This window comes from Onychostoma macrolepis, chromosome 12 (assembly GCF_012432095.1).
Source record: "Onychostoma macrolepis isolate SWU-2019 chromosome 12, ASM1243209v1, whole genome shotgun sequence".
Classification (NCBI taxonomy): Eukaryota; Metazoa; Chordata; class Actinopteri; order Cypriniformes; family Cyprinidae; genus Onychostoma; species Onychostoma macrolepis.
The window spans coordinates 9,713,579-9,782,344 of NC_081166.1; the positions used below are offsets into that span (position 1 = coordinate 9,713,579).

Below are 68,766 nucleotides of genomic sequence, written 5' to 3' on the forward strand. Positions count from 1 at the left end.
ACTGAACACTTCACATAATCACAGCATGTTTCTACTTGTGAAAATCAGTGGCTATCAATAACCATTAAACTGGATTTAAGAAAATGAATTTAGGTACAACATTCTAAGATTCTAAGTTGAACTACTGTGTCACCCACTGACCCATTAGCTGGCATAATGAGACACCAGCTGATATTAGCAAGGAGCTGCATGTCTGATGGTCGGATATATGCGACTCTTGGTTGATGGGAAAAGCTTTTCTCTTCTGAACTAATGCCTTGCCTGGATCAGAGGTGATTATGAGTTCAGTGGTGCGAACAGCAGTATCAAGATGGGCAATGGAAAGATCGATCTCCGTTTTTATGGAGTTAATTCAATATGGACTATTTAAAGCGACGGGGTGGAGGGAGAAATGAGATTGTATTTGCTGGGTATGGATTTTTGCCATGTGAAAGCTTCGGGTGCAAAAGGGGGGATGGTTTACAAGTCTTGACACTGTTTAAAAGATCTTCACACGTAGAAGGGTAATCACTGTAAATTACTTTTCATTGATTAGTCAATATTTTCAAAGATCATGTTGCTCTCATCCTATTTGAAAGTCTTAACCTATTACTGGCGGAGAAAAGAAACTTGCGCCATGTTCATTTCATAGTCACTTATTCAAGTCCGAGGAGAGCGCACAAGTGCATACGACATTGGAAACACGCGTTTTTGTTTAAGAACATAGATTTTATAATGGACCTCAAGTCACAATCCAAAATAGCACCAAAAGTACAAATATAAAATATTTGAAAAATATCAAACAAAATCATACAAATTAAAGTTCTACTGAAATCTAAAATTTAAATGTTTCAATTTTAAACTGAAAAGGTACACCCAAAAATACATTCACCCATCATTTACTTGCTTTTTTTTGCCCACACAAGTCAATATATTTTGTGTTCTGCAGAAGAAAGAGTCATACCATTTTGGAACAACATAAGGGTGGCAAAAGAGCATGGGAATTTTGGTTTCTTTAAATTTAAAACTGAAACAACATAAAATAAAAACTGTCAATGAGGTCCAATGCTATTTTGCAAAGTCAAGTTTCACTGCAAAAACATAAGCACATTTTCCAAAGTATCTTTTGTATTCCTCAGAGGAAAGTAAGTCATACATGTTTGTAATAACATGAGGGTAAATAAATGATGACAGAATGTTCATTTTTGGGGTGAACTATACCCTTTAAAAGTCAAAACCAGAGCTGCAACCATTTGACAAGCCCTGATCTAACATACATTATGATATATCTAGAGCTCTCATGTTAGCTACATTACTTGAACGACTTCGAACCGTGTCCCTGGAATGTCATACAGCAAGTGACAGATTCAGTGCACAGCAACCTCTCCCCATGCCACGGAGGGTCACAAGCTCTCTCTGCCCCATCATAAACAGGCAAGATGATTGATAAACACAGCTGAATGCTGCCAGCGGTCTACTGTGCACCGTGTTCCACTGTAAGAGTCATTTGTATTCATATTATGTAGATTACTACTCTGAAGTCCTTTAAATACAAGAAGAAACCCCTGGAAAATTTCTTAACCTTCCATGTTGGTCTCTGACCCGTATCGATTCAAATCGACTACATAAAAGTAAATATGAATCACTTGGCCAAGCGGTGAACCCTTTTTTGCACCAAGAAGGCGCTTTTGATTTGCGGCTATTTATCTGAATGAGTGCAGTTACTCTGTGAAGGGAACTCATGTGAAGGCTTGCAGTCATAGAGATACAACGAATCCATCACTGTCAGACAGACGGGATCCTTCCAGCAGACGGACAGTCTTTGAGTGATGTTGGGGCAGTGGGGAGAGGCCGGGACCGCTAGAAGCCCAAAGCTTGTTAACAACAGAGAGCAAGCACTGGCCAGACCTTCTCTACCAGACCTTTCGCCCCATACCGTCTCGCTCCAGCTCTGGCTAAAACGTGTCACACTGGCTGTTGTCATGTGAGCAGATCTGTCTCTTCATCACAGTGATGTCATGCTGTTCCATTAACTAATAGCTTTGCTCTGGATGGCAGGTCTCTCAGAACGAGGTGCCAAGCTCCATGAGACCATTTATGGCATCATGCCACGGTGATGCAACATTAACGAAGACTATAATGGCACTCGAACCTTCCCGCACGAGCAGAACTTAAAAACTAAATGTTTTATTCACAGATTTTCAAAGTTGTTGCTTTGAAGTTTTAAAGCAAAGAAAAACTCATTTTTGCAAAAAGAGCCTTGTCTATCAAAACAAGTTTCTTCCAACCTCACTTGCTTATTTAAAAAATAGTTTTTTGATTATAATGTCAGATGATAACAGCACAAAACTAATATATTATTCACGGGAATTCATGGCTGTTAGAAATACCAGTGGATTCAAAGTTATCCAGCCACGGAAAGCTGCTGTGTTTTTCTCTCTGTGGAACTTTTAATAGTTTGAAGAATCTGTGGGCTGAAAAAAAAAAGTCAGAAAACAATAAATAATTAAATAAACTGATAAACAAAAAATAAACAACGGCTGTCTGAAATAAGCTACTATGAGGAAGGCCGTTTGATAAAAGAGCAGTCTGTGCTTTCCACTTTCAAGTATGTAATATTAGGAAACACAGTATTTTTTTTTTCTATGAAAAACAAATTGAATTTAGAGAAAGGGTTTTTTAATACTTAATAATATTTGTGAATAATTTAGAAATACATTTTAGGGTAGTTTAACAACATTTAGCAATACTACAGAAACCTAAGGAATACTTAGGGGAGCAAAGCTCAAAACGCAATTAAAAACAAATTGAAGTTATATTACAGTATTCAATTTCAAAACAGCCTTAAAGAAGACCAAAAAGCAAATGCCTAGCATTTGGTGAACAGAAAAAAGCCATCAACTTTGTTTCACAGCTGTAGAAAAGAGAATCAATCACAGGTGCCAGGATCATTTCAACCTGAGCTCTTTTTTCACACTGAACAAATGTCTCTTGAGTGCACACATGAAGGATGCTTAAAAGTCCAAAGTGAAGCTCATTTATTTGCAGATCAGACATGGAAACAGAATTATAGATGTCTGTTTATATAAACTGACCCTTTTCTGTGTGAAAGAAGTGAAGGATGGACTGATATGGATATCAATAATGTGTCAGAAATAGTTTTGCTTGTTGCACTGACAGCCAAAGAAAGCTAGTCCGTTCATGTAGCCAAGCTATCTTTTGTGATAACCTTCACAAGCCAGTACAGAATTAAAGGTGCACTGGATTTCTTCCTAATTAAAAAAGTTTTACACTCAAATCAGATGACTGTATTCATTTCAGTGGCTTAACTGCTCCGGGTGTGTGTTCATGGTGTGTGTGTGTTCACTACTGTGTGTGTGCACTTGGATGGGTTAAATACAGAGCACAAATTAAGAGTATGGGTCACCATACTTGGCCACATGTCACTTCACTTTTACTTTACTTTCTTTAAAAAAGCTATTTTTTTCTACATAGAGTAGATCATTTTTGCCACCATGTTGATATTGTCACGCCCCTGGACTGTTTTGTTGTGTTTTTGCTCCCCATGTGTTCCGTGTGACCCAGTTTCTGTCTCCCAGTCTGATTGTTAATTTGATTCCAGGTGTGTCCCCTTAGTTCCCTCGTTATCCTGAGTTTAAAAGCCCTAGTCCTTTCAGTTAGTCTTTGTCGGTTCTTAGATGTCTTCTGTGTGTGTCTACACCTGTTCCTTGCCTGTTGAGTCATTAAAGACTGTTATTTGATTATCTCTGTGTCTCCTCGTTCCATGTTTCTGAGAAACGTGACAGATGAACCGACCTAAAACAGTTACCTCCGTGTGTTCCCTCCGATTTTGTTTCCGTTTTTTGCTCAGTGCCACTCCTCCTCCTCCTCCTGCTGGAGCGGAACTCACCAGCTACCTGGACGACGCGCAAAAGATGGTCCAAAAGATGGTCCTCGGGCGGAATTCACCGCCTTCGTGGAGTGGACCATCTGCCCCGTGGATGATCTCGCCAGATCTACTCCAGACCCAGAGCCCAGCCCACCAACTCCCCGCGGTGTGGAGCATCAGCCCGAGCCCACCCCGGGCTCGCAAAATTTCAAAATCCCTGGTAGCCCTTCGGGCAGGTACTCTTCAGATTTTGGTAGCCCGAAAATTAATTTTTTTTTTTAAATATAGAAAATCAGATAGGAGTTTAAATGTCAATCAAAAATATTTTCAATACACAAATATCAACAAATATGAAGGAAGGAATCTTATTTCACTATTTACAGGGTATCTGCAGAATTATTTTTAAATAAATTTAAGGCAATTTATGACTCATTTTAAGAGCTGTACAAGTAAAATGAACACAGAATGAGCGGGGTTGGACAATGTCTATGGTAACATACAGTATTGAGCCATAAAATTACATGATTTACAGTTCAGATACAGGTTTTCACAAAAACGAAAATCTTATACAACAGCGTTTCAGGCTATAGACCAGGGGTGCCCAAAACTCATGTCTTTCCGTCCCCAACTGTAAGACCTCTTAAAATTATCATTAAGACATTTCTTATACCATTTAACGTATTTAAAACTTTTTATGGCCTTAAGTTTGATACAACTCATTTTCAGAGTTTATAAGGACCCGCGGGAGATCTGTATTTAAGGTAGCCCGTCGGGCAGGCAGTGATACACTAGAAAACACAATAGCCCCGGGACGTCGGGCTAGCGATTTTGCGAGCCCTGCCACCGATGACGGAGAGCCAATTCCTGGCGCAATCTGCGAGCCAGCGCAATGCCGAGCGACTGAGCAGAGGATCGCCCCGGACATAGAGCCCCATCCGTCAGATCAGGTGCGAGAGCCGGCGACAGTGCCCACCACGAGGGAGCTAGCATCACGGCTGAGGGTGAGCTGATCGTGCATCTGGGGCTGCTAGACTTGGAGGAGGATCTAATTGATTGGGAGACGGATCTGGAGGCCGACATTCCCCCTTTCCTCTCTCCTTCGTCCTGGCTGGTCCTGTCCAGCCCTCCTTCGTCTCCACTGGTCCCGTCCAGCTCCGCTCGCTCCCCGAAAGCGTCCTCCAGAGCCCGTGCCTCCAGAGCGCCCCCCCCTGTGTCGGCTTCCGTTCCTGAGTTCAGCCCTGGAAGCTCGGAGGCTCACAAATGCCCACCCTCCCACCTGCTCCTGCCTCTTCCACCGCTGTCGTCTGGCAGCCCCTCCGCTCGCCCTCAGCCCACCATCTATGCGGTGCGAGCCGCATGGGATTGCCATCGTCCAGCGTCACCAGGGCTGGAGTATTCCTCACCTCCGCCTCCAGCCTCCGAGGCCTGGACTCCGCCTCGGCCTGTTGACCCAGCTTCTAGCTCCTTCGCCGCCACCGTTACCCGTCTATCCATCAGCTCCGTTGGGCACCTTCCTCCCATCAGCTCCGTTGGGCTCCTTCCTCCCACCAGCTCCACCTTGGTCCTCAGTTGCTCCGGCTCCGCCGCGGATCTCCGGATCTCCGCCTCGGTCACCAGAGTCCTCGGCATGCCCCTGGCTCGTTGGATCTCCGTCTCGAGCTCCTCCACCACCTGCTCCGCTGCCGTTGGTCTGCCCCCTGGAGTTAGTGGCCATCCCTCCTCTATGGCTCCTCCCTCCGTCGGCTCCACCGTGGGCCATCATCATGGCTGTGTCCTGGGTCCTGCTGGACTCCTCTTGCCTCTCCCCTGGCTCCTCCCTCCTTCGTCACCTCCCTGGTCTCTGTCAGCTGGCCCCCTCCCGGGTGTCCGTCCTCCTCCTGAGCCTCCGCCTTTGTTCCCACCCAACAACAAAACTTTATATCACAAAACAACAAAATTCATTATTCAGCAACCAAATTCACAAGCAATATAGTAATGATTCATTTTTGATTTAAGCAATATAGTAATGATTCATTTTTGATTTACACTTTACATCAAGCAAAATATTGCAATGGAGGTCGCTAAACTCCAACATAATGTCTGTCTGTGTTTCCAGATCATCAGCTTTTTCTCGCAGTGCAGAGAAAGCGTGTGCACATGGTTGCAAGATTAAAAAACTTGGCAGAATATGCATCCATTTATGCTAAAAGCTCTGATTGGGGGATTTAAACACTTGACATCTGGCAACTCCAAGAATGAAAGCTTGTAGAGGCTTGTTACCAATGCAAAACAACAAAAATGTCAAATGAAAAAAAATTACGTTTTCAAAATAAATAGCCAGCAGATCAATAATGCAGACAACTACACTTAATTAGCCAACAGAAGCAAATTGAATAAATCGTGCAGCCCTAAAAATTTTATAAGAAATATCCAAAAATCAATTAAATAACATTAAGTTGCCATTTTTTGATGTTACATATTCTCATTATAAAGTGATTTGAGGGAGCAATTATTCTCACTGACCAATTTAAGTGTTCAAATGAACTTATTTTAGCATGTTTATTTAATTTCATAGCATCATTCCTGTAAGCTACGGACAGTTCAAGGAATGTCTAAGCCAAATGTAATCATTTTCTAGCATAAATTCATGGTTCAGCAACTGAACATAACGTATAAGCCTACTTCCTTTGTATTAGATACATCTAACACACTACAAGCTATTTCAGCCGATTTAAATTCTAAATAACTTTTATACTACTACTTCTACAGCCAGATTCCATGCACAAACAGAAACCACCAACAACATTGTTGGGACTGAACACAAGAATGTCCACAGGCAATACGGAAGAAAAGGAACAAAAAGACAAACAAACAGCTCCTGTGTAATACAGCAACAGCAAAAACCACTTGGATGAATAAAAGTCAGCAAAAGACCAGCATGCTTCTTTAAACACTTTTTAAACCAATGGCTGAAAAATCGAGATATTGAAGAAAGAAGAAAACATCTAATGCAGAGTTTAACCTTAACACAATGTATTATTATAGTAAATGGAAGGACAGTAAAATGGGCTTATATCCCGTTTCCCTCAGCACTTGGGCCAATCAGTTAGTGCTTAAGAAGGGAACAGTTCGAGGCACCTGATTAATCTTTCCCTTCCTTTTCGAAAAACGAGTGACCCTGCAAGGTCACCGGACAAATGTGCCTGAAACAGAGCTGGGACTCCCATTGGAGGTCTCGAACACTTTTCAAATTGGAGTCCGGCACTGCGTTGACACACTGCTTCATCCCAATGATGCCCAGAATGTCTATTATTGGTGGCCTGGCCGTTAAATGAGCAGAAGGTGGATGACCTCTGTGATCTAATAAGCTGGTGTCACAGTTAAAAAGTCTAGTGTGGCCCAGCTCAGGGACAGACGCTTCCCTGAAGGACAGTTACACAGTAATTTGATGCATCGTCTGCCTCTGGTCCTGGTCAATCAACCAGACTGGAGATGCAGTTGGAGATATCCTGTAGAGGATTGAGCCTCAAAAATCAAAAAACGATCTCTTGCAGACCGATACGAGCAAGAGGGCTTTAAAGCGGGTTCTTTTACTCGATTGACCTGGTAAAATAACGCAACCAAGACTACATATGGCACCTCTTGGACTGGACTGAATTTGTATGCTTAACTTCCTTCTAAAGTAATCAACACAACAATTTATATGCATTTTCATGTTTCTTTGATAAGAAAGCATCTGCTATAGAAGCAAATGTAAACAAAGGCCTGTTTTCCCCAAAGTTATTCCGATCAGTTTTATATCTGACACACAACATTTTGATTCACATGCAACAAAAGCAAGGACTCTGCTTACAGAATTGCGTGTTTGCACAACCCTGTCCTCTATTTACCCAGACAAAAAGCTGATGTTTTAAAGTGATATCAACAGAGCACTGTCTTTTGTTGTCATCAAGAAAAATGATGCCTCCATGTGAGAATTCCACTGAGGCGTATTCATATCTCGCAGAGCTAGCGCTACTGCACAATAAACGTTTATTAATAACTTCAGAGCACACTGCAGTGATGACTTTTAAACTCCTTGAAGACTTTTTTTTCTCTTTTTTGTCAAAATGGAAGAACATAGTTCCTGTTGACATTCCTCCCAGCTTTAAATATACATTTATACTTATTAATATAAAAGGGAAAACTGCGCAACAGGTTTGGAAACTACCAGGTAAAGAGACAAGGATTCTTGAGGGAAGAAACTATGATCTCTGCATAATTTGGGAGACAAAGAGAGAATGCGTCTTACCCAATATTATACCTGCAATTATACAAATGAATTGTATTGCATTGCATCACAGCATGTACATAAACATCAGACTGAAATTTGCTGTATAGCAATCCACTTTGTATATTAACAAAATGACAAGACACTCAAGTTACTAGCAAATACCTACATAAATTAGGGCTGGGAAGATATCAATAAACATATCCCACTTCTGATTCATAAGCTCTCAATTCATTTCAACTGTGTGATTTATGTAGATGTATTTCACTTAAAATGTCTATTTTGCTTACATTTGAAAGAAATTCCCTCTCCGCTATTACTGTGAATTATACAGGGAATGTTCTAACTTCATTATGGAAATATTAAATTAAAGCAAACAAAACAAACAGGGTCCAAATGATGCAGTTTGCCATATATCTAACAGATATAACCATAAAAAGTGCAAAGTAAACTTTAAATTGCATTTCTTGTGTAAAACAAATTATGTGTTAAATTAATATAAATTATAAACTTAGCAGTTTATAACAGTTTACAGTTCGTGTCTAATATCCCCTGAAAAAGAAAAGAAAAGCTATGAATGGGTCTATATAACATTTAATAATTAAAAAAATAAATAAAAACTGTTCTTAGAGTTTTAAGAATCAATAGAAATCATTCAAATGACATAATATTTTATTAATCAGAAATACTAGGCTAAATGTATTTTTCTCAGCCCTAACATTAATGTAATTAAAATGTCAATTAAAATAAACATTTTCTGACTAACCAAAGTTCAATGTAAAAAAAAAATGTATAGGCTTCATACCCATTCACATGGTGTAAAATAAATCTTTTTCAGTGTTATCTGTAACGGCTGACTAGGTGCACATCTGTCCCCCAGTGTTCAAACAATACCTAAACCAGGTTCTTTGTTCGCATTTCTGCTTTACATATCATTTAACACTGCATGACTTTCACTATGACTAAAGACATTGCATGATGCCAGTTTCATGATGCACAGTGCCACATTCACCCTTAGGACAGAAAGGAAAGAAGTTAAGTATGAAGGGCAGAGCATGAGGGGACGCAGTGCGGCTGGGGGTTGTGGAATCTACTGATTAAAAAGAAGGGGGAAAAAAACTGACTTTGGCTGGAGGTCACTTTTAGATCGCCCCAAGCAATTGTTCCAAAAGCTGTGTTTTTTTCCTCTAAAAACACCCTTGAGATGAGCACCGGAAAGGTTAGGGTGTTAAAACGGCCAGTATTAATGGCAACTCGGCTAAACTAAAACAGATTCTCAGGGTTACAACCTCCCTCAGTGGTCGTGGAGCGGAATGCTTGAGTAAAATGTGTGACTTCGGCCCCGTCTCTTCAAACGCCGCATCTGTGGCCTCCTCAAGGTGAGTGTTGCCACAGTCTGACAAAAATACACTCATCACTAACCATTTTATGTGATATTCGGGGGCCTGTCACATTCCTCTGCAACTTTTCCTTTCTCTCTTTGTTTCCTCAACACTCTCTTTGTCCTTTTTGAGTCGTAAATTGTTTTTCGGTGAATTGCTTCTCCTTGGGCTTGTCATTGTGCTTTTCATTAAAGGAAAGTTGTTGCAAAGTTTCTGTTGAAGGACACTCATGGTGTCTGATGTTGTTTTGAGCTTGTATGGATAGTTGCAGAAGTGTATTTCCACAGGGAGCTGAAATAAAAACTGTGTCTTTCCTCTTCGTGTTTCAGCAGCCTGAATTCTCTAGAATAACACACAAGACTGCACCCGCAGATGATCTGCATGTCAACTTGATTACATTTTAAGCAAATTGTTTTCATTATATAGTTATTAACCAATCGCACATATCAAGATGCGGAAAAAGTTCAAATAAAAAAGACATTATTTTGGCAGATCTCATGCCAGAATGTAGTTTAACTTTTTAATATTCTTGTGATCCCAGTTTTACTTCAATGCGCTCCTATTAAACCCACTCAACTCTAATTCTAATATGGATTATAATTACAGATTATAAATACAGATAATGTTGGCTCTTCACTGTACCGTAATATCCAATAATACATAAATAAAAGTAGCAAAATCCCAAATACTTACTCTTTTGTTCACAGTCTTCACTGTTTTTATTACATTATTATTATTTAAAGGCCTTAAATTTCTAAAAATTGCTTTACTGTTGTTGCCATCACTTAGTATGGATGCAGGCCCCTTAATCTAATACTGAATGCAGTCAATTTTCAATATCAAATTTTGTCTCATCACCCGCTGACTTTCAATGTAGTCATATTTACCACATAATAACAGCTTCTCAATGATACAGAGAGAGAAATGATGGTTAGTTTATGATAGAAGCTATTTGACTCCGCTTGTTATTCAGCTTAATTCATACAATTCTGATCACATCACAACCCAAAGTGAGCATTATTATAATGTTGCATTAGATGTCTCTATTGTCAAAGAAATCTGCAAACACATAAACCCCCTTTGAAGTGTGCAATTTCAGAGCCACAAGTTGGCACCAAACAGAATTGCAAAAATGCTGATCTAATTCCAAGCAGGTTTTCAAATTGTTTTACCCTCTTTAGACAATCAGCCAATGGATAACGGCTTATAGTTGTCTCTGCACATTTATCTTAAAGTGAAAATCATTGTTAAAAACCATAAGCATTTAAAACTATAAATATCAAGTCTAACTGTATCACTCACTCCAAGTCTCACCAAACCTGATTCTGCTTGACGTGCCATAGGTCTTCATAGATTAAATTAAGATTTTAGTGTGCTTTTTATGATACAGTTGTGCTATCAGATCACGCAACAATCAAAACGTCACAAGTGAGCTCTTACACAAATTTAAAAGCTCTTATCCTTCTGAACAAAAGAACTAATGGCACCACGCAAGAAGAAACAGCAAGATTAGCCTTGTGACCTTCTTTTCTTCCATTCTGCTCTTCAAAAAAAAAACAAGAACAAGCCTGCTAACATCCTGCCATCAACAACCATTTTTACTGCAGCTCAAAATCAACACGGCCTCAGAATCGGGACGTGGCCATGTGCGAGATCTCACTGTCCATTTTAATATTCCAAGCAGAGTGAGAAACAGACAGAAAATCAATAGCTTCATTTTTTTCAATATTAAAGAATAGGGGGAAAGGGGCAGAGCTCCAACCTTTTGCTATAAAAATCCAAGATTGGCTTTAAAGCCATTTGCCATTTGATCCAAGATGGGACTGAAGACAAACCCCTGGGGCAGAATTATTTGATTAAATGTTGTTTGTTCTGCTTTGCTCTGGGAACACTTGAAGAACTGGCACAAATACTGTGGTTCTTTCATTCGGCATTTGATGCATGTTTATATAAATACACAGGCAAAAATGTCTGATTTACCCGGTCTATCTTTCTGACAAGCAACTTATAGCTGATGCTATGCAGGTGAGAATAAACAAGGTCATAGTTAATTTAACTACATAATTAAGAATATAAAACAAATAGTTGACTCAAGATGCTGATGGCTGAGTCACATTGGAAAAGGTTATAAAAAGCATATAAACACACCTGTGACCGCACCATTCTATTAATGTGTCAAGTGATGTTGCTTTGCAGCCTACAATTAGGTGTATAAACTACATTACCTTATGGATTGTTTTGTTTTTTCTAGCGGTTATTAAATGTGACTATTTATTTAACATTTTACCATATAGCTGTTACTGCTCTTTAATAAAACACAAGAATCTAAGAATATGCCTTAACTAAGGCAAAACCATTGCAGTGAATAGCCTTTTGTGGTTTACATTGTTTTCTCTAATGTTACAGCCCATGCAAAACCTCACGACTGAATATGGCCTTTTTCAATAGTGAAGAAAATATATTATTCATCACACATGGATGAAAGTAATTTGAAGAATTGTAACGGCGAGTGAAATGTCAGTCCAGTTCATAACTGTCCGAATAGCCTTGAAGACAACTTATTGTATTGTAGTGTTACTGTATACTCTACTTCTGAGATGTCCCTGAAACCTCCCTGAATAAAAAAAACAAAAAAACAAAAAAAAACTGACTCAATGGGGTGGTTGGTCTCCTTCCTATTCTTGATCCATGAAATTTTCATCATGAGCAACTTTCATGTTTCTTCCATAAAAGTAATCCAGCACAGCCAAAGTAGAGAGCAAACATAACCTCACATCCATCTGTCCGTGCCTGGCATCAGGATCACGAATCTCACCGAGAGCCTATATTTGTTTTTCAGACATCAGAGCACTTGAAGTACAAAACTACAGAGAGAGGGTTCTCTGAAATCTAGGCAATAGACTGAATTCTTGGGGTAACATGCCAGTCTAGCCAATGTTATCTCCCATTTTTATAAGGGGCAAAATCCATCAAGAGAAAAGTTGCTGTCTGCAGATGAACTAAGTTACTAAAAGAAAAAAAGACAAACAAGAAAAGACTAGTTAAAATAGTTCTTAAATAAATAAATGAATCAATCAATTAGTCAGGACTTTGTGCAGTACGAAAATAACTATTTATTTTTTTCTTAGTGGTCGACCGATATATCGGCTGATACTTGGCATTTTTCAAATATCGCATCGGCCGATCAGTTCTTCTGTTTGGCCGATATGTTCGCGACTTTTATTTTCATGATGCTGAGAATGGCAGCGCCTGAGCACTATGGGAAGTCTGGCTCTTTTCAAAGATTCAGCTCTTTTGGCTCAGCTCCCTTATGCCGAGTTCACACTGCATGATTTTCAAAGTCATCGGATTACCGTTTTTTCCCACTGCACGACTATATGGGGTAGCATTCAGTCGCTGCTGTGTTCACATTGCATGATGAATCGGCGACAGGAGGTTACACACCGCATGACTTTACAATAGGAAGAATCACCGACAACTCTGTCTGGTCCGCAAATTAAAGCCAAATGCACACGAGAAGTGATAAGGAAATAACGCAAGATCACGCTGATATTGTGGTCTATAAGTCCTCCCCGAACACACAATAATTAACAAAGACAACTTGTTAACAACATACGTCTGCAGGGAAAACTTTTACACTCTAAAAAATGCTGGGTTAAACAACCCAGCGCTGGGTAAAACATGGACAAACCCAGCGATTGGGTTGTTTTGATCCAGAAGGTTGGGTTAAACATTTAACCCAACTGTTGGTTGAAGACAACCCAGCATGTGTTCTGTCCAATATTTACCCAGCACTGGGTTGTATTTAACCCAGCATTTTTTAGAATGTATTTTCACAAATCTTAGTAGGCTACTTGAAAGTGAAACCAACATTTTGCAATAAATCTTTTGTCCTTTATAGAAGAATAATATTATTTACAGGAAAAGCCCTAGCCCCTTTTATGTTAAATTAATTATATATAGTTCTTCTTGTACCTGTTCTTTATATTCTAATGCAAAAATGTACTTATATTGCCACATTGTTTGTACATGGCTAATTGCTTAATAAAAAATAAAAAAAGGTCCTCCCCGAACTTCCCGCTACCCTGTATCTTGCTCTCTCACTGGCTGTAGGTCATTGTCGATATATGCTTCAGTCAGAACTCTATTAACACAGCAGGATTTTGAATCGCCGACAGGTCCAGATATTCAGCATGCCAAATATTTCACGGGCATCGGCGACACATCACCGATTCTCTCAGATCGCATCTTTAATAATTCACACTGCGTGACTGTCACTCGCGTGAACGAGCACCAACTTCCTCCGATTTCGGGCATTTGTCAGCGATTTCGCAAAACCTGTCAGCGAGTGAAAAATCAGGGCTAAAATAGTGCAGTGTGAACTTGGCATTAGTAGAGAGTTTAGTTTAGCAATTGTGATTGGTTTGTGTTGGTAAGTAATTTTTTATTCAGTGTTTTTATAATAGCCTTATTTTTATGCATTTTTCGTTACAAAAAATACAGTTACTATTATTTAACATTTTAATAAAACTTTAATCAAACAATTAAACAGAACCACAGCAACCAAATCAAATAAATAAAAGCAAAAGTCTTAACATTAAGACACTTTAGTCTTTAGTGCAGGTTGGCATTCAGAAATAGCAGAGCTTGGATGTGCTGATGCGATTTCTCCTTTCTGTGATTATTTGTCCTGTTTATGAGAAGACTGTCTCTCTGAGGGGGCCGATGTTGCAACAATGCAGGTCCTCCTACCTTAACCAACGTGCTTGCATTTTTCATTTGCACTCTCTGTCGCTCTGTGTACCAGGCCTGTACCACTACACTAGCTATCTTTGTAGCGTGTGTCCCCCTTCCTTCTTTCACATAATGGTATGATCCTAGTCTATCCTCCCATGTGATTAGCCGCATGTGTATTTTTATTTATTTTTTTTGTAACGAAAAATACATAAAAATAAGGCTTTTATGAAAACACTGAATAAAAATTGCTTACCAACACACAAACCATTCACAATTGCTAAATTGGGCTAAAATAGAAGGCTACAGCTGAAGATTCGGTTCTCCCCGACGGGAGTCGGCTCTTTTCGTTCCCTACAAAGAATCGGCTCTTAGACACATCACTACTGAGCACACAGCACTCACATTCTTCCTTTTCATTGTTTGCTGTCATCGTTTAAAAGTTGTCTAATACAGATAGAAGTCTGTCCAATAATCAGATGGAACTGTTAAACAAATTAATTAAAATGTATACAAAAAGTAATATAATGATTGCTTTTATATTATTAGTAATAGAAAGGCAAACATTATAATACTTCCTCATTTACTGTCAGCATTCAGCAAATATGCATTTATATTATTTAAACAAATCTTTGAATGTCTAATTCAAAGGTTCCCAACCCTGGTCCTGGAGGCACCCCAACACTGCATGTTTTGCGTGTCTCCTTAATCAAGCACACCTGATTCAGGTCATCAGCTCATGAGCTCAGTAGAAAATCCAAGACCTGAAATTGGTGTGTCAGAGAAAGGAGTAGAAAAAGGTGCAGTGTTGGGGTGCCTCCAGGACCAGGGTTGGGAACCTTGCAGACTAAGTTGAATCCAGCTGTGAGATCTTGTGAAGTATGCATTTGTATCCTGCATGATAGCATGTTCTCTGCGTTACGAACCAAATTGTGAATTGAATGTGGACAGAAGGAGAGTTCAGCTTCACTGGAGACGCACAATCGACAAACTTTAAACTTATGATTTCAAACTATGCTGCGCATTATTTGCCCACTATCATATTCATGTAATTTTCACTGTGTGCTGTATGTAAAATGAGTGTTACCTTGGCTTTAGTTGAAAAAAAAACAAAAAAACATGATTCCCAATGCACACAAACTTCCCAGATGGGGTGCCCTGTTGGTTACAGTGTTTACTTCCGTTTTATTTATATATTTTTTGATATTTCCTTATTTGTGAAAAATACTGTAATAGGATTACATAATCAAGAAGTTGTCATCTAAAGTATAAATAAGTTTTTTACATATTTTTTTTTATGAATTTTCAATTTTTTTCTCAAATATTAATTAAAATAAATTATTATAATTATAAATTATTATAAAAAATATTCAAATTAAAAGTTTTGATTAAATTTGAAATCTTAGTTTGGTCTCAGACTTTTTGTATTATTTTTTTGATGCAAAATAATGGCAAGGACACATCTCCCCTTGAGAGATGCACTTCGCATAGAAATTGGTTTTGGATTGCTTAGTAAACACCTGAGTGAAGCCTCATACCGAATCCATAAAAAAAAAATACTGACAACCAACACATACGACAGAAAGGTTTTTGGTAATTGGGTATCAGGTTGAGAGCGAATGTATTCAGACTCCACTAAACCTGAATTCACACCAGTCTAGGAACCATGTCAAGACCCCACTGTCTCCATCCCACTCGATATGTCCAGACAACATTCTCCAGCATCTACCTCCCATTGATTCATTCCCACTCTTATCTGTTTTCAGTTTTAAATTGCATCCCAAGAGCACCTCCCCTCCAGTTAGCAGCTCTCCTCCTCTCACTGCTGTAGAGATACCAGCTAGTAGCATGGTGTTGCATAGCTCAGTTCAACCACCCTAATTCTCACTGCCGTAAACGTCAGGGTTATTATTTCTCCCATGCCCGATTCATCTGCACTTCCTTTGGCACACAACTTAATGAAAAACAAGATTCCTTCAAGTGGGCCGGATCTTCTTCAGAAATCAATACGAGAATATTGCTGAAAAGCAGTGATTCAGTTTGCAGTGAACTGAGCAACAGGTACAGCTTAATGACATATTTACTGTAAAATATTAGCACAGAGCCATCAGCTCCATAACGACTGATTAGATGTAATCCAGACACATTCAAGGAAAATGTGAATGTAGGTGAGATGTCTTTAATAGGAAATAGTGTGAACTTTAATAGGAACTGTATGTACTGGTAAACACAGAGTGATGATAAAGAAAGTGCTCAGGGATGAACTGGAAAAAAACAGCATGTAATAAATAAATAAAACAAATGTATAAATAAAACTGAATAACAACAATGTGTTACTGTATTACAGATAATGTAAAAATTTTTACCAAAACACCAAAACCAAAATTAAAAACTTTTCATTTAGCAGAAATCCACTAATCAAATTAGTAATTAAATTTGCGTAATTAAACTATTCATGGTGTCATGTTTTCAGGTGATAAACCAGTTGTAGAAAAGTTTTTTTTTTTTTTTTTGGCAACGAGCCACCTCTCAATATTTTGGAACTGCTGTTAATGTGCAAAATAAAATAAATCGCATATTCAATCTGTCCCACAAGACAACTGTTCCACCAGGAAAAGTCCCAGTGCTCTTTACAGTCGGTACAGCCCTGTTTTTACTGCTTCATTAAAGGACAGTTCATTGCTAATAATCATTTCATCTCTATTTCGGTTGTCGGTTTTAACATTCGACCGGATTCAGTCGCTGGCCAATTTAAAAAACACTCACTTGTGATTTCATTTCTCCGCTTTGAGTCCTCGAGTCTTATTCCCCCATTGCCCGTCTGTGAATTAGACTGACACTCCAGCCTGGCTGCAGCAAGCAGGCCATAAACCCTGCCAGTCTAGAGTGTGTAAAATAATAATGGCAGTGTTGCAAAACCCAAGCTGTGATAATAACAAGCTCTAATGGGGTGCTCTTATCGACATCGATTTCCAATAATAGAGATCATATAAAAAGTAGGTAATTACACTGTGCAAGCAGAGGGCGTCCTGTGCAAATATCATTATTATCAAATTGGAATGGAATGCCGGAGCGGAACATGCACCCATTAGGTCGGAGTGGCCCTGGGGAAATGCGGAAAAGAGGAGACACAAAGAAGAGAGATCCCCGTCCACAACCTCCAGCGCCCTCCGCCCTTGGAGTCATTCATACCCTTGGCGAGAGCCATTCCATCGACTGAAGCTGTGCTGTGGGCTAAATAAGTAAGGAGCTCTATTATGTCGGAGGTGTCTTTTTGAAGATGAGATCTACACAGCAAACACTACATCCTCATGACCAAACACAGAGCAGCCACATAAAACAAGTGAGGGTGATATGATATATACAGTACTGAAAAAAGTTACACAATGAAATTTAAATCGACACAGCTCTTTCACATCTCATTTGTGCGATTTGTGAACACGAACAAGACATAAGAACTTAAAAAATGAGCAATTTTTGTCTTTTTTAGATTACCATCAATAAACACTTAGTCTTTTAAAAACGCTAATAATTTCATCCCACTATTAAACCTTAACATTTTAAAAAATTCAACATGAATATGCGTCTTTCATACTTTCAATGTAGTTATACCTAAAGTTTTAAGCATTTAAAACTACCATATTTTCCAGAATAAAAATGAAATGTAGGCTGCATATTCCAAAACGACTTGCAATTAATGCAATTAACATCAAGAATGCAAAACAAGCACAAAGAGCACACATTTGGATTCATGCCAAATGTGAGAGGTATGCAAGCCCAAGTTTATTTGTATAGCACATTTCCCACACGCCGGTAGTTTCAGTTTCAAATTAAATGTCATAATATTGTGCATTTCTAATTTAAACATGATTGACATTTGAGAGCTGCAATATTATCAGTATAAAACTATTTAAATGTCTTTTCCTCACACTAAGCTATCATAAAGCTTTAAAAGACTTATTTTTATTAAGTTTTTGTTCAGTTTTGGAGCTTGACAGCCCTTGATCACTATTCTATTTCATTGTACAGAAAGAAAATGCATTAACATTTTGCTAAACACAGCCAAAAGAAGGCCAAAGGGGTTTGAAATGACACGAAGGTGAACAAATAATGACAGAATTTTCATTTTAGGGTCAGCTATTCGTTTAACCCTAAACCACACCAACATCCATGCATCCACGTCAATGCATCCACGCCAGTAGGTGTCAGCATAATGTCAAAGACCACTAGGGCGAGCCAATAAAAAGCCGCCTTTCTCTAATCCGTTTCCATACGTCTAGGGAACTTAATCTTATGAATTTAAAAGTGGAAAAAACCCTGTCATTTCATCTGGAGCAACAGCCACATGGAATTCCAAGAGTGACCAGATCTGCCACAGACGCATTGACACAATAATGACTGAGAGCACTTTTTCACCGACCTTATCGGGATTGCATTTGCATTACCGCCTGGTCCTTTTCCTATGCATTAAAACATGAGAATAATTAGAGTGTGTATGATAATCGATTCACGTCATGTTTTCACCCTGAGCCATAAACATGCATCGAAGAGGACGTGACCTCGACTGCAGGTACGACGAGAAGGCCTTTTCCTCGCTACCTTTTTTGCATTGTTGATCAACCCCCACCTCGCTCACATTCAATCAAAGTCACCACACCATTATTCATTACAAGTATTTGTTTTATGAAATCTCAGCCCAGGGGTGTGTTGTTTGTCCCCTTCCGCACACACATAAGCACATACGCACATACGCCCCTCCCACCTCTGGTAAAATTGTGCTTGTAAATGAAATCAGGCTTAACCATGCGTTGGCTTTTCATCAATCTCTGTGTGATGGCTGCTCGCCCTTGATTCATGGCTTCCACCCTCTCCGGCTCCTCCCTGTGTGTGCAGATATGAGTAATGACCCTCCATACCCAGCTCCCCGTCGAGCTGTCGACCTAAGGGACAACCACAGGAACCGAGGATCACCCCTATCCATTACCCTCACTAAACACATTCATAATCACACACGTACACGTATACACAACGTTTGGCTCCTCCCTTCTTCCTCAAAAGTCCCGATCCTGCAACATTCCCTTCGAATGATTTCTATCCAGCCACCTGAGAAGTAAAAAAGCAGTTGGAGGGTGTTTGTGTGTGTGCGCGCGTGCGCTCAGCCCTCCCAGATACCCACGACATCTCTATCTGGCCGGTCCGACACGCCATTAGCATAAACAAGCACCTGTGTCTGTGTCTACCTGTCAGGGCCCTGTCAGCATGGGTCTGCAGAGAAGAGCACGGTGCATTAACCCGGTCAACTTATCTCCAACGCTGTCCACAAAGGAGGATTACAGTGCAGGAATTGCTTTTGGGAGTGCTGTCACTCAATCGCTGATTAGAGCCCCGCTCCGCTCCTCTATCGCCTTGCAAACAACAGGGAATCCCGACGGCCCTGGCGCCATCATTTGTGATCGGACGCATCACATTCCTGACGTTAATTGGACGCTGTCCTTATCCTAAATCCTAAGAACTTGATGTGACCCATTTGGACGTGCCACCTCTTCATTAACAGCGTTCGCATATTGCAGCGATTCAAAAACTCTACAGCTACGAAAGGCTAATCTATCGCGAAGAATTCGAGGTCAAATCGAACCGGCACAGAAGCTGCGCAGCTATACCGCCTGCTTAATTAAGCCTGGAACATAACGCTGATGGCTATATTTTTCTTCTGTCAGAAAAACATATTACGGCCAACAGAGGACTGACAGAAAGCAAGCAAACCTTTAAATTAGGCTTTAATTAGCTCTGTGTAAAAACGGAGACTGAGACCAGGCAATATGTAACCGATGACAGTTATCTGACGCTCTCACACACAGAGACAATGCCTAATTAGCCAAAACCTATGTAGCCTTTTCAAGAGTCAAACAATCATTTACTCATGTACAAGATCTACAAGTACATTCTTGCTGCAAGTACAATGTGCAATAGCTGAATGCAGAATGGAGAGATGAAGACAGTACAATGATGTGGAGCAGTTAAGATGGCTAAATAAATATGCTTATCGCATATGATTTGCTTAGGACTTTTAGATAGATTAGAATAGCTATTTTGGTGCAAATGCTTCTGTTACTTGATAATACGGTTAATAAATACAACATTTAGCCAAGTGTTAAGGTGGTAAATCTCCATCCAGATGTTTATACTGTACATTTATAAAATTGTAAATTTTCCTATCCGGTTAAGTTTGGCATAACGCACCTGCAGATCCCACAAGCAAACAACAAATCGAGGGGTGAGAACCAGAAAGGTGTAAGTGACATTTCACCAACTTTACAGGAGAGCCAAAATAAAAATTTTACCATAGTTTGATCTGACTTTGTGTACTGATTTCAATTGTTTATAATAAACATTTGTACACTCATGGATGACAGTACTTTTGCCAGAAAGAGCCCATTAAGAGCTTTCATTTGATATATACAGGTGCATCTCAATAAATTAGAATGTCGTAGAATATGGTGACATGCCAATCAGCTAATCAACTCAAAACACCTGCAAAGGTTTCCTGAGCCTTCAAAAAGGTCTCTCAGTTTGGTTCACTAGGCTACACAATCATGGGGAAGACTGCTGATCTGACAGTTGTCCAGAAGACAATCATTGACACCCTTCACAAGGAGGGTAAGCCACAAACATTCATTGCCAAAGAAGCTGGCTGTTCACAGAGTGCTGTATCCAAGCATGTTAACAGAAAGTTGAGTGGAAGGAAAAAGTGTGGAAGAAAAAGATGCACAACCAACCGAGAGAACCGCAGCCTTATGAGGATTGTCAAGCAAAATCACACAGACGTGTCAAGGAATTTGGCAACAGTTGTCATACTCCTCTTGTTAAGCCACTCCTGAACCACAGACAACGTCAGAGGCATCTTACCTGGGCTCAGGAGAAGAGCTGGACTGTTGCCCAGTGGTCCAAAGTCCTCTTTTCAGATGAGAGCAAGTTTTGTATTTCATTTGGAAACCAAGGTCCTAGAGTCTGGAGGAAGGGTGGAGAAGCTCATAGCCCAAGTTACTTGAAGTCCACTGTTAAGTTTCCACAGTCTGTGATGATTTGGGATGCAATGTCATCTGCTGGTGTTGGTCCATTGTGTTTTTTGAAAACCAAAGTCACTGCACCCGTTTACCAAGAAATTTTGGAGCACTTCATGCTTCCTTCTGCTGACCAGCTTTTTAAAGATGCTGATTTCATTTTCCAGCAGAATTTGGCACCTGCCCACACTGCCAAAAGCACCAAAAGTTGATTAAATGACCACGGTGTTGGTGTGCTTGACTGGCCATCAAATTCACCAGACCTGAACCCCTCAGAGAATCTATGGAGTATTGTCAAGAAAAAAATTAGAAACAAGAGACCAAAACCTGGGCTTCCATACCACCTCAGCAGTGCCACAAACTGATCACCTCCATGCCACACCGAATTGAGGCAGTAGTTAAAGCAAAAGGAGCCCCTACCAAGTATTGAGTACATATACAGTAAATGAACATAATTTCCAGAAGGCCAACAATTCACTAAAAATGTTTTTTTTTTATTGGTCTTATGAAGTATTCTAATTTGTTGAGATAGTGAATTGGTGGGTTTTTGTTAAATGTGAGCCAAAATCATCACAATTAAAAGAACCAAAGACTTAAACTACTTCAGTCTGTGTGCACTGAATTTATTTAATACACGAGTTTCACAATTTCAGTTGAATTACTGAAATAAATAAACTTTTCCACGACATTCTAATTTATTGAGATGCACCTGTATATATACATATATATATATATATATATATATATCTCCATTTCACCAAAAATGTCACTTACGCCCTTCTAGTTCTCACCCCTCGTTATTTACATTCATGGTGTGCTGTTGTACTACCAAAAAAGACTGATCTTATCTGCATACCAAAATCTTAGTTGGTCAAATAGCAACTCTTATTTTATGAATCGTTAAAATATTGGTGTCTGAAACACCATGAGCCTGTAGATCAGGGGTGGGCAACTTTGAGAGTGATGACGGCCAGCATTTTTTCTCCTTTATACCAAGGGGCCAGATTACTAACCCACGTCCACACAACTTTTACACCAAATACTCAAACGAAATGAAAGTATAATTAATGTAATTTGTTTTTAAAGATTTTATGAACTATAAAACTTGTGCAGTTATGCTAGTTCAGAAGGGAAACTTTGTTGTCAGTTGACAGAAATATTACCCACGTTTTCATGGCCATAAATTTAAACAATTAAACTGAAGAATTTTTAAGGACCTAAGAAACCTAGTTCAGAACATAGTTCAGTGCAAACATTTCTGTCATGCATTTGGCAATTGAGATAAACATCTCAATTGCATTTTCTGTAAATCTGCAACATACAAATGTACAGAGGTTCTTTTTTTTTATTATTAGTGGCCTACAGAACATTCTCAAAACAACCTAAGAGGACAGTTAAAAAGGGCTTATTTCAAAAAAAAAAAAAGGTTATTCCAACTGGTAGCCTACCATAAAATAACCTGGTATCTGCAGGATTTTCAAAATCAATTTTAAGACCTTTAAAGACCTTTTTAAGATCTGCACTTCACATTTCAGCCTTTAAACAATTTTTAAGAAAAGGGATGAGTCAAAAGTATCAGTTAATTATTATATTAAATAACATAAATATATCTTAATGACTTAATTGTTTAGATTTTTATAATGCATTAGCTTTTTGCCGATCCACTGGTTCACATTTAAAAATATGTAGCAAAAATAGCAAATGGGCTTATTGAAAATGCATATTCGTTCTCTTTCAGAACCGCAGAATATACCGGTTTCCCCGGTAACCGCAGAACAAAAAGCAGCAGCGAAACATGAAGCGCTCATATTTATTCAGTGAAATCATAGCCTTTTAAAGTTTAATCGTCATATTAATCCATATAGCAATTCTTGTCTTTCCGTCCCCAAATTTAAGGCCTCTTATAATTTAGACTTTTTGTAGCATTTAGGAGTGTTCATGGCCATGAATTTAAACAATTAAACTGAAGACCTTTTAAGGACCCGCAGAAACCCTAAGAACATAGTTCAGTGCAAACATTTCTGTCATGCATTTGGCAAAAAGCTTTTGTTGACTATGCATTTTACCTTTGAAATTTGAGGCAAGTGCAACTCTGGCGTCCCGTTGTCTGTGAGCAGTGGTGTGATGGCGATTTAAATAAAAATACAGATTTCCAAAGACCTTGAATTTGTTAAAAAAAGATCATCTGTTAACCATCTTTACTGGAAAATACTGTTTTCATGGTCTGTTTTTAATTTATTATTTGTTAGTGAACGTTTACACTGCGCTGAAATTAATACGGGGAGCGGCAGGAAACTATAGCGACCTCTCCTGGTTGGAGATAGTATTAACATCATAAACTGAAAGCAATCTTTACGTGACTTACTTTTCAAATGTTTTTAAAATTGATCATCCCAGTGTAATATAATCCAGCGGGCCGTACTAAAAGACACTGGGGGTCGCCAGTTGCCCATCCCTGCTGTAGATGGTAGTGTACACCATGTGATATAAAAGCTTAGCTTAGAGTTATCATGATGAAATGGTGAAAAAAAAGTAGGGCGAGACTTGATTTTGTCTTTTGAAATCTTATAGTCTTTAAAGTCAGTTTCCAAATGTGTTATAAATGAATAGTGCTCATAAACGACTGTTGAGACAGTATTCTCACTTGAAACAGAACTGAAATTTGATCACAATTTAAGCGGATTAAGATATGTACAGTCTGTGTCCTGAATCAAAACCAACTGAGAACCACTACTTTTGACAGGCTTTGTTGACTATATCAATGCAATCTTTTGAATTATTGTGTTTTTTTTCCCCATTACATTACAGTAACTACTTTTAAATGTACAATATACACAACATAAAAATCCAAATTGAAAAAGAAGACAATTTATAGCATTTAACACTGCAGTTTACACATTGAGTTAACAAAAACATTCATACACAGCCAAACAGTCCATGAGTCTCTCAATTTGCAAAAAAATAAAAAAATAAAATAAAAAACAGCTTTTACTCCAATCAATTCCCAGACCTCTGGCCTCCCAGCGAATCACACTGATGGGTCTAACTCACTCTAAGCAGCATCAATCTGGAAGAAATGAAAAAATACCTCTAGCCACACTAACTGCACAACCCTTCATGTGGCTTATAATTACATCAGTTGCTATAGTAATGACTTAAGCATCAGCATGACGTACATAAGACACAAGAGAGTAACTGTCAGTGTGAAAAGTAAGTACTCTGCTGATGTCCATTCATGGCATCTCGCCATCAGCGCATCAGACAACATATGCGTCAGAGGCAGGGATGGACTGGCCATGGGGACTCTCCGTGGTGGGCCAGTTGACTTGTGGGCCAGCTGTCGAAAACCAAATTTAGACACAAAGTAAATATGCAAAGATTTAAAGGGAGAAAATGTCCAGCATTACAAGACTGGACCTTTAATGTCCAGATAAAACGCACGTAGCACAGATCTTTTCCTTCATGTTGTGTTATACATCCAGCAGATAATCAAAGAAAAAAGAAAAAAATGTAGGGCAGGGATTCAATGCATCGTCTGTTGATTTGAGACTTTGAAATGTGGGCATTATACTCAAAAACAGAGGCAGATAAACTAGAGCTAGCAGTGGTGGGGTTTAAGCGGACTAAATTATTTGAGAAGTTCTGCATAAGTCATCTGAGAGAAGTCTGTCATTTTTTCAGAGGATATGACTTTTTTTTTTCAAATGACACACATGCAGTTTACCTAACCTTCAATTTAAGACATATTATAAAACAGTGACAGCCCAATACTTGTCAATTAAATAATACAGTAAGCAATAGTTTACATCAATGCTTCTCAAGGGAGCCTCAGCAAACTTCCTTGGAAGCCAAAGGATGACATAAAAAAATTTGTTTTTTAAATAAATAAAAAATTAAATTAAATTAAAAAAAATCACAAAACAAATAATGTTTAATTAATTTAAAATATCAAAACTACTGGTTTCTGTCAATAATAATAAAAAGCTAGAAAACAAACATTGTTGCCACAATTACAGCAAAAACACCAGAGATTGTGGTATTCAAAAAATGTGTTTGAATACTGTGTTGGATAATGGGGGAACCACTGATTTATATTTTATGTAGCTATAACAACTATAGTACAGAGTGTCTAAAAGTACTAATATGTCCCATTTAGAACTAGATAAGATGACAAAGGCGTACATTTGAGGTTATTGTCCCAGTGACAAGCTGTCATACACCTTTCCAAAAATCTAATTTCAAGTATTTTTAGCCATTCAAACCAGAAGCACAGGAACGGTGCAGAGAGCACATTATAAATTTTATCAGCTTGGTTCATAAATATTAATTAGGTGACAATGACATTCGGCAAACTGATTTGCTGACAGGCAGGTAAGTGAGCACGAGCCATAGCAGGATTACTGCTTGCATATTCATTCAGTCAAGTCTGATGTTACCAATTGTATTTCTTCTTCCCACCGTTGCCAATCAAAACAAAACTCTCAAAATATAATAATTATTTCCTAAAAAGTAGGAGGACAAATTTCTCAGAGCATTATTATGCAACCTGTGGTTCAGAATTCGAATTACTTAACGTGTTTGCATCACATCTTTTGTTCTTACTAACTGCCTGAACAAAATCCATCAACACCATGGCTATACTCTACCTAAATCATATGTTCCTGTTCTCACTTTGTCTTCCACCCTGGTCAATAACCAATAGAGTCTAGCCATTGTAATTTTCAAACTCTTCTCTCACCTCCCAACAGCTCAGCAAATATGCCATTTTTATAATTGCCTGAAATCCCTCTTCTTTAACCACTTATGACAAGACCCTGCCCTATTCCAGGGACCTGTAAACAGAAGTGTGGTTTCCTGACAAGAACATGGCCCTGTGACCCGAAGAGACCAACCTCACAGTTAACGAACCTCATGAAATCTCAGCATTACAGTGTGGGCTTCTCATTACCAGCATGCAACCAATAAAGCTGTGAGGTACATTAATATTGTAGAAAAAAATACATGAAATGCAGCATGTGTAACTGAAATCAATTCTGGGCCCTAATTTATTGCGAATTGTGCTAGCAGAGTTCATAACATTGATCCGTCGTAGCGTTATTACTTGCTTTGAGTTTTAATGTCCCACAGTCCAACTTTTCGCCATTTTGTTCAGCATTTAAATGACCGCATAACTCAAACTTCTCTACTCGATCTTGTTAATGTGAGAGATAATCAGTATAGTTGGGTTATTTGTGTGTTTTATGCGTAAGCCCACGGCAGAAACACAAAGAAGATGCAGCCACATTAATGTAGATCTGATTTGCCTTGATCTGTAAAGTACATTTAAATGAGTTTTTGCTCTCTTTTTTTTTTACAAACTGCGTGGGAATGGGCTGTGGTTGGATGCCCTCTCAGCAGCTGGCTGCTTTGAAAAGAACGACTTTTTAAATTACCCATATATCACTGTCAGCACACAAGGGGCCGCTGTTCCAGTGGCCTGCCAGCAGTCAGTGGAGGGCGCTAAGGTGGCACGGCAATCTCAGACCCTGCCCCCATGCCTCACTGCGCCAGTCCAGGTATAAACACACACACACACACACGCAAAGCAATAGATTACACAAGCACACAATTTACTCACACACCAAGTACACAATGTTCCCTGCTGGGGAAAAAAAGAACGGATTAAACAAAGCAGTTGATCACAGAACCTTCTAGGAAATGACGATTGACTTTTTGGCTTGATAGATGAGTGTGGCTCCAAATATTTTTTAGTTATTTATATTATTCTATTAGTCTTATATTATTAATTACAATGTCATTAGTCTTCTCTAAGGCAAATCTATGTTTGTTTTATTTGGTTATATATCAACAAGTTAACAATATCAACATCATTAAAAAATTTACATTAACATTTCTTACAACATCACAATAACTTTATACAGCATTTATGTATTCATTTATATACAATATTTGAATTTAATATTAAATATAAATTCTAAGAAAAAAAATTCCAGGTAAAAACTTGATAAAATTTCTGAATTAAACTGTTGGTCAACTCCTTTTATCTTACGAATTTATGTATGCATTTATGTACTGTTCGATTTATTTATTGAAGTCTATTTATTTAAGTTTATTTATTGACTGCCTGACTGATCACCTGATTGATTGACATATTAATATCCAAGGCTTTATTTATTTTATTTATGGTAAAAATAAACAGTGTTGGGGGTAATGCATTACAAGTAACGCGAGTTACGTAATCACATTACTTTTAAGTAACTAGTAAAGTAACGCATTACTTTAATTTAGAAGGAAACATCTAAGTTACTTTTTCAAATAAGTAACGGCAGTTACTTTGTTTCTCATGTACTGACTGACAGCTCTCGTGTTGCCATGTTGAGAGAAATCGTGAGTAAGTGCAGAGGTGTTATGTGTGAACATGATGTTACTGTAGTTCTAGACTAAATATGAACATGTATTTACTCATCTCACCTGCACAAAAACAGATTCAGTGTTCCTTAAAATGAATAAAAACAGTCAAACGCAAACTCAGAATAGTATGCAAACCTGCAATAATTTAATACGTTAAATAAGACAAATATCATTTATGTATTTAATCCCATTTTATAAATTAATGTCTTTGCTACTGACCTTCGATGAGCCAATTCAACCATACTAATAAGCAAAAATGACACATTTGTGTTTCATTTTTATTATTGTTGAATAGTGTTGAACTTTCTTCCCCTGCGTCATATTCTTCATGTGATTTGTTTGAGCTGTGCCCTCTACTGTACAGACATGAATTTACATTTCCTTCATTTCACTTTTGTTGTTAAAGGGCTTTTACATTTGTAAAAGAACTTTTTATATAAAAAAAAAAAAACAAGCAAGCCCTGCCCAGATTTAAAAAGTAACTCAAAAGTAACATATCACATCACTTTCCATAAAAAGTAACTAAGTAATGTAATTACCGGTAGTTACTTTTTTAGGGAGTAACGCAATATTGTAATGCATTACTTTTAAAAGCAACTGTCCCCAACACTGAAAATAAACAATATCTAAATAATTTTTTTTTAATGAAATCTTTCAATTAAATTTTTGATCCCAGGTGCAACCTTTTTAAAAAATCTACAATATTAATGAAATTTCTATATTGTTCTGGATATGTTTATCATAGCATTACATATAGCTCAGAAACACACAAAACTGAGGCTTAACAAAATGCGCACCAGTACGATTAGATCTATCAACATGCAGCATTGACTACAAAAAATCCAGTTAAAATGAGTCTCAAAGCTCTGGGTCCAGAAAAAATTACGTCCTCCCCTGACCTAAAGCTGAACTAAACTCCAAACAAAAAAGTCGGATTAACGTTCATTTTTCCATTTTAAACACAGTTTCTTGAGAAAGAGTTCAACCTGAGTGGCAGGTAATTAGCCAGCTGCGGCTTTGGTGGAGTTTGAAAAGCCGATGACAGTTTATGTCCCTGTGATAAACAGCGTGAACGGGAGGCAGGAGAGGAAGCCAGCCATACTGCACTCATCTGTTATACTCACAATTAACGCACTTAATTAATGAGAGAGATCTCAGTATTAGATCCGTATGTGACTGCTGCTGTGTAACAACATTTGCTGTTAAAACTAATTAAGCAATAAGAGTTGAATGCAAAGTGGTGTGGCTCAGAACGCATTTGTCACAAATGAGCATGACGCAGGGCTGCGATAATGTCTCACAGCTGCCTCGCCAGCCATACGCCCTCAGTGATACGAGCGCAAATGGCCAAAAACGACAGGAAAACAAACCTGCTACGATAAAGCGTACAACATTATCCATTATATTTTACAATTACTCATCTGTCCCAGCACCATTTTGTCGCTGATGAGTCACTATAAGACAAGATGACACATCTCCGCAGGAAGCCTCTCTTCTCCCTTGATTACAAACCCTGGTTGACTGATACAACCACTTAACAACTTGTTTTCATAGGTTTCGCACAAACAATATCAATTCACACTTCCTCCGCGCATTCATTTCCCCCAGCGTTATATAGTGAACGCTATCAAGTGGCTATCAGCGAGTGCAACTTTAACGACGTACTGTAAAACAGTGTCTTCAGTCGGTGGTATTTAACAAGCATTAACCCCCACCCCTTTACCCTTTCAATTCTGGTTCGCCTTCTTCATTAGTTTGGACTGAATCTTCACTGAGGTAAACCCATAAAAAAGGAGAACTATTAAAAGGCTCAGAACAAGTGTTACAAGGTGCCTTTCAAACTTGTAATATGATAGATGAGGATGCTTGACACAGGCCGCAGTCTAGTATTTGAGGGCTTAGGATGTGTTATTTGAAGTGCCCGGTGCAGGCTTAAGACTAAACCTAACCAGAGCTTTACCCAGGCTTAGTCCTAATCCTGCTTGCACAGTGCCACATGGAGACCTCCACCCCCTTGGCCAACTAGCAGACACGCCGCCTGTTCAGACCAAATAAACGTTGCAAATATAAACCATATGCTCGATGAGCATGTACAAAATGAAGTTTGCTGTGACTTTGACGCTCAGAGTGGGCCAAAACAGACCAATCATCCAATTCAAACATGAATTTACTGGAGTGGTGTGTTGTGGTATTGACTTTCAACTTTTTCTCTAACTTAGCAGCAACTGAGCAATTCATTGTACAGTGTTACTTAAAGTTGAGATGATTATTGAAACTGAAAAAAATGTAGGGGAGGATGGATTTTACAAAATTGAGGAACAAATCAGGAATTATAAAGACAAAAGCTGAAATGTAATGCATACGGCAATTAAAAAGCATGCGTTCGAACAATTTGCACTCATATAAATAACTCAAATAAATCTGACATTGTTTATTAAAATGTGAAAATTAACATAGAATCATTTCCAATATGCGTTAGAAGTATAGTATTTCCAAAAATGCAAATTTGCTGAAAATGTACTCACCCTCAGGTTATCCAAGATGTACATGAGTTTGTTTAATCATCAGAACAAATTTGGAAAAATTCATCATTGCATCTCACCAATGGATCCTCTGCAGTAAATGGGTGCCGTCAGAATGACGGTCCAAACACCAAATAAAAAAGAGCCACATTATTGGTCATAATTTCTGGAGAGAAATAATGCAGGCACTGGACTAAGAAAAAACTTCTGCTTTGAAAAGCTATGCCTTCGATTGTGTGTGTATGTTAGTGTACGCATTAAAAACCAAATTATACTTCAGGCTTAAATAACTTGAAAAGTCCTGCACACGTCATCAGAGAGAAGTCTTTTGTTTTCACTGGAAGATCTAGTTATAACATTTTGATTAAAAAAAACTACAAGGTCAAAAAATGAAACATATGCACAATAAATCATTCACAATATGATCTATAACATGCATTTGGAAAATAGACAAGGTGAATTTTCATTCCACATCGACTTTTAAAGCTTCATAGGCACAGAATGAAAAACTAGCACTCACTCTGTCTCTAATACACATGCCTTTCACTTTCTGTTCATGTATGTAGGTGAATGTAAATGAGAAAAATGAGCCCTGATGATAGTAATAGCTTATCTTCCAAGAGATTAGGTGTTCACCTTGAACTTGTCCCAAGGCCAAAAGCAAACCCCATCTGAGCAACTAGCTGTCAGATGATTTGATTGACTTCAATAAGGTCGCATCATAAAACACTACTGACCAGCCTCCAAGATAAAATACTCTCCGAGTGATATACGAATAGACGTCATTAGCATCGATATGCGATTCTACCATTTCTTATTTCATAAAAGGTCAAAAAGGGGCAGTGATTTTAAACTATGTACTGAAGTATGCAGATAGAGTGCTGCTCAAAACACCAACACCACTGTGATTTGATTTTAACAGGTAATATTGACTTGTTAATTATAGATTCAATTTTGCCAGTCCATTTTTTTGACACACACAAAAAAAAAAATGTCCCCCCAAAAAAAAAGACAACGTTTGGGCACATATGGTTAGTCCGGTCCTGACGGTCAAACAAATTTGAGGACCAGAACTAACTGTTGTACACATTCAATAAATTCATATTAGTCTATAATGGACTTCAAAAATAAAGCAAATGGATCAATATTTGTGGTTACCGATACGCACACGATGGTTGACATGATTGAATGTCGCCATAACTGCTATGAAACAAATGCCTGTATTACTGGCCATCACTTTCAAATGCTTAAGTTAGGTTGTAATCACTGCTGTATATCTAAATGGTCCTTTCCATTTACCACCGGTTGTTTCCAATACTCATCATAATACATTACCATGCCCTCAAACAGCTAGCATCTGACTTGTCTTTAACCTAGCAAGCAGGGGGGTAGGGGGTAGGGGGGTGGGGGTGGGGGGGACTGGGAAAGTGCATCATAAACCGCATTATGAAATGAGATGAGTTTTGAGGTCATGAACGTGTGTCACATGGAGGTCGTAATATAAAACAAGCACATGCGTTTCAGTTATTGAAAGCCTGGGTCAAGACCATGAAATTACCAATAACACAAAAGAATGGAAACTAAGAGGTTGTGCATACAATGAACATCTTGTAGGTCTAGACTACATTTCTGAGGTCTTTTTAACAAATCTGTATAAAATCTGTTGAAGTTCTCTCACAAAAAAGGACCCCAATGGGATTTTCTGCAAAAATAAAGGAGAATATTTATTTATATGTTTGTTAGCCTGATTCATAACTCCCCTCCCCCATTATGTTTACTGTTGTTTTTGTTGTCAGTAATATGGCATAATTTTCATTATAATACAATGTAAAATATATTCATTGTGAATTCATGAGGTGTGTAAAAATTACATATTCCTACAGAATTCAGGCCTGTGCAGGCACAAGACAAGTGACATTCCTTTTAAGCTGGGCTTGGGTTGTAACTTCAAACCATTAAGAAACACCATTTTATATCAATAAAATGAATACAGTGGCTTATGTCGTAGCCAATTTACAGTAACGTTACAAGAGATGCCCAAAAGGCTCACTCACTTAAGACACTATGTTACGCCACCAACAAACACGCAATAATGCGCCTTTAAAATTCAACAAACCCATTCTAGGTGTAATAGAAGAATGAAAAAGAAAAGAAAAGAAAAACCTCACAGTAAGCACTTATCAAAAATTATTTGAAGTGAAATCAGCCCTCGTTTACTGTTTAATTTATCCGGCGGCAATTACACTTCGACACTCGCCGAGCGATGTTTACCTCAGTAGGCTACGAGTAGGATTGCGTAACTCCTGCAAGGCCTCTGTAGCTTGGAAGACCACACCCACATTTACAAATGAAACAACTAGATTGGATGATTAAACTGACAATCTAAACCGAGTATTAAGGGGTGGAGCTCAGACGCAGTGTCAAGGACTAAATTCTGATTGGATAAAATTCTCGTTAGGAAACAATAAATAGAATTTTGATAGAAATTGATAGAAAATGAATGAGCGAAAAAGATTTTTATGTATGTATGAATGCATGTATTTATGTTAGTCATCTTCACAACTGTGGCAAATGTCTTTACATTTTTAATATGTATTAAAAATGACAAACGGCTTATTCAGATTATTCCACTTCTGCAATTTAATGTTCATTAACATGACTGCAAAAGTGACTGTGTAGATCTCTAGACTCTAGAGCATTGGTTCTAAACTTTATAACTCCAAGAGCCTTGATTGTTAAAAGCAAAGGAAAACCCTCCTTACCCAGGCTATTAAGTTTCCAAGTGTTCTTCTGTTAAAATCATGAAAAAAACGTATTTAAACTAAATTTTAAATTAAAACAAGCTATTATTACTTTATTTATTTATTTATTTATCTTAGTGTTTGTGTTTAATTCACTGTTCCTTTTTAAATACATAACCAAACAACATTGAGCAGATTTAACCATTTATAATTGTTAATTAGGCTACTAATTTTAAGACTTTCCTATTAACGTTATACCAGATACATTCATAAAAACAGTCCAGCAGTAAGACCTTAAAGAGACTTGCACAAACCTTACAGAAATCAGTATTTTCTAAAAGGTACTTCATAGGAATTCTACAGGAATTCTTCTCTATATCCCACATGATAAGCAAGTGGACAAACATACAGGCCACATGTAGAAAGCATCCTGACCTGGCTGTAGGATTTTTATTCTGTCCTGTTTTAGGTTCCTTCACGATTTCAGCACACAGAACTACAGACAGGATTCCTGCAGGTAACCAGGACAGAAACTAAAAGGTGTCTGGCGCCATCAAGTGGCTGTAATAGGAAACTCAACTACCAGTCATTTTCAGTGAAGGTAATCATTTGGATATATATGAATCATTAAGCACATTTTTTAAGGCTTTTGATGTCTTCCCAGAGGTCCAGAAGTTCCTGCCACAGCTATCACAGAGATTTCTGAAATGACTGCCCAAAAAGTTCCTGTCATGGCTCCAACAAGAGCCAGTCTAGTCCCAGCATTCCTTGAAAGCTCTGGAGGTGGCAGAAAGGCACAGAAAACAGAGGATTTACAGGGGGAAGACTGAAAAGTAAAGAAATAACAAACATTTGTATAACTTTGAAGCTGAAGAACTCAATTCATTGTTCAGTGTTCTCCAGGGTGACGTATAGTTTCAAACAACTTGTCTCCCAAAATGATTACAGTCTGCCATATTGATGATCACTCATCTTGTAGCTACTACACAATTGTGTCCAATTAAACGCTTTCTGGAATGAGAAAGTAAGTTGGTTGGGAAGGCAGCAAACTGAATTTATGTCTTCCTTTCACGCATGTTACAAATTGTGTCTAGGTTAATTTGTTCATAAATGGATCAAGTTAACTTTAAAAATGAGAACACTGAATCTCAACAATGTACTGAGTTTGAGTATTTCTCAGACACAACTCCCTCTGGTGGACAAGTTCGTACATCACGAGGTGTAACGATTTGGTCGTCTGTTAAAAAACAACCATCAGGTAAAATGAATACGTAAGGAACAGATGGAAAATCTGGACTCCGTCTTAGAACTCCTCAAGACAAAGATTGGGAAACAGCAAAAAAGTAAGGCCAGGCACACTTTAGCACACTATGGACAGTACAAAAAAAAAAAAAAAAAATGGAGGTTCTAAAGATTTTCAATAATGTTTCATACACCTACCCTCAGTGATTTTCTCATAACTGTTAGCCCATGTTTTATATAGACTGTTGGTTCAAGTACTGTATTAGGTGTGGAGTAGTAAGAATGGTGAAGCCTGAACTCTAGGTCACCACCAATGATTAAATGATGCTAAATTTTATTCCAAGCCAATTTTACAATATAGGTAATTGACCAACTAGAAGCTCTAAACGTTTAATTTAATATTATAAGATGTGAAGTATTGATGAATTATAAAACTATATGAAAAAGGGCAGAGTAATTGCCTGTGCCCTATAACCTCTGATAAGACTGTCAGATAATGCAAGATAACACAAACATGCAATCCATCCCATAAACCTTAATGATAATGTGAACTTAGGTCTGCAAAAACTGATGGCAAAGCACCTAGACAAAAGAATAAGTCCAAGAGCAGAGAGCTGAGAAATTTATAACATTCAGACACAAAGCAAGGCTGTTTCTGTGTAAAACAGTAGTAGTGGAATACCTATATCAAGTCAAGTCAAGTCAAGTTGAGCTTTATTGTCATTCCGCTACATGCGGGGCATACAGTGGAACGAAATGTCGTGCCTCACAGGACCACGGTGCTACATAAATACAGGAATACAGCAGTGAAGTAAAACAATATAAACCTATACACAACTATCCTACTGATAGATTTGACTATAAATATGCTATATATAAAATAATTTTTTACCTATACATAAACTAAAAAATACAAACAATACAAACTATACGAGTGCTTCAGATAAATACTGTACATGTGCGAAGAGAAACATTGTGAGTCAGCAGCTGGCTGGGGAATAGTGCAGGATGATTTGTAGTGCATGAGCATGTAAACATATGTATATTACTGAGTCTTTTTGTGGGATTTGTATACACACAGCAGTGTGTGTGAAAAGTGACTAGTGCGCATAGAGGAGGAGAGTGTGCTACTACAGGTGGTTTGTACAGGCCCACTCACCTGTGTGTAGCACACTTCGATTGCACAAAAAAAAAGTTCCATAAGTTCATGTTATGAAGTTATGGTTGGCACTCAGTATTTTGCTGCTTATATTCCCTGCGACTCTTTCCAGTCAGAGATGGCTGTACCACAGGCAAAAACAAACTACTACTAATCAGCTTTGATGGGTTCAGGTGGGACTACGACCGAGATGTGGACAACCCAAACCTGGACAAAATGGCTGAGGAAGGAGTCAAGGCAGCATACCTCCACCTTTCCTGACCATCACTAGCCCTACACACTTCACCCTGTTACCTGATAAGGAGAAAAAGGCAATGAAAGACAAACTTAAGTCTTATGCCAAATAATAATACATACCTCTGCCTCTTCATATCAAGATAAACTGTTAAATAACATCTATTTGCATCCAATGGTGAAGATATTTATGATTGATTAGTAATTAATCACAACTGATTGATTTACAATATTATTAAACTTATAAAAATAATTACCCGATATTTTTATGGAAATGTATGTTTAATATAAAATAATATTATGGAAATGTGTGTACTTTACTATGAAAAAAGAAAGTATACTGTATTTTAAAAAATAAAGAAATGTTGCATTTATTACAAAATTGCAATATTATATATTAAAAAAAAAAATTCTAGCAAAATGGGTGGTTTAATATGAAATTACAATATTGCATGTATTAAAAATAATTAATTAATTAATAGTAGTATTTTACTAAAATGAGATTTTAGTGTGAGTGTGAAATTAATTTATTATAAACTAATTAATTTATTATAGGTTTTTTTCACTTTCCTTCCCTTGTCTTAAAACAGTATTTTTACACTTCCCTGGCACTGCGGCCACTTACCAGAAAGAAACAATTCAGGTGAGGGAGGTAGAACCAAGAGCCTATGACTACACCAATGAGACGGCATGAAGGGAAAATGTGGATAAAGTCATGAAGGAATGGTTTAAAGATCAAGACTTGGTCACTTTGTATGTTGGCAACCCAGATGAAACTGGCCACAAGTATTGGGCCTGACTCTCCTGAGCGCCGTGAAGCAGTCAAAAAAGTTGACCGAACTGTGGGCTACATACGGGAAACTGCTGAGAAACACAGACTCAGTGACCATCTGAATATTATCATCACAGCTGACCATGGCATGACCATTGTGTTCAAAGGAGGAAAAGTAAAAGACAGAGTTCTCACTGACATTCCAGGATTCTCTAACAAAGATCTGCAGTTCCACCTGTTGGACTACGGACCTTCTGTGATGCTCTTGCCCAAAGAAGGGATGCTTGACAAAGTTTATGAAGCCTTGAAAGGAGGACATCCAAACCTTCACGTTTACAAGAAAGAAGACATGCCTGCTCGACTGCATTAAACATCCACGTATCCTACCCATCATTCTCTTCTTTTCTTCAGGGCAGTAGGACCAGATTTCCACAGTAATTTGTTGGTTGAACCATTTGAGACCATTAATGTTTACCCTCTAATGTGCCACTTACTGGGGATAAAGCCAGAAATCAATGACGGGTCACTGGATAACACCCGACCCGACACATGCTGATATCCAACGGAGAGTCATGTGATTCTGGAGGTAGATCCAAATAAAAGTTTTTCAACTGTTTCTAAATTCAAGAAAATAAAAGTGATTTGTTGACAGGAAAATATTTAGACATCATGCTGACATTTTGTCCCATTTAGTCTATAATATAAAACATAACATCCGTGTTGCCCTTAAGTGAACTTCTGAGTCAGCTTGATAAGATATACAATAGGTTCCTCTCTTCAACCCTATATTAATTACATTAACATACACGGCGAACCAATTCATCTTATCATCAATGACATAACTTTCAGGTCAATCAATAAAAGTAATTTAATTCACAATACTTTTTTTTTTTTTTTTTCTCACAGATGTTCGCGAGTCGAGTCTTCAGAATGTGTTCAATGGTCTTTCTGCTGTTTCTGGATTTTTTTGCTTGTGTTTGTGGTTGTTACATCCTACAACAGATATAAAAGACGCAAAATTAATGCAAAGTACGGCACAGAACTACATTAAGAATTGTTATTGTTATTTTTAACAGTTTTATTTCAGTTTTGTGAAGATCTGATGCATTTCTTTACCTTTACTCTCCAACAGAGTGAAAGGATGAGATGAAAGCCGACTCCACGCAAACATCGTTCTAAGAGGGACAATCAATTTTTTCTTGAAAGGTCAAAGACAAAACATTTGAACTGCAGAATTTCTATTACTTTTAAGAAAGTCTATAATACTGTTCAGACTTCTAAAATCATATAAAGGAGGTGGATCATTATTTACATTAATAAATACCTTTATCTCCAATGGAAGAGCATAATATAAGCAGAGCTGGGTAGTAACTGATTACATGTAATCTGGATTACATAATCAGATTCCAAAAATTAAGTACTTTAAGAGTAAGTTACATTTTAAAATACTCGTAATCAGAATACAGTTACCTTTTTATGGATTACACGATTACATATTATTCACACAATAGCAATAAATTATTCATAATTCATTGATTCTCCCTAATTTCTCCTTTTCATTTTTTTAATTTTCCTTTCTAAAATAGCCTACCGATTATATACATATTATATATGTATATATAGTCCAGTTTTGTGGACATTCACACAAAGATCAGTCATTAGTCAGGTGGCGACTGCATTTGACCACTGGATTTACAAAAATCATTTCAGGTTTAAGAAGGGTTTCAACATTGCATCAATTACTGATGAATACATTCTTACTCTGTAGAGAATTATTACTCTGTAGGTTTTTTTAAGCATGTTTTATTAATTATAACTTATTAAAATGCACATATTCAAGTTATTTTGTATGCGGGCATTACAAAACTTTTTTTTTCCATCTAAACCTTATTCACCAAATAGCCTATTTTTGCTTTAAGTACCCCTGAGATTATAAAATAAATGTTTCAATAATTAAGTATCACATTTGCATGTTCACGGTTTCTTTGATGTTGATTAATGATCACATGGCATGCAGGTAAACAAAAATATTTCATATTTTTTAGTAAGTGTTGTATTTAAAACAAAGAATATAGAGATACAAAGATGGTTCACTCCTATACTTATGAATGGGAGAAACTGTAATGCGCAATATGGAGGAATAGTCCCACCTTCTAAATGAAAAAGCCAAATTTTCCATAGAAACATGGGGCACATTCAAGCCCAAACCTGCACTGTACAAAAATAAAAAAAAAAAAAGTTGAGCCAACTTAAAATTTTAAGGTAATCAGCTTCAGCAGATTTTTGTTGAGAAAACTCAAAAATCTGCTGAAGCTGGTTGCCTTAAAATTTTAAGTTGGCTCAACTTTTTTTTTTTTACAGTGTGGTTTCCGGGATGAACGACATGCTTCCTGGAAACGGTGTGCAACGGGGTTTGAGATGTGTTTTCTCATCAGCAGCAACATGTATATAAACCACGCTGTATTAAAGAGACAGCTCGCACAATGGTTCCAAGTAAAGTCGTTTACAAATGTGTCCGCTGCAGCTCGGTATACGCAACAATTGAAGATATTAAAGACATGGTAACAATATAGCATATCAACATGATGATGTAGTTGTTTATATTTTTAGCTTCATTGCAAGGCAAGTTTATTTATATACCAAATTTCATACACAATGGTAATTAAGTGCTTTACATAAGAATGGATGGCAAGGGCAGTGACTGCAACATTGAGCATATTTTGCAGTATTAAACACGTATTTATACCGATTTCATCAGGCTCTGAAAATTCTTCAAAGAAAACACAAAGAATGGCCTTCTCAGCTGCCATAGTTGCAACTCTTGCGTCATCAGAACAGGGCGTCCAAAGCGGCAACGTTTCCGTTTAAAAAACGTTTTGCAATGTTTTGACGGGGCTGAACGCAGCCCTGACTAGACCAGCCAATACGCATGCACAGTCATAAGCACGTTATGACTCCGAATGCCCATTGGCTGGTCTATCCTGAAAAATAAGCTTTTTAAACGCTATTTGACCATAAGAAACAACTTTCATGGGAAAATTAATTTCATATTTTTGTTGCTGATTTGATATATGTAATTTAATTGTGAGTTCAGCTAGCAGTTTTTGAGATTTCAGGATTCCCCCATTCATTAAGATTGGTCTTGTATGAGCTGCCTGGAGGCGTTGAAAGTATGGCCGCCAAGTGAAGAGACTTTCAAATTTTTTTGAAATTTATTTTCATTTAATTTTTTATGATTTAATTAATTGTCAGCTTTTCATTAAACTCACAACCCCCCTACAGTTCCTTTACGAACCCTAGTTTGGGAAACCTTGATGTAATATGTTTAATGCACTTCATGTTGTAAATTACAATGAATGGAACAAGTTTTCTTACTCTTTGCATCATTATGGTACAAGATAATGCTATTTAAATCAATGTGATAAACGAGTTAAATCAAAAGTAATCTAAAAGTAATCTGATTATATTACCTAAAATGTGTAATGTAACGGATTATGTTACTGACTACAATTTTTGTCATGTAATCTGGAATCAGTAACGGATTACAGTTTGTAAGTAATCTACCCAGCTCTGAAAATAAGCCACTTATTAGTACATTTGTTTTCAATTGTCATCATAATATACCCTTAAACAGCTAGCATTTGACTGAATTTCATAGGTGATGGTGGGAGAGTGCATCATAAAATGCATTATGAAATTAAATATGTTTTGGACTCATGAATGTGTATCACACGAATGCAGCCATATTAGCATGTGCACTTCAGTTATTGAAAGCCTGGGTCAAGATCATGAAATTACCAATATCAATAATGCAAGCCGATGCAAAGCATATACGTATGTGTGTCAGATAGCTCTGCATAATACCAGAACAGAAACTGGACTGCAAATTTGAGGGACTGAAGATCTTGTAAATTAAGTTTTACAAGTTTAAAACAAAAACAGCTATCCAGTATTTTTATAGGTGCCTATCTAATATAATATAAAGAAACAGGAATGAAATAATGTGAGTGAATAAAATATTGTTTCACTTTATTTTGATGGTCCCTTTAACACATTCTGTTGACTATAAGTAATGTTGCACCTACATTTCTACTAACTCTCATTAGAGTGTTAGTAGTGTATTAGTTGACTGGTAGGGTTAGTGTTAGATTAAGTTGATACGTTCTTGCAAAATTACTTCTAGTCAGTAGAATATCTGTTGGGAGACCAGCACAATAAGGAGTTAGTAGATATGAAGCAGACAGTCTATTAATACTCTTATGAGAGTTTGTTGGCATTACTTAGTGTCAACAGAATGTTCAAAAGGGACCATCAAAATAAAGTGTTACCTAAAATATTTTTGAACTCAAACCTCTCATTTCAAAGAGTATTATTTTATTATTTTTTAAGAGAGAGAGTAAAGTTATGTATGAATTTTCTGTTGAAATCAACATAAAAGCTACATAACTTGCATAATAACATAACTTTTAAGTTTACTTTGACTGAACATAATGGAAGCCAGTGAAATATACTCATGCATCATGGATGAGCAAATTATGTCAAAAATGCTTCGCAATGAGTTTCATAAAGAAGAACAGTACAAAATTAGTCCTGATTCTTGTGCAGGTCTGAACCACATTTTATAGGACTACCCTAAATTAGATTAAGAATATGAAACTACCACTCAAATGCATTACCATACAGTACTCATAACACAGACATTCCTTTGGGACACATATTTACAATTTTAGATGTGCATAATTTCAAAATCAAATAATCCAAAGAATATGCATAAATATTGTGTGGTTACAAACAATGGAAATACATTTTGTCATCAAGGACCATGCATAACTTGACATAACCTGGTGGTTAAAGAACTATACTGCAGGATCCCATGGCAAAAAGACCAGCAGGAATGTTTAAGCTGTTTAGTGTTGGTCCAGTGAAGCTGGTTATTCAAAGAAACTGTGCTAGGTAAGAAGGCTGGAGGGAATAAAACAGAAAGTTGTGGTGGTCATTTCAACAGGGATGATTCCCAAGTTGGCTAAGAGCAGAAATTAGTCAACAACTCAAGGGCCACAGTACTGTTCACACTTATAACGTTTTTGCAAAGAAACAGCCCTTATGGAGCTTCCATTCTATACTGTAGCTCAACTTTTGAAGCACTGTCTGATTGATAAAGTCCAAATGCTTAGTTTTTCCATCCCAATTGCACAAGCATAGATACATAACTCACTTAGTCTAATTAGTGGTTAAACGCTTATCTTTACCTTCACACAATACAGCCTTGATATAAAACAATGTTTCATTATATAAGCAGTGAGCTGTAAATCGGAGAAATGCCGTTCAGAAAAGAGCTGTATAATTGCTTTTGTCCCATAACTTCTGATAAGCCACTTGATAAGCAGTGTTGGGGAGTAACTACATATAACGGAATTACATAATTTAATTACAAAATAAATGTCATTGTTATTAGTTACAGATACTGAAAAAATAAAAAAAGTGTAATTAAATTACAGTTACTTTTGAAAATGGGGGTTACATCTGAATTTCTTCACACACACACACACACACACACACACACAAACAGATTTAATTGACTTCTTTCATGAATTGCATTGACTGCTCTAAAATGAGACACCAGTGTTTCAGGAGTTTCGGACACAGAATAGGACACATGCTTATTAGATAACTATTTTATTTCCTATTTCGGTTTATGCATATGCTTTATTTTTTAAGATACATTGTTTTTTTCCAAGGCATTGTTAGATGCCAGTGTTTCCTGTCATAACTATGCAAACATTTGATTTCAAAACTAGTATCACAGCTATTAAACTATTACTTATTATGATTTTAAATCTGTATTTAACCTCAGAATGATCTCAAAGTAAATAAGAGGTGTTAAGTCTGATTTTGTGGTGGCTGTGCTTTAAATTAAATTATTACATGGCTCTGTGGAATGCTTGATTCTGATTGGTCTGTCGTGACATTCTAAGGTATGTTATTCCTCGATAACTACTGGGTAAAAGCTAATAACACAGACTCATCTGGGTTACTTAAGTTGGTGCTATATGCTTGCTAGGAACAGTTTTTCTTGGAAGCTTTGCGTTTGGTTAGCTGCACTGTAAAAACAGATAAATTGACTTAACTTAAAAAAATTGAGGAAACCCGTTGCCTTAAAATTTTTAAGTAAATGATAATTAAAAATAATAAGTTAAGTGAATTGTCAAGTTCACTTAACTTTCTTAAAAAATATTATTATTTAATAATAACCCTAACCCTAACCCTAACCTAACCCTAACCCTTTAAATCATTTTAAGGCAACGGGTTTCCTAAAATTTTTTAAGTTAAGTCAACTCATCACTTTTTACAGTGTAGTTAAATATTAAAACGCAATTAAATTTTATGTATACAATTTGCGTTCAAATATTTCAACTCAGATCAGTGTTTCATGTCTAATTATTTACTTTTGTGGCAAGCAGCCGTGTAATAAGCGGGATAATGTATTCAGTCAGTTGTTATCGCAAAATAATGTACATTATCCCTTACTTATTATAATCTTAATTCAAGTGATGAAGGATTTTGAAAGTGTGACAGTTATCAGTGTTGAGTACTGTAAGGTTAACCCTGTCTGGTTTAAATGTTTGAAAATGATTAACAGTTGAAAATATTAGAAATTTAGAAAAGTAATCAAAAAGTAATCAAATGTAATAAATTACATTACTTTAATAAAGTAATTGAAAAGTTATACCTCTTATTACATTTTAAATAGGGTAACTTGTAATCTGTAACCTATTATATTTCCAAAGTAACCTTCCCAACACTGTTGATAAGATACCAAAAGATACAGAAAGGGTTGGCAAAACACACACACACACACACACAGACAGACAGACAAAAGGATCAGTCAAAATCTGTTAGATCAGAAACAACCATCAGGCCAGCCAGGGAAAAGCAAGATTGTAACATCAACAGTAGTAGTGGAATACCTGTCATGTTACTGGCACTGAGTGTTTTGCTGCTTATATTCCCTGCGACTCTTTCTGCTCCAGTCAGAGATGGCTGTACCACAGGCAAAAACAAACTACTACTAATCAGCTTTGATGGGTTCAGGTGGGACTACGACCGAGATGTGGACACCCCAAACCTGGACAAAATGGCTGAGGAAGGAGTCAAGGCAGCATATGTCACTCCACCTTTCCTGACCATCACTAGTCCTACACACTTCACCTTGTTATCTGGTAAGGAGAAAAAGCAAAACATTTCTAATTTAAAGTAAATAGATTGAAAACAAGTTTTAGATACAGGCTACATTCCAATTACAAAAATTAACCATGGTTTTACTACAAATGACACCAAAAAGCCATAGTTAAACCATGGTAAGCACAAATTAACCATGTTTTTGCTACACTAACCATAGTTTAACCATGGTATTTGTAGTAAAACTGTGGTTATACAAATAGTAATCAATACACCAAAAAAACATGGTTACTACACTTTTACTACAATAAAACCATGGTTAATTTTCGAAAGGAAATATATGCTGATTTAGTTCTTAATCAAACCACTGAATATCTGTACACTGAACCACTGTATATGTAAACTTGCTAACATTGGGCATAAACATATAAAAGCAGAAATATATATAAAAGCACGTTATTTTGAAGGTTTTTTTTTTTTTTGGCTTTTATAAAAATTGCTAAAAATACCTAAATGTGTCTTCATTCAGCCAAGTTAAGGTTGCTCTTTGCTTGAGTATAATTCAGAGTAAAGAAATAATAAAAAAATCATGCTGACTAAATTATGTCTGCTCTGACCAACCTTAGTCGCAAGTAAATCACAGTATACAGTTGAAATTGTGTGGAAATGCATTTATGCCACCTCTGAGCAACATTAAACAATATGTAAAGACTTTTAAATGCCATTTCAGAAGTGCTTCTGTGCCACCTTTGTGGCATAAATTTGGCATAAGTAAAGTCAATTCTGAGAAAAAGTCTAGTATTTATTGTATGCAAATGCCACTTGCTTTTATAGAATGCAATGAAATTTACACTTTTTGTAAGTGCAGCTTATATGTCCAAATATTTTGGGGGCCATATTAAGATGCAAAGAGAGTAAAGGCAATGGATGTTTAATTAATGGACAGTTTTAGGATCACAATATTCTTTTGAGATTTCATATACTGTAGCTCAAACAGACATCTAACTACCAATGCTAATGTCATGGGTTTGATTCCTAAAGAATGCACAAACTGATAAAATATATACAGTATAACATGAATGCAATGAAAGATGCGTTGGATATATGAAACTGCCAAATGAACGAACACAAAGGTAATCTTGTGGAAATCTCAGCAGAACACAAAACTCATAAAATTCGTTGCACTAAAAAAAATATGTATTTGTCCCCAGGAAGGTACATTGAGAACCATGGTGTGATTCATAACAATTGGTTCAATACATCCACACAAGAGAAGAAACAATACTACATGACACAGTTTGTGGATGAATACTGGGATAATGGCAGTCTACCTATTTGGATCACCGCTCAAAGACAGGTCTCAAAAAGCTTGACACAAAAGCTTTAGTATACTATATCACACCCTATTATACATTTGCTTTAAATGGGATATAACTGACTTGTAAATTTGTCCTTTCTTAGGGAAAAAAAACAGGATCTTTACACTTCCCTGGTACTGCGGCCACTTACCAGAACGAAACAATCCAAGTGAAGGAGGTGGAACCGAGGTTTTATGATCACACCGATGAGACAGCATGGAGGAGAAAGTGGACAAGGTCCTGAAGGAATGGTTTAAAGATCAAGACTTGGATTTTGTCACTTTGTATTTTGGTGACCCGGACTCTACCGGCCACAAGTACGGGCCTGACTCTCCTGAGCGGCGTGAGGCGGTCAAGAAAGTGGACCGCACTGTGGGCTACATACGAGAAACTGCTGAGAAACACGGACTCAGTGACTATCTGAATATCATCATCACAGCTGACCATGGCATGAGCACCGTGTTCAAAGGAGAGGATGTAAAAGAGATAATACTCAATGACATCCCTGGATTCTCTTTGAAAGATCTGAAATTCCACATGGTGGACTACGGACCTTTTGGGCTGCTGCTGCCCAAAGAAGGGATGCTTGACAAGGTTTATGAAGCCTTGAAAGGAGGACATCCAAACCTTCACGTTTACAAGAAAGAAGACATGCCTGCTCGACTGCATTACTCCAAACATCCACGCATCCTGCCCATCGTTCTCTATGCAGACCCAGGATATGTCATCAACGGGGTGAGGAATCAGTAAATACCTATAATGGACACAATAAACATACGTGGAAATCATTGTGCTATTATATGTCATTATTTCATATGTTCTAAATGTTCTTCCAGTTCTACGTATTCCAGACAAATAAAGGGGAACACGGCTATGACAATGAGGTCATGGACATGAAGCCTTTCTTCAGGGCAGTAGGACCAGATTTCCACAGAAACTTGTTTGTTGGACCATTTGAAACCGTTAATGTTTACCCTCTTATGTGCCACTTACTGGGGATAAAGCCAGAAATCAATGACGGGTCACTGGATAACACCCGACACATGTTGATATCTGATGGAGAGTCGTGTGATTCTGGAGGTAAATCCAAATGAAAGCTTTTCACCTGTTTCTAAATCTGATACTAGAAAACAAAATGGTTAGTTGACAGGTAAATATTTAAACATCAGGCTAACATTTTGTCCCATTTAGTCTATAATATAAAACATAATAGCTGTGTTGCACATAAGTAAACTTTGAGTTAGCTTAATAAGATACACTCTTAAAATTAAAGGTGCTTAAAAGGTTCTTCACAGCGATGCCATAGAAGAACCATTTTTGGTTCCACAAAGAACCATTCAGTCAAAGGTTCTTTAAAGAACCATCTCTTTCTTACCTTTTTATAATCTGAATCTGTTAAAGGTTCTTTATGGGACCATTTAGACCAAAAGGTTCTTCTATGGCATCGTGAAGCACCTTTATTTTTAAGAGTGTATACAATAGGTGCCACTCTTCAGACCATAAATTACATAACATTCAGGCCAATCAATAGAACTAATTTAATTCACAATACTTTGTTTTCTCTCTCACACACGCACAGATGTTCGCGAGTCGAGTCTTCAGAATGTGTTCAATGGTCTTGCTGCTGCTGCTGGATTTTTATTGCTAGTCTTTGTGGTGGTTACATCCTACAACGGATATAAAAGATGCAAAATTACTCCAAAGTACGGCACAGAGCTACATTAAGACTTGTTACTTGTTCTTTTTGGGACAGTTTTTGTCTGTTTTGTGAAGATCTGATGCATTTCTTTATCTTTACTCTCCAACAGAGCAAAAGACATAGGAGATGAGCATGAGATGAAAGCCGACTCCAAGCAAACATCGTTCTGAGAGGGACAACTGATTTTTTCTTAAAAGGCTAAAGACAAAAATTTTAAACTGCAGAATTTCTGTAACTTTTAAGAAAGTCTATAATATTGTTCAGACCTCTAACATCATAAAAAGGAGGTGGATCACTATTTATACTAATATATATCTTTATCTCCGATGGAAGAGCATAATATAAGTTACTTAATATGCCCAAAAGTTTTACTGTATGTACATTTGTTTTCAGTAGTCACATAATACATTACCATACCCTCAAACAGCTAGCATTTGACCGAACTAAGTAGGTGATGGTGGGAGAGTGCATCATAAAATGCATTATGAAATTAAATATGTTTTGGACTCATGAATGTGTATCACATGAATGCAGCCATATTAGCATGTGCGCTTCAGTTATTGAAAGCCTGGGTCAAGATCATGAAATTACCAATACTAATAATGCAAGTTGATGAAAAGCATGTATTTGTGTGTGTGTAATAGCACTGAATATAAACGGGATTGTGGTTTTTAAGGATTAAAGAGCTTGTAGATCTTTGAATATCTTGGAGACCTATAAGTTTAAAACTAAAAGATATGTCCAGTATTTTTGTGTTTCTTATATAATATAATATAATGATAGGAAACTGTTGTATTCTCTTTTCTTTATCTTGGTCTGAACATAATGGAAGCCAGTGAAATATACTCGTGCATCATTGATGATCAAATTATGGAGAAGTGAAAGGCCTTAAACAGAAGAAAACACCATGGACTGGCCCAGTCAAAGCCCTGACCTTCACTCTTAAAAATAAAGGTGTTTCAAGCAATACCATAGACAAACCATTTTTGGTTCCACAAAGAACCATTCAGTCAAAGGTTCTCTAAAGAGCCATCTCTTGCTTTCCTTTTTATAATCGGAAGAATCTTACTCGCCACAAAGAACCTTTTGTGAAACAGGAAGGTTCTTCAGATGGTTAAATGTTCTTTATGGAACCATTTAGACAAAAAGGTTCTTCTATGGCATCGTGAAGCACCTTTATTTTTAAGAGTGTTAATTATGATTGAAATGCTTCACAATGGCCTCAAAAGAGCAATTCACACCAGAGATTTATAAAGAGGAACAGTACAAAAATGCCGGTCTGAACCACAATTTAGAGGATTACACTAAATTAGATTAGGAACATGAAACTACCACTCAAATGCATTACCATACTCACAACACAAAACAGACATTCTTTTGGGCCACATATTTACAATTTTAAATGTGCATCATTTCTTAATCAAATAAACTGAAGAATATGCATAAATATTGTGTGGTTACAAACAATGTAAATACCTTTTGTCATCAATGACCATGCATAATTTAACATCCCAGGTGAAAAAACAAGTGCACTTCCATAATGTACTTAAAGTGCTCTTTTTTTGCGCACTAATTTTGTACTTGATATACTAAAAATTATCCTTTAGTACTTCTTAAGGTCAACTTAAGATCATCTAAGTGTACTCAACTGTGCTATTTTGAGACACCATGAATATGAAATAAAATGCACTTTTAACATACTATCTTTGTATTTAACAAATGTATTTAGTTAGCACTTGTAGTACACTTGAACCCATCTTTCATACACTAGTACACTCAAGTGTACTACAAGTGGTAGCTAAATACATTTTTGAATTACAAAGATAGTATGTTAAAAGTGCATTTTAGCTCATATTCATGGTGTCTCAAAATAGCACAGTTGAGTACACTTAGATAATCTTAAGTTGACCTTAAGAAGTACTAAAGGATCATTTTTAGTATATCAAGTACAAAATTAGTGCACGTAAATAGAGCACTTTAAGTACATTATGGAAGTGTACTTGTTTTTCACTTGGGATAACCTGGTGCTTAAAGAACTAGACTGCAGGATTCCATGCCGAAAAGACCAGCAGGAATGTCCAAACTGTTGGTCCAGCAGGTGAAGATGATTCCCAAGCTGGTTAAGAACAGAAATTAGTCAACAACTCAAGGGCCACAGAACTGTTCACACTTAGAAAGTTTTTGCACAGAAACAGCCCTTATGCAGCTTCCAATCTATACTGTAGCTCACCTTTTGAAGCACTGTCTGATTGATAAAGTTCAAATGCTTAGTTGGACGCTTATCTTCACCGTCACACAATACAGCCTTGATAGAAAACACTATGTTTCATTATATAAGCAGTGAGCTGTAAATCATAGAAACACTGTTCAGAAAAGAGCTGTATAATTGTTTGTCCCATAACTCCTGATAAGCCACTTGATAAGATACCAAAAGATAGCATAAGCATATAATTTCACCTCATAAACATCAGAAATGTGAACTTTAGTGTGCAGAAAGTGATGGTAAAAAAACAGACAAAAGGATCAGTCAAAATTGGAATCTGTTAGATCAGAAACAACCATCAGGCCAGCCAGGGAAAAGCAAGATTGTAACATCAACAGTAGTAGTGGAATACCTGTCATGTTACTGGCACTGAGTGTTTTGCTGCTTATATTCCCTGCAACTCTTTCTGCTCCAGTCAGAGATGACTGTACCACAGGCAAAAACAAACTACTACTAATCAGCTTTGATGGGTTCAGGTGGGACTACGACCGAGATGTGGACACCCCAAACCTGGACAAAATGGCTGAGGAAGGAGTCAAGCCACCTTTCCTGACCATCACTAGTCCTACACACTTCACCTTGTTATCTGGTAAGGAGAAAAAAGACAACAGCAATACATTTCCAATTTAAAAGGCCTAGATAATATACAGTGACACTGCAAAATTCAAGTTTTAGAATTTGGCATAAATACATGTAAGAAAAAACATACACAGGTGCTGGTCATATCATTAGAATATCATCAAAAAGTTGATTTATTTCACTAATTCCATTCAAAAAGTGAAACTTGTATATTATATTCATTCATTACACACAGACTGATACATTTCAAATGTTTATTTCTTTTAATTTTGATGATTATAACTGACAACTAAGGAAAATCCCAAATTCAGTATCTCAGAAAATTAGAATATTGTGAAAAGGTTCAATGTTGAAGACACCTGGTGCCACACTCTAATCAGCTAGTTAACTCAAAACACCTGCAAAGGCCTTTAAATGGTCTCTTAGTCTAGTTCTGTAGGCTACACAATCATGGGGAAGACTGCTGACTTGACAGTTGTTAAATATTCTAATTATATGACCAGCACCTGTAGGAGCAAATTATTTTGAAGAATTTATTTATTTTTATTTTTATGAAAATCACTAAAAATTCCTAAATGTGTCTTTATGCAGCCAAGTTAAGGTTGCTCTTTGTTCACGCAAAATTCAGCAAAAAATTATGCATTATGTCTGCTCTGACCCTTAGTCGCTAGTAATCACAGTATACAGTTGAAATTGCTGTGGAAATGCATTTATGCCACCTCTGAGCAGCATTAAATATTGTGTAAAGACACTTAAATACCACTTCAGTGCTACTGTGCCACATTTATAGTGTAAATTTGGCACAAGTAAAGTTCATACAAGATCACAATATACTTTGAGTGTTCATTTACTGTAGCCCAAACAGACGAGCATAATGCTAGCATTGCTAATGTCATGGATGTAATTCTTAAGGAATACACAAACTGATAAAACCTTTGCGGGTCAATATCAGTGTAGGGTGCCTTTTGGTGTCCTGTACATAAATAACTCATTTGCCATGAAAACATCTCCCATGCACTGCTCATTAAATTTGATTGAGAGTAGAATACAGTCAAATCATAAAATTAAAAAATGTTGTCCTCTATTAATATTTTGTTCAACTCAATTTGAGTGTATTCATCATTTGGTCATAAAAAAATATATATTTTTATTTAATAAAAAAGAAGAATTTGTCCATGTCCCTCAAATGGTTGTCCACCCTGTCGTGTTGGGAAAGCCGCCTATTTAAGAAAAGGCCATCCCCTTTAGTGACATCAGGACAACAGATTTTTTGTCTCTTCAGTGGTAGGAATTTCAACCGCTTAGGTGAAAAAGTTGGTGACTTTTCAATTGACAAATTTTCTTCGTCTGAGTTTGCTTACTTGCTTTTCCTAAGCTTAACATGTCCACCCTGTCTGCATAAAATATGCCAGAAGTGATTAGAATACAGTATTTTCAAAATATGTAAGTTGAAATATACCAAATTCTCTTCAACAACCAGACTAAATATTTAGCTAGTCACAGTTTGTTGTAAGCTAATATGCTAATTGAAGCTCAAAATATCCACCCTGTCGTTGTTCCAAAATGTCCACCCTGTCGGCCACTTAGACTCGATGGAGTGGACATAAACATGACAGGGTGGATTGAATGAAAATGAATGGGGAGGGTATATCAATGTGATTGATGTAATTATATTATTTATTATTATTATTATTATTATATTATTTTTTTAGAAGTTTAATAAATGTTTCATTTTCATATTTTGTCATGATTTGTGTTCTGCATTATGTGTCCACACCATCATGTGTTGGTCCACCCTGTCATGTTGATATTTTACAATAATATTTTAAATAATAATTCAATCATATCTGTATAATCCAGTGTGTAGCTAGGTGTGGGGGCAATAACATGCAAACAAAAAAAACTGCATTAAAATATCACAGTTTTCTCCAAATAAGAAAAAATACATGTGTGAATTGTATGAGTTTCTTTAAAAACACATGGTTTACATAAAATCTTTTATGTATTTATAATTTGAAAGCAAACAAATAACCCTGTTTAGAAAAGGGACATCATACCTTTGAGAAAATATAATTTGCATCTTAATTTTGCAATGAAAACGTATTTAACAGTAATGTCCATGACAGGGTGTAACGTAATGCCAAATGTATGAACTAGTGCTGTCAAATCTATACATTTTATAGATTATTTTTTTCATTTTAACGGGTTAAAAATATTTAACGCAATTAACGCAGGGGCGGCGCTAGACACACACTCCAACTTCGCCTCAGCACCAGGCGCTAGTCAAACAAGCGCAGAAAAGGTACAGGTGACAAGGAGCTTCAGTAGTACAACAGTGAACTGCTATCAGATGAGATGTTGTCAGGCCATATGTCATTAAAAACTATTTTTCCTGTCCTGTCAGCCAATATACTGTGCTTGTAGCGTGCTTGAAGCATGCCAGAAAAGGTAAAGAGTTGCGAGAAAATACAATGCCCCTCAGATCCATGTCATGTTCAGCAGCGGCAGCTCTTAAGGAACCAAAATAACCTAATAACCCAGCTGCTGTGATGTCTGTTGTTAATCGAAGAGCAGAAGAAAACAAAGAGGAAATCAATCACTTTTGTAGCTTTAAAGATTCATCTATATTTAATTTAGAATTTAGTTTTTGATAACTTTATTCAATTCCTGTATATTTCCTACTTCCTGAAGGGCACAGGTAGCTAAATATGACATTTATTATAATGGGTTTTTGTGAAGATTGTTTTAAGTTTGCTTAAATTAAAAGTTGTTATTTTTTAAAGTCTAATAAATGTTCAAATTGATAGCTCTCACTAATACCGTAATGTTGAATGGCTATAGCCAATGGTTAAATATTAGGAAAAAGAACAATTTCATAGAGACATCAGTAGTATTGGCATCAGTGATACTCTCTATTAAACAAATATTAAAAATACACTGTCTTCATGTTGTTTCTACATTAATTTGAAGATTGAATGTGAAATTATTGCAATATTCAAGCTGGAGAAAATGTGCAATTAATTAGTAAATTTTTTTAATCGATTGATAGCACTAGTATGAACCCAAATGTAATCTTCTGGAGAAGTCTCAGTAGAACACAAAACTCAGAAAATTAGTGACAATGAAAAATAGGCCCATGTATTTTTCCCCAGGAAGGTACATTGAGAACCATGGTGTGACTCATAATAATTGGTTTAATACAACCACACAAGAGAAGAAACAATACTACATGATGCAGCTTGTGGATGAATATTGGGATAATGGCAGTCTACCCATTTGGATCACCACTCAAAGACAGGTACATCTCAAAACATTACAGCTTGACACAAATAAGAATAAAAATAATATATTACATCAAATATACATGTGCTTTAAATAAGATATAACTGACTTGTAAATGTGTCCTTTCTTAGGGTCTTAAAACAGGATCTTTACACTTCCCTGGAACTGCGGCCACTTACCAGAACGAAACAATCCAAGTGAAGGAGGTGGAACCGAGGTTTAATGACCGCACCAATGAAACGGCATGGAGGGAAAATGTGGATAAAGTCCTAAAGGAATGGTTTAAAGATCAAGACTTAGATTTTGTCACTTTGTATTTTGGTGACCCAGATTCTACCGGCCACAAGTACGAGCCTGACTCTCCTGAGCGGCGTGAGGCGGTCAAGAAAGTGGACCGCACTGTGGGCTACATACGAGAAACTGCTGAGAAACACGGACTCAGTGACCATCTGAATATTATCATCACAGCTGACCATGGCATGAGCACCGTGTTCAAAGGAGAGGATGTAAAAGAGATAATACTCAATGACATCCCTGGATTCTCTTTGAAAGATCTGAAATTCTGAAGCCTTTCTTCAGGGCAGTAGGACCAGATTTCCACAGAAACTTGTTGGTTGGACCATTTGAGACGTCAATGTTTACCCTCTAATGTGCCACTTACTGGGGATAAAGCCAGAAATCAATAACAGGTCACTGGATAACACCCGACACATGCTGTTATCCAATGGAGAGTCATGTGAATCTGGAGGTGAATCTGGAGGAATCTAAATAAAAGTGCACATCTTACAAATCTGACCAAATAATTCAAATACTTATTATATTGTATATATTTGTAGTTGTATAGTTTATACTTATTTAAAATCTTAGAGGTCCGAGATAATTATTTTGATTATTTTAAGAGGTAAAAATTATCATACTTTAGAAAATATGATAATTAAATTACAGACAATAGCAATAATCTTCTATATAATGCTATATTATACTGCTATATAAAGTCAAACTCAATCTCTGCTTTGCTCTTAGCTATCTTTACAGTTAAAGACAACTTATGATAGTCATCAGATCTGGGATTTTGATAAGGTATCTTGATAAACCTTCATGTAAATTACACCATTCAAACAAATAATACCATAAAATTGTAACACTCTGTCAGCAAATCACTCCAAAAAAATGGTGCTGTATAGCACTAAAAGTGGTTCTTGGCTCATAATCATAGGGGAACCACTTTTGGTGCTATATAGCACCATATCTTTAAAGGTGTCAAATGGTGCTATGTAGAACCACAGGAGGTGCCATATTGCATTGTATTTCTGCAACAAAAATGGTGCTAAACAGCACCAACAGTGGTTCTTTGACTCGTAAAGAACCTTTAAAGGGGCTTAACAGGTTCTGTATATGGTAGCGGTGTTATATAGCCCCTCAGTCATGCCAAAGAACCGCTGAAGAACTGCTGAAGAACCACTGAAGTACCAAGATTTGGTGCTATATAGCACCAAAAGTGGTTCCCCTATGATTACGAGCCAAAGAACCACTTTTAGTGCTATATAGCACCATTTTTTTAGAGTGTGGATAAAAACCTGCAAAGAAAGTTTTACAACTCTTTTATCCTGTCCTTCACCATATGACCCCATGAACCGATAACACATGATGAACCAGCACTATTATCATCTTATCACAAATTACATAAGTTAAAGGTCATCAATCAACTTTTTTTTTTCTCGTAGATGTTCCCAAGTCAAGTCTTCATAACGTGTTTGTTGGTCTTCCTGCTGTGGCTGGATTTTTACTGCTTGTGTTTGTGGTTGTTACATCCTACAACATGTATAAAAGACGGAAAGCGAATATGAGGTATGACAAAGTTCCATTATTGTTTTTTTCAGCGCATTACCTCTCTATAAAAATCTGATGTATTACTTTACCTTCACTCTCCAACAGAACGAAAGTCATAGATGATAAGGACCAGATAAAAGTTGACTACATGCAAACATTCATTTATTCTTGAATTGCTTATCATTTAATACTACAGTGGGATCCAAAAATCTGAGACCACATTAAGACAACATTTAAGGCCTTTTTTCCCATTTAAACCTTGGTGTAAGGTTTTAGGCATTTGGATGGATGGAAAAATAAATAAATATTTTAAAATATTTTCTATTTAAGTATTCACATCAAGGCATCTCAAGTACACGTGTCAACAAAATGTAAATTTTTCAATTTACCCTTCATTTATATTGTTATGCTGATGAAATAATTTGTGATTAAAATATTACATTAAATTATAAATGCTGAAAATATAGTTTGTAATTTTAAAAAGTTGTTTTAAATTATAAATGCTTATAAAATAATTTGTAATAAAAATGTTGTTAAATAGTTTGAAAGCAAACTGCAAAATAGAAGCATTTTGACTGCTTGTCTCAGACTCTCCTCTGCTTTATGTTGATTAATATGCAGCATATATTATACAGTATATACTGATGCCATCTAGTGGAAATAGTGAGTATTTTCAAACTCAAAACAATTGTGACTGTACTGTATGTGAACCAACTGCATTCAAGTAAATACTAACTGTTAATGATGAAAATCACACATTCTTTACTCAATTCTTGAGATTTTCCTTTCTTCCAATCCCCTTGCATGCACACACACATTCAATTTAAACTACACACAATAGGCTGCACAATACCAGTCAATTCAATGGAAAAACACAAAGCAGAAAAAGAGCTTATGAGGACTAAATGACTGACAGAAGTTATCATTACACAAAGCTGCAGATTCAATGATTTATGGTGAAATCCCGTCCAGTCATGTGGAATTTTCCCAAAATAAGTTTAAGTAAACAGCTCATGACAAAGAGGCACTCAGAGCAGGCTGGTATGCATAAACAGTTTGAACAGTGTGCTGCAGTGTAGCCCCCTCCAAACACATTCACACATACACATGCACATACACACACACACACACACACTCAGTCACCCGCCAGAGCAGAGCCAGTCTGGAAATGTGGAGTCTCCCCCTGGCACGCGCGCCCAGACTCCCATCCATCTTCCAGTGCAATAACATTTCTCTGTCTCTCTGTCTATTGCTCTACTACTGTTGCAGGACACACACTTTTCTCCTGTCTACAGAGATCATCCTTTATGCTGTTGGATGCAGGGCGCTTTTAAAGCAACATAGTCTTGAATGCAGAAACTTAGCACACTTCAATCAATGAGATGTCTCTCAGCGGACATATTAAACCTAAGTTAAACTCAGTTGACAATACTTGTGGCAGAATGTTGAAAACCACAAAAAAAAAAAAAAATCATTAAGACTTGTCTCTCCTTTTCTTTCAAAAAAGCACAAATCTGGTTTACAGTAAGGCGCTTAAAATAGAAGCCAAATTTAAGCTTAATACAAACGTAATATATTTCAAAAGTATCAAAGTGTAAACAATGTGCATGTCAGTGTTCTTTTGGTACTTGTATAGTTTATTAATATTTTGACTCATTTCTTTTTTATTTTCTTTATTTCATTTTGTTTTCATTAATTATTATTTTTTATTAGCCTATTATTATTATTAATTAACTAATTTATTTAAATGAGGCCTTGGCAACTAGTTGAAATAAAATATATTTTTTATGTATATTAAAATATGTTTTTTATGGTTTTAGTTTGAATAGAAGAATTAATGCAAGGTCTTTTATAAAATTACAAGCTGCTCATTTCTGCTTTTAAAGCTTTCAAAAATTGGCCCATTAGCTTCCATTGTAAGAATCTCACCATTAAATAATGAATTGCATTTTTAAAGAAATTAATCGAAATTTTGTGGTAATTAATATTATGCCACAAATGCTTTCAATTGGGCTTATACTGATTGTGTAATATTTCCTTTTGTCAATACAGACATGTATTCTTTTAAACTTCACCCAGTTTCGGATCTGTCAGTAACGACAGATAGGAGACAAGCGTTAACTGCTGTGCTTCCTCTTGAGACCTTGTTATGACTGTCATTTTGGCCAGTCATAGTGCAAACACTTGGGAATTTCCCTCTGAAGACCTACATAGCACTTTTATTTTATCACAACATGTCAGCTCCTAACCGGGCCACTCTAATATTCTCTGCTCTCATCCATTATTAGCTGTGAGAGCACATGTCAAACAGCCACATTCTTCTGAGTGGATTTTCTCCTTCCCTCCGACTACACGCATATCTGCGACGCTCAGCGCTCAGAAGAACGGTTGAGCCGGGAAACAAGCATGTTTACATCTGAGGCTTAACCAACGTGCTGAGCTGAAGGGAATGCAGAACGGCGTATCAACAGGATCATGTGGACTATTTTTCCAGGGCTATTTCAGGTTCATAGTGTATTGCTTTTTTTGAGCGCCACCTTTACTCCTCTCAACGGGCAGAATATACCGAAATAGTTGTCTTATATTAATTTGAACAGTCATATAAATCAAAAATTCAAATATAGAGCCTCTTTATTGTGGTCTATCCAATAAAACTCTCAGTGGATGAGGTTTGAAACCATTTAAACTATTTCACAGGGACTGGCCAAGATGCACTGGTGGTCTTGGTCAAACGCCATGTCTTCCCGCGGCCTTGTCTCGCGGGGGCGGACAAGAACCGTGTCGCCTCGCACTCTGGTGAGACCTCTTAGGGGGTTGCGATGACAGATTTACTCTGACAAGCTCTGTGGTACGGCCGCCTGGCTCCGGACACCAGCACACCTCTCTGACATACCTGTCAATGAGGTGTCACTGCACAGAAAGTGCGCCATGCTTTCTTCTCCACGCCACCATGGAAACACTGACTCAACACCTCCATATCCTCACTCGCTTGCTGCTACAGTCCCGCCCAAGCAGTTCTGATGAGGCATTCCTTTGAGCTGAAACAAGGCGTTAATCCATGATAACTTCTCCTCGTGCCAGCATGTGGGTGCAGGTCTCTCCTCCAATGCTTGCCTCATGCTTTCAGGCCTGCCAGGTTGAATAACTCTAATGTAGCTGCAAGATTTAGGAGGTAATATCTATGTAAAGAGGGAAATGGTCTCAGCAGTAAAGCCATAAATCTGTCATTCATACTTTGATGGATAGAAGCTTCAGAATCGTTTTCACAAAGCAGCCGAACACAAAAGCTGCCATTCGTCTGTGTCATATATGGTTTAGTTTTATGTATTTTTGCGAGCAGTGATGTGTACAATATGGCACTAATAGGCAAGATGCTTTTTGCAATGTAAAAACAGATGACGTCCTTCTGGACGAAGGTTTAATCAAAATCTGGTTATGGATTCTCACGTATATAAACAGTCAAATCAGAGTACAATGAGTCATGTGCTAAATGGAGCCAAACCTCTCTGACCGTGAATATCTAAAGAACAAATTAACCAACAGGGCAACTGGCCATATGCCCAAAGGCCTATGACCACTTCACTTGACCACCATAAAAGAAGCCAGACTTAATGTACAATGACAAACTTTTAAGGAACTGGAACATGAAGCTAAACGTGAAGAGTTGCCTCGCCATCTTACCTGGTCATGAAGGAGAACTATCAGACATTATAGACCATAACTAAATTCATTCTATGTTATTTATACTGTTTGTCTATGTACACATGCGTCAAATGAACGTCTTGGGCCATTGCTTCATATCTCACTTTTTTCTGTCGAAGCATGCTGTATTTCGTGCGTCGTTATGTTCTGTTGGCGGCAAATGTCTTCTCTCTTCCGGATTAATGTAGCCTATGTCGCGTGTTTATATATATTATTTGATTTTATTCTTAAAATCAGTGGATAGTGATAGCTAATTAACAAGGGTGTAGAAACACCTAACCTTGATCGTAAGCCTAAAACATAAAACGCTATATTTCCTGAAACGTTATCTCTCAATTCTGATTGGTTGATTGGAATGTTGATCCAGGAACATGTTGTAGCTACTTGGTGAAATCACGCTCACCTATGGGGACCTATAGACACAATTCAATGTTACAGACTGAATGAATCGGTCTTCATGGTGTTGTAATTTTTCTTCAATATATGAAAATATAGCGATAGCCTATAAAGAATTAGCCTACCTATTTGTGAATATGAATAGCCTCTCAGTCAAATAATTGTGTAAGTTTTATAAAGTCATGATACATTTTCTAGATACAAAAATCAATGACTTTCAGTGTCCGACCTGTCTTTGGATTCATTTAATTAATTCGTGTTCTTATATGGACCACTAGGGGGCGCATTGTGCACGGCATACACACAGTATAAAGGATGCTGGAAATGTCCACATGCCTCAAGGTACGATGTATTGATCATTCAACAACAAATTATGACGACTGATCTAAAGCGATTCTAATGTGTCCTTCTGGATGAGAAATATATTCAGAAGAAAATGAATGATGCTAAAAGAGGTTTGGTTACCTATGCTGGTTAAATGAAATTGAAATTGAATGAAATTCTTCTACATGCCTTGTCTTAATACTAATTCTTCATGGTTATACTAATATTATACAAATATATTTATGTATTAGTGGATGAAGTCAGTAGGCTACATTGACTGAATAAGAGTCAGGCCTGAGTCAGACCGACAGATTCTAAAACAATTAGATAAACCATTGCTACATGTTTGTTTTGTTTGGCGGTGAAACAGAAGAAAAAGAATCAAAGATGAATTAATTTAGAAAATTGGATTAGCAATTCTCCTGCCGCCTCTATCCATCAAAAACACCACTCGTTTACTTTGGAAAACGCAGCCGAGACATTTAATGCCAGCGTTCTTTACGACTGTTCACATCTTCTGTTACACCACTTCTCATGTTAAGAAAGGCTGTGATCCATAACATTTCAGTCCTGAGCCTGCATTTGGAAATAAATAGTGGGGCTATCATTCAAAAGGAATTACAAACTTTGATTCCATTACATATACAGACACAAAAACATGCACTCACTTGCTGTCTCACAAACTCACCCAACACACACACACACACACACACACACACACAAAGCAACGCTCATATGCAGAGGCACACGCGAGAGTGGCGCCACAGTCTGCTGGGTGCATTTATTATGGATCAGCTTTGCCAATACTTTAAACACCAGTCCAACCTCCTTCAAACAGCCACAGGCCGATACGTGATGGATCCCGCTTTTGCGTAGAGAATCAATGCAGGACAAATAGTTCCTACTTCGGTCCGTGTCAGTACCGCCATCCAAAACACCCCTCAATCCAACTCCTAAATTATGTGAGTAATTGATCTGGACAGCGAAAGGCTGAGATTTTGGGCCTTGCATGTTCAGTTTGCCACAGATTTCCCTGGCGGCTCAGTTGTTGAGCTCTTGATGAGCTTCCATGATGTTAATTAGCTTGAACACAAACAAAATACTGTTTCCACACGGACTGAAGGTGATCTGTTCCACCTCATTACAAATTAAACCTCCATACATTCATCTAATCTCCTGTAAATATCTATTGCAGCAGTCGAGCGAGACGACAGCGCTGTGAAATTTCAAACGGAGGAACCTGATCTAGACCTGAAAATATTGAGAACGAAGCATACGGGTGGCAACTGCGTACACAGAGATATGTCTTTCAGTAAAGGATTAAAATGTTTGTTCGAAGCGTTATGAATACAGAAGAAGAAGAGATCCTTCCTGTGCTACGGGAACGAGTCCGTTCTTTACAATATAGACAGCGATGGGTGGAACGATGGCACAGAGCCCACATTGGCCTGGCGATTGGGGGAAAATTATAGGGCTACGCTGCCAATTTCTTAAGGGAAAAAAAGCAAGGAGGAACAAAAGGGAGATGAAGCTTGCGGTTTGATTAAACCTCAGTTGAGTCAAGTATTTGCCATCCCTCATGTTTGTGTAGTGTTTTTGGAGGGGAATAAATGATGAGAACTTGAGCTCAAACTGAAGGCTGAAGGGGTTTTAGGCATTTCTATCTGTCAACCTTGAGGAAAAGTGCACAAGATGAGCTTTCAGATTTAAATTGTTGTTTTTCCTCAGTAAAAAAACAGAATTTAAGGTTGCAAGACACTGAAAAACATAAAAATAAAAACAAAAAAACCCAAAACAATACAAATCTTACCAAAAGTCAATGATTTTTTTTATTAAATGTAAAACAAAATAAATTTTAAAAAAAATCAACCGCATGCCTTTTAATCTTTTTGGATTTGGATCAATTTGCAGTCCAGATGATTGTGCATTGATGTTCCCCTTTCATTAATAAGGAGACGTTCTTTAATCATATCTGGTACTGACTCTCTTACACTTCAAAGTCAGTTTGAGCCTGCACGTCTGCAAATATAGCTCTGATCTTCCAACATCTGACATGCAATCATCCCCCTGACCCCATCGCTATGATCTCTGGTATGAACTTGAGATCACGCTGACCTTTTTCTCAGTGATATCATCCTCAAGAGCATACTCAGATACCTTGATAACACCTTTCCATTTTCAAAGGTGCCTAAAAACAGCATTTAATGAAGTCCAAGACGCACACAGAACAAATATAATGCTATTGAGATTTTAAGAGAGAGAAAAAAAGAATGCAAAATGAAGTGAATTTCCTTGTAGCAGAGTAGTGACAGACATCAGCCTCAGGCTTATGTTGATACATGTCTCTTCCTGACATCATTCGCATAACTGTAAATGTAAGCTATAATAAAGAGTTTTACCACATGTTGTTTTTGAATGTCACACTCTCATAAAATATGAGAAATGTTGACAAGTCAAGGCTGTAAAGTGACACATTTCACTGCCAATGTTGAAAACAACATCATTTTTCAGTTCTACAGATATGCTTTCACAGTTGGAGGCTGATTCTGTTTTTCGGAGGCTCATTTGGTCCAGCTTTAAAAGTAGAATAGCGAAAACAAACAAAAAGCTAATGGAACTTCACAGCATAGGCTACAAAAACAAAAATATATATAATGTATATAATAAATATAAGCCTGAGACTAATACTGAAAATGTTTCATATTGCATATTTTACATACAAAGTGTAAATTGAATATTATATATATAAGATTACTTTTATGTTCAAATCTTTAATTCAGATCTTTTTATCGTGGCTTTAGGTCATATTCAAAACATATGTATTTTATATTATATTATTCAAGTCTTTTTTATAGGTCATGTTCTTTAATATGATATTCATTTTTATGTATTTTTTATTCAGTTTTTTATTTATTTATTTATTTTTTTCATGATGACTTATAGGTCATGTTCTACAATTTGACATTTAGCCAAAACACTGCATATCAGTAACCTTTTAAGGATGGACATTGTATGAACTTAAAACCCTGAATCATTAAATGATTATGTAAATATTTGTGAATGATATTGGAGCTCTTTTTTTGGTAAGGAGTTTCCAGCCCATTGGTATTGCCCACAAACCTACTCACGTCCCCATGTTCCTTTGGTTTGGGTTTCCTCCATCCTCTGCACTCCAGCTATTCGGTCCAGTCGCCAGGAAACACGCACAAGGTTCAGGCCAATGAGAGGCTTTTCTCTTAAAGGGAGTGTCTGTGCAAAAAAACAATCTGAATGTTTAATGACTGGTGGTTTTTCCGCTCTGTCATGGTTAGAGAGAGCGCCTGGGTGGCCAGACTGGCTTTCATCACGGGAAGGGTGCAGCGTGTAAGGGGGCAACTGTTCCTCACACCTGATTGTTAGTGATACTGGATGGACTCCAGAACTTGGGTGGCATGTTACTATGCAAGATGAAGTTTCCCGCTATATCTCCTGGGATGTGACGCCCTGAGAGCGATGAAATGGGATCATTCAGAGCATCAATGAGTGTTTAGGTTTGAGGGTCTCAGATTGAGGTATATTAAGCCAGCGTTGAAAATCACACATGGTGCTGCCCAGTTATCACTGTGTGAAAATATGCCTCATGAAGAGAGAAAGAAAGAAAGAAAGACACTGGCACACAGCATTTCTTGTTAAGTAGAGTGGAGTGACAGGACCATAATCTTAGCTTATTGGAAAGCTGGAGGAACAGGCAGTGTTTTTATTCTGCGGCGAGCTGAGAAGTAATATAAAGACGTAATGTTCCTTCACGTAAACCCTCCTTAGTGTGCAAAACCAAGTGATGCTGGACAATGTACTGGTGGATTAAGTCAAAATCTATGTAACAAAAGTAGGATTCACTTTTTGCCACGAAGGAACGTTTCATTTTGGTTTTAAAGCTGTGTATTAACTGTTACATTGAAGCTTATGCATGATTGATCCCTGACTGAGTTTTACTCTTGGGACTCTTTGAAATGCTGCAGTGTGATGTATAAATGCCTGAATATAGTGAAACAAAAAAGTCAAAGCCATCTACGTGATGTTTGTCAAAAAAAAAAGGAACTTAAACCTAATCGATACAGAGCTGAACTTCAGTATCTTGATTCCTTTGCGGGGTCAAGTTGTTCTGTTCATGCCAATAGACTTTAGGCAGCAGACAGAGCAGAGAATGTTTTTACATGTGATCATCCATCCAGCATGTGTTTCAGGCGCCACACAGATTAAATGAAAGAATCTGAAAATGAAGGTCTTTAACTTTTAATCCTTTTACAAAGACCCTTCAGACTGTCTGAGGACGGAATGGCGTCTCGGAGGAAAAAAAACAAAGTAACTGATCCACTCCCTCCGAGGAATACGAATCACCAATTGTCCATTACGATCCAGACTCGACTTCATAAGTCAAATTAAAATAATATCACCTCAATTAGTGTCACATCAGCGTGGAGGGCTTTATAAATAGCAGCTGGCGGGGTTTACTGCATGCAGTGCATGTTAAGCAGATTGCGTAAATACAGCAAGTGAAATAAGCAAAAAACAGTTTGTGCCATTTTTAGTGGTTTTATTTTAAATGCATTTTGACTACATGGACATAAAGAATAAATAGTTTCTTTTAATTTACATGAGCAGTTATTTTCCATTCCCCTTATATTTACAGCACACCAAGACTGTAATCTATAATCTCCCGTCTGAGGTGTATAAAGATAAAGTATTTTTTTTCCGAATAATGGAAAAAGCTTGGAATTCCTTCAATAAACGCACTTTGAATGCGAAATGTTCTTCGACATAAATATGTATAAAGTTACATTACAACCAAAGTTACAGTAGACACTGGATATTATAGGCAAATACTGACCTTTTTTCTTTTTTTTTTTTTTTATAAATGAATCAGGCACCACTTTACATTACAGTGTCCATGTTAGACATATTACTATAATTATTTACTATAATGACTATAATACCAAGCAGCTCCACAAAAGAATCACATGTTAAGTACACAAAGTTTTGTCAGCATCACTTGTCAGTACTTCTGTATGAAATTACACAGTAACATGAACACCAATGTAAAGTGTAACCTAGAATGGCACAACATATACATCAAATATACATTCCTACACTGGACAGTGCATGTGAGAATGAGCACAGAGATTATTTCAGTTCGGGCAGGAGCATTTGCACTCTGATATAATGGGGTACTGAACTGGTATCCAGGCACATTTGAGCCCACCCTTTCTCTGCAGGCACCTCCATCGCAAAACCGTAAAATGACTGGATTTGGCAGGTTTGCAAACCATCCCTTCTGGAACCGAACAAGACCTTTTATTGTAGCAGCTGCCCACCTTCACATAGCGGGGCCAGAATCGGTTCCCCAGGTCCTGCCATGTGTGCACCACCGGGCAGAAGGCATAGGACCACAGCCACAGCTGAAGCCTTCTTCTGAGTTTCTTACTGGGCTTGTGTTTTTTCCCATGCTGGATCTCAAACTCCATGGCTTTGATTTCTTTGGGCATGGTGCCGGTGGGACGCTTGAAGAGTTCGGACTCGTTCAGGTCGTCCTGTCCTGCGTATTTGTCCTCCGGTGGGCTGATGGACATGAAGTTCTGGTCGAAGTGACTGCCTAGCATGGCTCTGAGTTCGGTCTCGTTCAGATCCCGCTCCTTAGGGTCCAGTATGGGATCCGGGTCCTCCTTGAGTTCCACTATAGGCAGAGTGTCACTGGGAATGGGACGGAGGAGGTAGTAATGTTGGCACATCCCTTCTTCTATCCTGAATCCGAGGGAGAAAATGAGCACGTATGTAGCCAGAAAATACGGCACGTTATCCATCTTTTCGGCTGATTAATCCTCGCGCTTGAGTGTTCGCTTGAGTTTTTGGCGAGCCGTGAGAGCGCAGTCTCCAGCGCGCGCGGTGTCTACCCACGAGCGATCTCCTTAGAAAGTGTTCGTTCAGTTTAAACGGCACTATCCTCGGTGCCACTTCGCGCGTAAATGCGATCGGGGGTCCAAGAACGTTGTGTCAGTGTCTACTTTGTGGTCATTCCGCGCGTCTCGTTCCGCTTTTACGCACAGGTTCCCATCAGCAGAAGGGCTCATGACAGCATCAGGCGTTTTCAGCCGGACCCGGTCTCCTTTTTGAGCTCCCGGGCTCCTCGCGTCTGAATCCGGAGTCCTGGTGTCTGAGGATCCGCATGGTTTCTGGTGACGGGCGCCGAACTGAGAATCACCTGGCTCGTCTGTTTTATCCTCGCGGGTCGCGATAGAACCCAAAGACCCATTCTCAATTGTGGGTCTGTTGCCAGAGCTCCACGACACCTCCTTCTATTTAGGGAGGGGAGGGGGGTGGGATGGACCGGAGTGGGGTATGGGTGTGGGTGGGGTAGAAAGGGGTCCGGAGGGATGACTATCGTTGGTCGCCCTCTGCCGGTGCGCGCGCACATGTGTGACATGTCAAAAGATGAATGACACCAGCGAGGACCAGAAACGAGTCTTTAGGATCTGTGTGAACTGGGCTGAAACGTCAATTGGACAAATACATTCATTCATTTATTCATTTTAAAGCAACATTTTAATGATCGTTTAGGCCACCTGTATTTCAATTAGGCCTATATAATTCTTCTTATATAAAACGTATTTAGTACTTATATAAAACTATATGTTGTATGAAACCTTTTAAAAAACGTCAATGTCAATGACAATTAAGGTAAAAAGGAGAGATGTGTGTGTGTATGTGTGTTTATGCTTGTGGGGACCAAATGTCCCCACAAGGATAGTAAAGCCTGCGGACCATGAGGGATTGATTTTTTTTTTACATTAAAAATAGTAAATGATGTTTAACTGAAAGTGTAACATTGCAAACAGGTTTTCTGTAAGGGGTAGGTTTAGGGTTAGGAGATAGAAAATATTGTTCAGTCAGTATAAAAGTAATAGGGAAGTCTATGGAAAGTCCCCACAATTCACAGAAACAAACACGTGTGTGTGTGTGTGTGTGTGTGTGTGTGTGTGTGTGTGTGTGTGTGTATGCATACATATATGTATATCATTTCAAGTAGTCATGCTGTCCATGGAGTACGTAACTTAATAAAAAAAATAAAAAAATAAAAAAAAAGTTCACAAACATATATTTACAGTTAATCTTTTAAACCAATATACAATTTTTTTTTTATATATATATATATATATATATATATATATATATATATATTATTTATTGAGTTGCAAATATTGACAAGGTTATTGCATTAGACCTGAATCAAATATGCCTTTTCATAAAGTTTTATGCTCGTCACATACCAAGAAATATTTTTAAAATATTAGTAATATTTTAAAACAAACTGCTTCACTCCTTCATTTTCTAAATAAATACTATTAAAAGATTGAAAGGATATCAGCATTTCCAAGAATTTCATCCATTTATTATCAGTTTCTGCACAGTTACACCGCCTTGACATTTAAGGCTCACCAAAAAAAAAAAAAACTCTTGATGCAAAAATCTTTTTATTATCGATGATGTGCATTCAAGTGATTTTTGAAACTGATGCAGACGAAAACATTTATCAAAAGATTTATTAAATTGTTCATTACATGTAGGCCTGTTTCAAAAGTGATGTGAAAGATATGTAATGTATGCTGCAGTTTAAATCATTCTCAATTGATATCAGCTTACTCTGAAACGCGTTCTGAAATCAAATCAATGGGTGCCACTGTTCACATGAAATGGCTTTTTTGGCTTCTCTTCCAATGACAAGGTTGCATTCAGATATCCTATGATATTCCTCTGCTCCTCTTTAACGTTTAAATTGACCTTAGAGCAATTTTCTGGATTGCTCCTGTGTCAGCGAGTGTCCGGCGCCAGTAGAATGCGACTTCTTATTTAAAAGAAAGGAAGTGGGCTGAAATTATGTTTTTGAGATAAGCTTGCCAACCGACTGTAGTGACGGAGGAATCTGTGGCCCTTGAAAATGGCCTATCCTCCGGCTAGAATTACAGAACGCAGGACCGGCACAGTCTCCCGGTGAACAAAGACATTTCTGAGAGCCAAATAAAGAGCTACGCTGTTTTCCAGGGTCCTCCATATGAACATAAAACTGATTAATGCATTTGTGATGAACAGACGCCATACTGTCTTAGTATTAAATGTCACTCATAATAAGTGTCTTAACCTGTGAACTGCAGCTCAGTTGATGTATGCTGTTGTACTCTCGTGGATTCCTTCGTTCTGTCTTGTAATTTGTACGAATGACTGTTTAACTGTGTTACAATGGTTTCCATGGAAGTGTGTGTTTGGACGCATAGCAAAGTGGATAAGAGGCCATATTCAAACAGGCTCCTGTCAATTTTAGCTGCAAATTGAGAACATTGCGTCATTCTGGACCTAATCATCAGATCATCTTCTCGATAGCAATATTCGCCATGGTTTGAGTTCGTTTCCAACATACACATACATTCTCATTTCTTCCCCTTAACTGACGGCCAGATCCACGTGTTTCAAATCATCTGGAGGTATATTTGTCCTTTGATTTTCGTGGAATATCTGGGCAAAGGCCAGTCGTGCCTCCATGACCATCAATGTCTGATCCGACTCTGAAGTTCACTTAATCTTAATGACGGATCAGAAGGCCTCCCAGCTCGAGGTCAAAATATTCCCGATTCTTTCATGACCCAGCTAGATAAAAATGTCATTTGTTTTTGTTTAGTTCCCTGTGAAGACCTTTGATGATCTAACAAGAGAGCAATTTGAACGCTCGATTTGAAAGTTACGGTTTCTAACATGCGGTCAGTTCAGTTTTAAATACAAACATACACACAGAAACACAGTCTCTGTTTGACCTGTTTGTTTAAATTGTTAACATTGTAAACCAAGCTTCTTATCAATTTCTTCAAAATATTAAACCCATATAACAAACACTAATAAAATCTAAATATATTATAAAAAATATCACTAAAATATATATATTTTTTAAATATTCACATAATATAATTTTCTGTATTTTTAAATCTGTATTTAATCTTTTTAGCATTTCCTATATTATATATTGTCAATTGGCCTGTTTAAATGGTTAACATTGTACACCAAGCTTCAAATCAATTTATAAAAATATGAAACTATAATAATAAAAATATAAATATATTATAAAATTATTAAAATATATTATAAAAAAATAATTTTCTGTATTCTGTTTTACTGCAATTTTTATATTTTTAAATCAGTCAACCTCTGAAGAATTAACATTTCATAATCATACATTTTGATTGGCCTGTTTGTTTAAATTGTTAACAGTGCAAATTAAGCTTCTTATACATTTCTAATATTTATATATATATATATATATATATAAATAACAGATTTTAAAAATATATTTATTATAATATATTATAATATAATTTATAATTATTATAATTTATAATATATAAATTAATTTAATATATCTAAAAATATAAAATGTTAATTCTCTCTATTTCAAAATCTGTATTAAACCACTGTAAGATGAACCAACCAGAATTTAAATTTATATATATATATATATATACAGTGCTGCTTGAAAGTTTGTGAACCCTTTATAATTTTCAACATTTCTGCATGAATATGAACCAAAACATAATCAGATTTTCACACAGGTCCTAAAGGGAACCCAATCAAACAAATGAGACATTTTCTTTGTCATTTATTTATTCAGGAAAATTATCCAATATTGCATATCTGTGAGTGGCAAAAGTATGTGAATCTCTTGGATTAGCAGTTAATTTAAAGGTGAAATTATATAGAGTCCA

The 68,766-nt window shown here is 37.1% G+C and overlaps 4 protein-coding genes, 1 long non-coding RNA gene and 1 pseudogene across 10 annotated transcripts in view; 3 read left to right on the forward strand and 3 right to left on the reverse strand.

The window, feature by feature from the left end:
* rbfox3a (RNA binding fox-1 homolog 3a) overlaps window positions 1–23,505 on the reverse strand; it is a 450,519-nt gene extending 427,014 nt beyond the window's left edge. For all 3 annotated transcript variants that reach the window (XM_058792719.1, XM_058792718.1, XM_058792712.1), the window contains exon 1: window positions 23,361–23,505. The gene's annotated coding sequence lies outside the window, so the exon portion shown is untranslated. The remainder of the gene's footprint in view (window positions 1–23,360) is intronic.
* Window positions 23,506–36,023: 12,518 nt separating this feature from the next.
* On the forward strand, window positions 36,024–43,553 carry LOC131551526 (ectonucleotide pyrophosphatase/phosphodiesterase family member 7-like; annotated as a pseudogene).
* Window positions 43,297–47,268, forward strand: LOC131551068 (ectonucleotide pyrophosphatase/phosphodiesterase family member 7-like). Its single transcript, XM_058793698.1, is given in 7 exon segments — window positions 43,297–43,595; window positions 44,766–44,911; window positions 45,016–45,130; window positions 45,133–45,647; window positions 45,749–45,992; window positions 46,492–46,615; window positions 46,721–47,268. Coding segments are annotated over 7 exon segments (1,452 nt in total). The 5' UTR covers window positions 43,297–43,348; the 3' UTR covers window positions 46,782–47,268.
* On the reverse strand, window positions 45,563–49,350 carry LOC131551071 (uncharacterized). 2 transcript variants are annotated; one of them, XR_009273691.1, is made up of 6 exons: window positions 49,227–49,350; window positions 48,842–48,916; window positions 48,623–48,727; window positions 46,490–46,579; window positions 45,906–46,035; window positions 45,563–45,666 (listed from the first exon to the last, which is right to left on the reverse strand). It is a non-coding gene; the product is annotated as an uncharacterized LOC131551071 (long non-coding RNA). The 2 variants fall into 2 exon arrangements; XR_009273692.1 differs by having other exon boundaries at window positions 46,482–46,579.
* Window positions 49,193–56,963, forward strand: LOC131551070 (ectonucleotide pyrophosphatase/phosphodiesterase family member 7-like). 3 transcript variants are annotated; one of them, XM_058793701.1, is made up of 5 exons: window positions 49,193–49,463; window positions 52,606–52,751; window positions 52,867–53,483; window positions 54,460–54,583; window positions 54,671–54,927. In XM_058793701.1, the coding sequence occupies exons 1-3, from the start codon at window positions 49,232–49,234 to the stop codon at window positions 53,299–53,301; spliced, it is 813 nt and encodes a 270-aa protein (XP_058649684.1). In that variant the 5' UTR covers window positions 49,193–49,231; the 3' UTR covers window positions 53,302–53,483; window positions 54,460–54,583; window positions 54,671–54,927. The 3 variants fall into 3 exon arrangements, with proteins under 3 accessions (XP_058649684.1, XP_058649683.1, XP_058649682.1); XM_058793700.1 differs by lacking the exon at window positions 54,671–54,927 and adding an exon at window positions 56,854–56,963 and having other exon boundaries at window positions 49,231–49,463; XM_058793699.1 differs by having other exon boundaries at window positions 49,231–49,463; window positions 52,867–53,424.
* Window positions 56,964–63,330: 6,367 nt separating this feature from the next.
* On the reverse strand, window positions 63,331–65,263 carry nog3 (noggin 3). Its single transcript, XM_058794030.1, has one exon. The coding sequence runs from the start codon at window positions 64,822–64,824 to the stop codon at window positions 64,153–64,155; it is 672 nt and encodes a 223-aa protein (XP_058650013.1). The 5' UTR covers window positions 64,825–65,263; the 3' UTR covers window positions 63,331–64,152.
* Window positions 65,264–68,766: the final 3,503 nt, after the last annotated feature.

Excerpts from the sequence above, each read along its gene's own strand:
- LOC131551070 (XM_058793701.1), top strand. The coding sequence starts at position 49,232 with ATGTTACTGGCACTGAGTGTTTTGCTGCTTATATTCCCTGCAACTCTT. Across the intron at positions 49,464-52,605 it reads ACACTTCACCTTGTTATCTG|GAAGGTACATTGAGAACCAT; the intron begins GTAAGGAGAAAA and ends ATTTTTCCCCAG. Across the intron at positions 52,752-52,866 it reads GGATCACCACTCAAAGACAG|GGTCTTAAAACAGGATCTTT; the intron begins GTACATCTCAAA and ends GTCCTTTCTTAG.
- nog3 (XM_058794030.1), bottom strand. The coding sequence starts at position 64,824 with ATGGATAACGTGCCGTATTTTCTGGCTACATACGTGCTCATTTTCTCC.